This window comes from Miniopterus schreibersii (genome assembly GCF_964146895.1).
Source record: "Miniopterus schreibersii genome assembly, chromosome: 8".
Classification (NCBI taxonomy): domain Eukaryota; kingdom Metazoa; phylum Chordata; class Mammalia; order Chiroptera; family Miniopteridae; genus Miniopterus; species Miniopterus schreibersii.
This window is the reverse complement of record NC_138109.1, coordinates 10,790,324-10,860,057: the sequence shown is the minus strand read 5'-3', so window position 1 is coordinate 10,860,057 and position 69,734 is coordinate 10,790,324. Positions and strand designations below refer to the sequence as shown.

At 51.1% G+C, this 69,734-nt stretch overlaps 3 protein-coding genes and 1 long non-coding RNA gene across 18 annotated transcripts; 2 read left to right on the top strand and 2 right to left on the bottom strand.

The window, feature by feature from the left end:
* Window positions 1-3,357: 3,357 nt before the first annotated feature.
* On the top strand, window positions 3,358-10,498 carry PLA2G2F (phospholipase A2 group IIF; the record flags this gene model as incomplete). The annotated part of the gene is made up of 5 exons (XM_081144351.1): window positions 3,358-3,458; window positions 3,662-3,711; window positions 7,110-7,254; window positions 8,163-8,272; window positions 10,290-10,498. 5 exons carry the CDS (start codon window positions 3,358-3,360, stop codon window positions 10,496-10,498), a joined length of 615 nt encoding a protein of 204 aa, XP_081000477.1.
* Window positions 10,499-19,213: 8,715 nt separating this feature from the next.
* Window positions 19,214-51,327, bottom strand: PLA2G2C (phospholipase A2 group IIC). 15 transcript variants are annotated; one of them, XR_013999348.1, is made up of 8 exons: window positions 36,036-36,181; window positions 31,751-31,928; window positions 31,527-31,622; window positions 29,693-29,808; window positions 28,740-28,884; window positions 26,892-26,995; window positions 20,333-20,612; window positions 19,215-19,926 (listed from the first exon to the last, which is right to left on the bottom strand). XR_013999348.1 is itself a non-coding variant. In XM_081144476.1 (7 exons), the coding sequence occupies exons 4-7, from the start codon at window positions 29,730-29,732 to the stop codon at window positions 20,443-20,445; spliced, it is 459 nt and encodes a 152-aa protein (XP_081000602.1). In that variant the 5' UTR covers window positions 29,733-29,808; window positions 31,527-31,664; window positions 31,751-31,928; window positions 36,036-36,293; the 3' UTR covers window positions 19,214-20,442. The 15 variants fall into 15 exon arrangements, 12 of the variants coding, with proteins under 12 accessions (XP_081000602.1, XP_081000606.1, XP_081000597.1 ...); XR_013999349.1 differs by lacking the exon at window positions 36,036-36,181 and adding an exon at window positions 32,424-34,378; XM_081144476.1 differs by having other exon boundaries at window positions 19,214-20,612; window positions 31,527-31,664; window positions 36,036-36,293.
* UBXN10 (UBX domain protein 10) lies at window positions 35,504-41,944 on the top strand. The gene is made up of 2 exons (XM_081144486.1): window positions 35,504-35,550; window positions 39,082-41,944. Exon 2 carries the CDS (start codon window positions 39,097-39,099, stop codon window positions 39,934-39,936), a length of 840 nt encoding a protein of 279 aa, XP_081000612.1. The 5' UTR covers window positions 35,504-35,550; window positions 39,082-39,096; the 3' UTR covers window positions 39,937-41,944.
* A 13,602-nt stretch (window positions 51,328-64,929) lies between the features above and the next one.
* LOC308560512 lies at window positions 64,930-66,900 on the bottom strand. The gene is made up of 3 exons (XR_013999346.1): window positions 66,869-66,900; window positions 66,587-66,747; window positions 64,930-65,838 (listed from the first exon to the last, which is right to left on the bottom strand). It is a non-coding gene; the product is annotated as an uncharacterized lncRNA (long non-coding RNA).
* Window positions 66,901-69,734: the final 2,834 nt, after the last annotated feature.

The window sequence follows — 69,734 nt, the reverse complement described above, 5'->3', positions numbered from 1 at the left end:
TATATATGTGCTCACCAACCCTCTCATACACACCCTTTTTTGTTTTTACAAAATTGCTATTACGCTTCATATCCAGGGTTTTGTTTTTTGCTTTTTGTATCATTATATCTTTAAAAACATAATTATGAATGGATGATTAATAACTTGCTTAACTAACCCCCTAACTTAAGTTGCTCCTGATTTGGGGGTGCATCATATAAAACACCACAGTCAATATCTTTCCATCTGCTTCCGGGAACAACTCAGGTTGGCATCTTGGTTTACACTTCCGAAGTGGAATTACTGGGTCGGCCAGTTTATTTTTGACTTCTGGTATTGAGCACCCTGTGCTTGGTAGGGGGAGGGCAGGGAGAGGGGAGAGCTGATGCCCCCACATCAGGGGCTTGCCCTCTGCAGACCAGTCCAACCAGCATGGCCAGTGGGAGTGCACAATGAGACAATGGCCATAGGGCTGTTTGTAGGGGGCCCCTACCCGGGCCATGGCCTCCTTGGCATAGATCTAAGTGGCTCTGGGTTACCTACAGGTTGGAGGCAATGTCTTCCATGTGTGGACTTTTCTGGGCTTCAGCCTCCTTTGGAGCGCTGTGATATCATCACGAGGCAGTTGCAAAATCAAGTGGAAACTGAACCAAGCTTTGTGCAGACAAGTGAAGGCAGAGCCCAGCCTCCTCCCACCACTCTCAGTCCTCAGGGAGCTTCCCGTCTGACCAGGCAGGTCCTGTCCCCTGGGGAGCCCCTGTGCTCCAGGATGCCCAGTCTGAATGAAGCATGAAGAGCCACACACCAAAGCATTACAGGCACCTACGGAGGGATGTACAAGCAAGTGCAAATTAACACCTTCCCGTGGAGGGGTGTGTGACTGGATGCAGTGGGGGTTTTCTAGAACTTCTGGAAAGGAGAAGGGCCTGGATTCGTGGAGAGGAAGTTGGGCAGAGGAAGGATGGGGGCTGAGAGGAGGGGGGAGTGACCTGTGGGGTTGGCTGACCAGTTGGTGTGGCAGAGCCCCAAGGAGGAAGGGAAGCCCCAAGGGGTCTCTTCAGTTCCTTGTCAGCAACTTTGGGGACATTGGGAGAGAAGGGCCAATGTGAAGGTGGGGGGTTATTTGGAGCTTTGATTTCCGAGAGCACTCTTCCCTCCCCTCTGCCTTGTTCCCCTTCCCACCATCCCAGTTCCCCTCCCGACTGGAGAAGGAGCCTCGGCTTGGCAACAATCAGATCCTTCACTGAGCACCTACCCCAGGCCCTCTCGGCACAACGCTGGCTGTCTGTCCAACAATCCTGTCAGTGAAGCCCTGTTACGTCCAGTCCACAGCTGAGGACACAGAGGCCAGGGAAGGGGACTATACCGAGAGGGTCTCAGAGCCAAGCTGTGGGGGTGCTGGAGTCAGAACCCCATCAGTGGGACTGCGCCATCCTCCAGGGCTCCTGAGCTCCAGGCCCCTCTGCTTCTCCCCTGTCTGTCTTTCCTACACACATGCCACCCTAACAAGTAGCACATGACACCGATTCCCAGGCCACTGGGCTCTCAGCCAGAAGGAACTGAGGCTCCTAGGGCACATCTGTGATGTCGGGAGATGTTTTGGTTGTCAGACTTGGTGAGGAGGGGGCCCCTACTGGATCTAGTGTGGGGGTCGGGGACCTGCTCAGAGTGAGGGGCGTGGTGTGGGTGGGGAAGCCCTGTTCCAGGTCAGGGAGGGTCACCCTTCCCGATGCGAGTAGGGGCTTCCTGCCAGATGCATGTGGCTGTCCCCCTCCCGCCTTAGCCAGAAGTGGGCACCAACGTGCTTGCAGATGTGGAGGGAAGCCGACAGACATGCGCCTAGTCACATGGAGACCCTGACGAACATTCTACCCTCCACCAAATTCCACTCAGCCTCCCTGGAACTCTTTCTCAACCTTTGGGCTTCCATGTTTGTCTCTGTATTGTCCAGTTTTACGAAGAATCCTATTAAGTCAGTTCAGCCAGAATCCCCATCCTTGGTATCTGATCACCTCCAATAGCTATCTGATGGGGCTCCTTAGCCTCCCCCCTTCCTTTCTGCCATAATGTCTGATCACCCTGGCCTGCCTTCAGCCAGCATCCCCCTAACCCCTGATGTTTCCTCTTAGTATTTTCCATCTACTGACCCCCACCCTCCTTGGCTATAAATTCCCACTTCTCGTTGTATTTTTAACATGTTGTTATTGATTTTTAGAGAGAGAGGAAGGGGGAGAAAGAGACAGAGAAACATCAAAACATCAACTGGCTGCCTCCTGCACGCCCCCTACTAGGGATCGAGCTCGTAACCTGGCGTGCGCTCTGACCAGGAATTGAACCGGTGACCTCTTGGTACACGGGGTGACACTAAACCAGCTGAGTCACACCAGCCAGGACTCTCCTTGTTGTATTTGGAGTTAAGTTCAATCTCTCTTCCTCAAGGTGAGACCCCACTGCAATGGTTCCTAAGCCTATTGCAAGGACCCCCCTTAAGTAAAGTCTGCCCCACTGTCCTCTAGCAAATGCCATTGAATAACTTCAACATCCTTTTCAGATGGGAATAGAGAGGACTTTGGGCTAATTTTCTTTCAGATGCATGGGGAGGGGCCAACTCCTGGCCAGGTGCATAAACCCCCACACTCTGTAGGCCAGAGCAGCTGCCGGGTGGGGCCTTTACCAGGTAGCTGTGGGCAGGGTGGTGGCAGTGCTGGTGGGAGGGAGGAGGTGGGGCTTCCTTTTTCTAGGCCATGTGTCACCAGCTCCTGCCCAGGGGCACTGCCCCGGCACTACCCTGCCAGTGTAGGTGGCAGTGAGAAGCTGGGGCCTACTCCCCAGAGCTTTTGGAGCAGATCACAGACCTTTGGAGCCCTATGTCGCTGGCCCCCCAGAACTCTGAACATGGCAGATGGGGCGCAGGTCAACCCCAAAGGGTTCAGGAAGAAGGTGCTGGTTAGACATCCCTCTGGGTGGAGGAGCCCAAATCTCAGGGCCTCTTCTTTGAGGGCCTCCAGGTACGTGCCTGCTCCCCTGGGATGGAACCCTCCATGGACAGGAGCAGGGATAGAGGTGGGGAACTGGCTCCTTGAATCCATTTCCCCAGGAAGAAGAGCTCTGAGTCTCTGAGTGATGGCTGAGAAATGGCACTGCATTTTCAGCATTAGAAGGGCCTTATGGGTCATCTAGTCAGTCCTCCTGAGGCAATGGAGGCCCAGAGAGGCTAAGAGGTCTTTCTAAGGTCACACAGCATTTTAGAATCCAGGGACCAGGACTCTTGGCTCCGAGTGCAAGACCCAGCCACCAGATTGGGTCGCGTGACTTCCTGGCACAAATATGGAAAGGGGCTGGTTCTGATCTGTGGCAGTGATCTGACCCCACGAGGCAATGGGCTTCCTGTCTTGGATGCTGATTCCTGCTCGGGGTGGGAGGGGAGAGACTCCTGGTACTTCCTGGCTCCGCTATTCTGGGGGCTGTGCCTCCGAGAGGTACAGGGCAGGTAGGAGGTGCTCAGAAGGTGCTAATCACAGGGATGGGCAGCAGGAACCAGGGCATCAATGTTGTCAGGGTCATCAAGAGGCAGCACTGAGGGCACCTGTAATGATAATGAGGCCCAGGAGGGAGCAGCAGGCCTGGAATTGCAGGAAGGTGGAATGGCCCATCTCAGGCCCTGGGTTTCCTCCTCTCTCAGATGTAGCCTGGCTTTGAAGTTCCTCGCCATCGCCATCCTGGCCGGCAGCAGTGAGTAAAGGCTCTGGGGAGTTGCCCCCTTCTCCCCCACCCCAGGCTTTCTCCCTTCACCTTGGGCATCCCGCTTCTCCATTCACTGACCAGCAGCAAGACCTTGGGCCTGTCCTGTCTCTCTTGGCCTCCAGTTCCCCGCTCGGCCCCTGCCAGGCTTCCCCCTCTGTCTGGGGCTGTTCATTCCTCCACCACCTGTAAACACGCCGCGAGCGGTTGGCATTTACAAGCCTCATAAGCCAAGGCCCAGAGCTGAGCAAGCATCGTAAAGTGGAATTTGCTGGGCGTCTGGGCCCCCCGGCAGGTCTGGGCGTTTGTGTACATAGGAGCGCGTGTCTGTGTACATGTGTTCGTGCAGGCAGACGCTAATAGCTTGTGTGTGGATTTGCACGTGTCTATGTCTGTGCGTGTAGGTGTGTCTGAGCATGCGGCAATGTCCCTGGGTACGACACACTTCAATAAAGTGTGTGTGCGTTCACTGTTGTGTGTGTCTAGGTGTGTATGAACGTAGGGGTGCATATGCCTGTATGTGGTGTGTACGGAGCCATGGTGTCTCTGTGAGCGTATAAAAAAACGATGAAACAGGCCCGGGGACTTCTTACCCAGGGTGGTAACCCCGGGCGTGTGGGTAGGGGACAGCTGAGGCCCCTGACACAAATTAACCCCCACACATGTAGGCGTTCCGGTGGCAGGTGCCTCCTGTCGATGGCGGGTGGACTGAACTCACTGGCTTCCCAGCCAGCCTGTTACCATCTCCTGACACAGCCGGCTTGGAGGAAAAGAAATACCAGAAGCAAAGTAAGGCTAGGTATGGCCGGACACGAGACACTGTCGGCGAATTCGGGCAAAGTGGCCTATTATTTGGAAAATCACCACTTGAGTTCAGCCCAAACCACCGGCAGAGACAGAGCCTTGGGCCTGATGGAATGCGGACCTGGTGTCGCCGACGTGGTGTCTGGCACTTGGAGAGCGAGTATGGACGTGGCCTCGCTCCAGGCTATGGATTCCATTCCGGGTGCCGCCTGTGAGGGAGTGTGTTTGTGATGTGTGAGTGTGTGTGAGTGTGTGTAGGAGTGTGAGACGTATATGTTGTGCCTGAGTGGGTGGCATATTTGTGGGTGAGTGTGCAACGTTGGCAGCTAGGAGAGTGGGCATAAGTGTGAGATGTGTGTGTGCTTGCACATGAGTGTGGCTACCAGAGTGCGGTGTGTGGAGCAGAGGATGAGGCGGGTGTGTTTATATCTGTGTGTCTCTGTTTGTGTCCACCTTTTGTGTGGCAGGTCCTGGGGACAAAAGCTGCTCCTGGGGATGAAAACTGCCCCCCTCCCCTCTGAAGGTAACACCTGCCTAACTTGAGGCAGGGGTGGGAGATGGGGGCTTTCAGGCTGGGGAGCGAGGGGGCCAGGACCTCGCACAGGGCCTCAGGGGCTCTGACAGTGCACCCCCCAGGGGAATGTCATTACTGGCTGTCATCAGATTTAGGAATTGAGGTCAAAGAGGTTACGAAACATGCCCATGTTCTCGGTGTTCATGGAGAAACCTGTCTGCAAACCCAGTCCGTCTGCTTGGCACCCATTTTCTCCAGCACCAAGAAGCAGGCAGAGCCAGGGGCGGGGGGCTAATGTTCCCAGGCACCTCTCCCAGCCTCTCAACAGTCATCGCAGCCAAATCTCTGCGCAGCTCAGGCCCATGGGACCCACGGCCCTCCCTCCCCCAACCCGGGCCCCAGTGTAGACAGACATTGATACGGCTCTAAGCCGTCCTCTTAAAGTCATCTGTCATTTCTCCCTACCCCTTCTCCGTGTCCTCTCTTGTTTGCATCTTGTTCTCTGTAATGACAAAAATCATGGAGGGGCGGCAGGTGGGCCCAGGGTCCTAACAGGCCCCAGGAGCTGGCGGGTGCCATGCAGGGAGCAAGCGTCTGGTGAGTGCTGGCTCCGACTGGGCACTGGCCCAGGAGATCCTGGGAAGTCAGTACCATTGTTCCCATTTTACAGACGGGAAAACAGAGCCCCAAGGAGCTGTAGTTATGGGCTGGGGTCTGTCTGACTCCGAAGTCTGTGCTCATCCCACTAAGGCATGTTGAGGTGGTGAGTTCCCTGTCACTAGCGATGTGGGACAACTACATCTCAAGAAGCAAGTAATTATGGCCTTTGGGATTCCACCCAGCCTCCAGTTTCTGAAATTCTTGGCTCCTGCCTCTGCTGGTACATTTCCTATTTCAGGCCTTGGAGCTGGGTGGGAAATGTGGAGAGAGTAGGGACAGGGCACTGAACTGGGCACCTAACCCTGGGCCCAGCAGGAGGAGCCCAGGGTTGAGGGGAGGCAGGCAGGAGCTGCCCGGCACGGTGGTGGCATCGCAGCTCTGGGGCATGCGATCCTGGGCTCATGTCTGGGCTCTGCCACTTCCAGGCTCTGTGACCTTCCCTGTTCTGAGCCTTGGTTTGCTCATTCATAAAATGGGAATACAGCAGCTCTCCTGCTGTGTGTGGGGGGGTGGGGGGACTCACTCAGGTGAGGACCTAACACCGGGCTTGGTGTTGACTCAGTGGTGAGCCAGGAGGAGATGCGGAGGCAGCACAGGCCAGGAGCCCAGCGGGCAGGAGGCTGGAGAGGAGAGACTGTGTCGCTGGGAGAGACTTTCACCTGGCTGCCAGGTGCCAGGAAGCTGATTTTGCTGGTACAGGAAAGATTGTGGCACTATTGCTTCCTGTGAGACACTGACAGAGGAAAAGGAGTGTGTGTGTGTGTGTGTGTGTTTGTGTGTGCACACACGCGTGCGCTCACACATTCGTTGAATGACCAGGGCACACAACTGTCTCTGGATTTATCCTGAGATGCACCAGCCCCAGGACTGTGGTTGGGATGCTCAGTCCCCGCTGGGGGCAGAGGAGCCAGACCAAGCCAGGAGGGCCCAGAATCAATGGAGTTCAGAGGAGCACGTCCATGTACGGAGTCCCTTACAGTTTCCCGGGCAGTTGGGCCTTGGGTTCTCACTGCCTGGGTCCAAATTCTGTCTCCACCGCTTTTCGATGGGTCCTTGGGCAAGTTACTCAATGCTCTGGGCCTCGGTGTCCCCATCTGTAAAATGGGACAGCTACACCAAAACAGCACCTCACCGGGCTGCAGTGAGCACTCGATGAATTAATGCACGGAAGGGGCCTAGTACAGCGCCCAGCACCGAGAAGTCCTTGGCATAATGGCATCTATTATTATTTTCTCAAGGCGACAGGGCTTAATGTAAGAACGTGGGCAACCCATACTCGGTGCTCTGCACATCGCTTCCTTCCTCCTGCTCTGCCCACCCGCCCGCCCCTGGCTCCCCTGGCCCCGGGTGTGGGGGGACAGCCAGGCAGACAGGGCAGGCTGCGCACAGCACCCCCTTGGTTCTCTTGCAGTCCTGCCTGCCGCACACAGCAGCCTGTTCAACCTGAAGTCCATGGTGGAAGCCATCACGGGAAAAAATGCCATCCTGTCCTTCGTGGGCTACGGCTGCTACTGTGGGCTGGGGGGGCGAGGCATGCCCATGGATGCAGTAGACTGGTAGGTTCCCGAATGCCGGGGCTGCTGTCAGAACCGGGGGGCAGAAGCAGGCCGATCTCCATCTTCCAGAGATGGGAGAGGGCCCTTTCCCCAAACGATGAGGCTTGTTTGATGAGTTGGTGACCACGAGCCTGACTTTTGACCCGTGTCCTCTCCGACCATCAGGGACGCTATTGTCCATCTCCAAGGTCTTGGGCTTGGAGGCATCTGAACTCCCACTCTTGCCAGGAAGGAACCTTTGACCTGTCCCAAACACAGGAGAGCAGCAGTCACACAGCTCATGCCTGACAAAGGCAAGGGCTCTGAGCCCTGCCCCGTCAGATCGGAGGCCCTGCAGGACAGGGCTGTGTGTGTGCTTCCTCCATCCACGGGGAGTTATCTTCCGCTCCTATCTCCCCAAAAGCAGCCAGCACCACATCTGGCGTCACCCAAGCATGATAAATGCATGGTGACTAATTGTTTTCCCTCCACCAGAGGGGATAGGAACAGCCACACCACATTCGCTTTCTGTCCCCCACCCCCTAACCCCCCCTCAACCCTGGCAGACCTTTGTCCACCACGCACAGCCAGGAACAGCCTCTGCATGTAGGCAGTGCATAACCCTAACCCTCCCTCCCACCCTGACCACGTAGCTGGACCACCTGGCCCTTCCTGAAGCTGCAGCCAGGGCTCCAAGGGGGGAAGCTGGGGCCCTGGGTACGGGACAAAGAGGCAGAGTCATGGGCAAGAACCTGGGGCACTGGCCAGCTTTGCCCGGCTGTGTGACCTCAGGCAAGTAACTGCCCCTCTCTGGGCTTCAGTCTAAAGTTCTGAGTAGTGAGGAAATGGGACAGATGATCAGGGTCTCTGCTGGTAGGAGATGGGCCACGCCTGGCTATGTGGGCCTGTTCTCCTCTACCCGCCCCTAGGTGCTGCCATGCCCATGACTGCTGCTACCAGAAGCTCTTTGACCAGGGCTGCCACACCTACGTGGACCATTATGAGTACTCCATCGAGAATAATACTACGATTATCTGCAGTGAGTCCCTCCCCCAACATCTGCCCCAGCCTGTGCTGGAGCCCTGTGCGGGGCTGCCAGAGAAAATACGGGACACCCAGCCAAATTTGAATTTCAGATAAACAACAAAAAATGTTTACACACAAATATATCCTAAATATTTCATGGGATATACTTATACTAAAAATCAAATGTTAGCATAACGTCAATTAGTATTAGTGTGGAATTAAGATTAGCATAAGTATGTCCCATGCAATATTTGGGACATACTTATACTAAAAATATTTGTCTGAAATGCAAATGAACCAAGCCTCTTGTTTTTGTTTGTTTGTTAACTCTAACAACCCTCGCTGTGGCTCTGGCATGTCTCCCTGGTATGTCCTGATATCCAAGCCTGAATTGGCCCCTGTTTCTCTAGTCCTAGCGATTCTTCAGCTTTGGAGAGCTTAGGGAATAATTCTGATTCAGTGGGTCTGGGTGGGGCCCAGGAATCTCTGCTTTGAGCCAGATCCTTAGGTGATTGTGAGGCTTTGTGACACTGGCCTGGGAGTCGGGGGATGTGGGTTTAAACCCGGGTTGTGCCAGCATCTCCTTGCAATATAGCCCTGAACAGGGCCCTTCCCCATGGGTACCTGAAGGGGTTTGGATCAGAGCAGACAGGTTTCCTTCCATTTCTGTCACTGGGACCCCACCAGAAGGTGGCCCCATCCCAGGACCGTCAGTTTTTCTAGAATTCAAGCTATTGGAGCCAAGCCTGGTAGAGTTCCCTCCTTTACTGTGGACTCTCCATGGTCTTTCCCCAACAGAGTGGTGTAGCATCCAAGCTGATGGCCCAGGTGTCCCTGCCCTGCCTTCCCTTTGTGGCCCTCCCTGGGGTAGCAGGTGCCCCCTGATCCAGTGCTGTGGGCTGCCTGGGCCCCCTCTGTCTCCTTTCTTAACCAGGCTCTGCTCCTGTTCCTCACTAACAGCTCACCAGCAACCCCACCTTTGCAAAGAAACTCAAGTCTCCTGTTCTTTGGAAAAGAGTTGGGGGTGGGGGGTGGGGGCGGGTACTGGGCACATCTGTGACCCTTGGGAGCTCAGGGCTCTGTGGTCCTCACATTCTGCTGTTCAAATATGGGGTGGAGGGGTCAACTTGAGAGGGGGGTGTCCCTCCATTAAAACCCCAAGCACTGGTTTTCACAATGGCTTCTGGGGGTTTCTGGGGCTGGGGGCAACTGCTGTGAGAGGTGATGGTCTGGGGTATGTGTGTCCCTGAGTGGTCCAGCTGGCTCTTTAATGTATATTATAGTTTAAGAGGCTTCTCTTTCTGCTGTTTGATGTTATTAACCCTCTGCAAAGAGTTTAAGAGAAAAGATTTTGCTGATGGAAAGGCTGAATGAAGTATTTGTAAACCATTGGCTAGTGGGTGGTTCTCAAAGGGTGTTCCCCAACCTGTGGCACCGGCATCACCCGGGCACTTGTTAGAAATGCAGATTATCAGGCCCCACCCTGACCTACTGAATCCAAAGCTCTGGCGGTGGGGGTGGGCAGTCTGTTTTCACAAGCCTGCCAGCCAGTTCTAATGCACACCTGAGGTTGGGAATACTGGGATAATTGATTTCTGGAGGCTAATATTAATAGAGCAACAACAACATTAGCAGTTACCATGCATTGGGCGTTTGCTACGTGGAAGTGTTTTCCTCCCTGGATCCTTAGCACCAACTCCCTCCAGGGTGTGTGTCCTGCAATTCTGTGACTGAAGACAGTTCCCGACACCGGAGCTCTTATCCCAGCTCTGCCTTGGGTTTGCTGGGTGATTTCGGTAAACCAGTCTCCCTTCTGGGCCTCAGTTTCCCAACGATGCATTGACCTGCTGGACTTGAGCGTTCTTGCGAGTTTAGCACTCATCAGAGCCACCTGGAGGGCTGTTAACACAGGCTGCGGGGTGGCCCAGAGCTCCGGAGCTTTCAGGCGTCGGGTGGGCCCGCCAGGTGCGCTGGTGCAGCTGGCCCTGCGACCGCGGGACCCTCAAGCGCATGTACTCCCCTCCCCGCAGGAGATCTCAACCAGACGGACTGCGACAGGCAGACCTGTGAGTGCGACAAGGGCGTGGCTCTGTGCTTCCAGAAGCAGACATACAACGAGAGGCATCGCAACTACCTCAACATCTACTGCCAGGGCACCACCCCCAACTGCAGCATCTATGAGCAACCCCGGGAGGAAGCCTGCAGGCCCCCCTCCTCACCACCCACCGCACTGCCCTAGTGCTGTCTGGGATGCGACACAGAAAAGGGGTGGTGGGTCCTGCTCTGGGGACCAGACGCCTGGAGCAGGTAGAGGTGGGGGTGGATCTGGAGCCCACAGGCTACCCTGCCACCTCCTCCCTAGAGCCCTCCAGTAACGCTGGTCCCCAGAGGATTCAGAAGGCCCTGGGCCCTGACTGTGGCCACAGGGGCCCTCCAGCCCAGTTCTGGACATAGATGTGTCCTGCTGTTGATCCTGGACTTGGCAGGGAACTTGTGGCTTGTTGGGGTCACTCTTGAATGTGGAATACGAGGCCTGAGAGAGAGGCCCCAGGCCCCCAAGTCCCTGACAAACACGGTCGAAGGCAGGGCCCAGCCCTCGGCCTCTCCCCCTGAGCCTCCCCTCACGCAGCAGCCAGGCCAGTGGGTGGAAAGACCTCAGACCCTGGCAAGGAAAGGCTGAGGGCTGGGACCCACCAGGGTGAAAAGGGAAACAGAGGCCCAGGCAGGAAGCTGAGCCGAAGGTTCAGGAAGGCAGTAGGGAGGGAGCAGCCTGGGGGAGAGGAAAGCATGGGGAGACGGTGGGAGAGAGGGGAGGCCGGCGAGGGTCAGATGTCTAGACCAGGGCCGTGACGCTGGGTGGTGGTTGACGTCTGTGAAGCTGGAGAGGAGGGGTGACGGTCCCATTTTTTGCGGAAGGGGCTCCTTGCTTCTGCAATCCGGAGGTTCTCTCCTTCCGTAAAGTGAGCGAGGTCTTTTATGCTAAGGCTTGAGGAAGGGGCTGCTCTAACCACACCGGTGGGGGAGCTGCCATTGACGAAGATGCTCTCCTTGACCAAACTTTAGTCAGGCTCCGCTGAGACGTCTTATCAACCTCTGGGTTTCCATGTCCACCTCAGCATCGCACAGTTTCAGCAAGAACCCCGCCACGTCATTTTATTGAGAATCCCCACCCACGGTTAATCATATGACCATATCTCTGTCATCCCCAGGCGATGCCTGGTCACCCTGGCTTGCCTTTAGCAAGAATCCTATTATATTAGGTCAGTCTAGCAAGAATTGTCCCACCCTCTTAGCAATTCCCTATCCACCAATCCCCCCTTAAGAAAAAGCAGGCTCTGTAATCGTCGTATTAAGAACTGAGCCCAGCTCTATACTGGCCCCTGTTGCAATAGTCTTGAATAAAAATCTGTTTCTGCCACTTAACCTACTGTCCAGCATCTGGTTTCCTCACGGCCATGGTGCCGTGACTTGGATAATACCTGGGTCATCGCCGGACCCCAGAGCTCTCATGCAGGACCCAGGGGTGCACCTTGGAAGCCTCTGTCTGACGGATGGGGGTCTGCTGGGGAGCCCGACTCCCGAGCCAGTGCTGTGGACCAGCGGGGGCTGCAGCGCCCTGAGGACAGGCTTTGGTCCCTAAGGTTCTGGGTGACTCTCTGAAGCTGGGTAGAGCTCCAGGCTGCTTTGTCTGAGAGGCACCTGCTGGGCTGGGAGCCATTCTTCCTGACTTTTTTGTTGAGCAGAGATTTGCTCCCTGACTCTCCAGGCCGGGAATGTTCATTCCCTGGCCCTTTGGGAAGCTCCTCTGTTCTCTCTATTTGATGCTGCTCCTCCCACAGGAACTTCCCAGGCAACTGGAACCCCGCTTCTCAAACCCCTGCTGAATTTGGAACCTCACTGGCTTCTTTGGGAAACTTGAGACCTCCACAAACTGGCTCCTCCAAGACCTCTCCCTTCCCATGGCCTCCTCTCCCCCCTTCGGTCTTCCCGTCAGTCCCCGTGAACCTGTTGACAGGACCCCTTCAAATCTCCACCTCTTTATCCCTCTGTCCATCCTGCCAGCCCTCTGCCCTGCCCACTCCATCCCCTCAACTCCCCACAGTCCCTGGGATCACTTCTGCAGCCCCCTACCCTACTAAGGGGCTCCCACGGGACTCAGGGTCCCCTGAAAGCAACTACCTGAAGCTAAAAAGAAAAAAGGCCCATTGGAAACAGGCGGGATATTTTGTCCACTCAGATGAGCTTTGGGGACATCCAGATGCCTGCCTGAGGTCCCCTCAGTCTCTTGCCTAAAAGGTAGTCCACAGCCTTCATAAAATTACATATTGGGACACATGAAAATCTTAAAAGTCCTTTCCACAAATACTGGTGAATAAGTAACCTCAGTTTGTGTCATCTGCTAAAAACATAATTTGGATAAAAAATATAAAGTGGAGCAAAGATGAGGTCTAACTATTTTATATAAACCAGTGACTTTGTATCACTATGTTTTACATATTTATGGCTAAAATTTTAGAAGGAAACCTATTAAGATCTCTATTTGCATCACCAGCATGTGTGTGTGTGTGTGTGTGATATTTTTCTATTAAGGTGGTATCACCAAATTCACTTATAAAGCCCCTCAAAGGACTTCCATTCAAAATGGCATAGAGACAAACAAGCACTTACATATATTCATTATTCCTAAAATACCCAGAAATATAGAAACAAACCCAAATATTTTTAAGCCCATGCTCAAAGATTGGAGCAAATCTTCAATAAATAAGACCAGTTTCAAATCATTGGTTTAACAAAAACAGCTATGTCTTCAGAGTTATAAGCATTAAGGTGTAATGTGAGCATGACCCTTATTCTTCTAGGGCTCACTAGTTAAATAGGGTGCCGCCACATCTCCTAGATGCTTACAATTATAAAAACAATAAATTCAACGCAAGAACAAATGCAGGTAAAGATGCAGCCAAAATGAATCCTTTGATATTCACTACCTCCTATTGACCAGGCACAGCAGTAAGCCAGAAAATCCGTGTCTCTAAGTCTTCTAGGTTTTTGCTTTCATAATACTTGCCTAACACGCAGGGGCTGTAAAAAATAGTTAGCAGGGAAAGAGCCTGAGACGAGGCTAGCTCTGTTTAACGTTACCAGATGTCCGCCTAAAAAGAGTTTCCAAAACCTTTTTGGTAACTTGTAACCTCAGAGTTATGCTAATATAAATTAAGTGATCAATATACATTAAATATCTAGATAGTTTCTAAGTAAGATAAACTACTGAAACACTAATTACTAAGCACAATTAAGCTTAGATACTTCGGCTCTTTTTATATGGGATAGAGAAACATACTTGAGTCTCTTAACAAACATAAAAAGCTATACTAGAGGAAACTAAGATGGTATATTTATAAAATTTGCTAATTTACTAGAGGATGTTGCCATATGGCAGCCAGTTAACAACTGCCTACTTCCTTGTTTCCACTGGAAATGAAGGTTACTGAGGTTTAAGGATTCTAAGTAAGCCCGGCCGGTGTGGCTCAGCGGTTGAGCATCGACCTAGGATCCAGGAGATCGTGGTTTGATTCCCGGTCAGGGCACAGGCCTGGGTTTTGGGCTCGATCCCCAGCAGGGGGCGAGCAGGAGGCAGCCGATCAATGACTCTCTCATCATTGATGTTTCTCTCCCTCTCCTTTTCCCTTCCTCACCCTGAAATCAATAAAGATATATTTAAATTGAAAAAAAATTCTAATTAATACATACAAACAAAACTAAGAATAGTAAGAATGAAGGAAAAAAACTGTATGCAAAATACGCAGGGATGTAGGATACAGTATTGTTTTTAAAAAGGGAGAGTGGTTTTGTTTTAAAGTGGTTGTTTAGAGGCTGTTTAAAAATTGTTGCGGAATGAGAAAGAGAAAAACACGGGCCAAAAAGATTTTTGGGTGGAGATAGAAATTGTAAAGGGTTTGTAGAGAAGGACTTCATGGGCAGTCAAGCGGGCTAAGATTGAACTGATTTATTTATTAGGTTTTTAAAATGAACACAACGGCGTTATCAGCTCAAAGCTAGAATTTCATTGTCTCTGTTCAAACAGCCAAGTTTTCTTGGATTATCGGTCTGCTCTTCACAAGAGATTGTACAAGATTTTTCTTTACCTTTTGAGTAAACTGCCCAGGAAACAAAGGTTTTATGTTTTACTGGAATTGATTTTTTAAGAGAGTCCAGACGTGTTATTTTTGAAAGAGCTAAGGGTTTTTTGATTTGCTTTTGTTTTTACACTTTTGACATTTTGCTTTTCCCAAATCAAATCCTAAATGAAATCGGGATCTCAAACCAGCCTTTTTAGAGGGCCCTGGAAAATCTCAAAGGATCTGTTCTTCCACCTTGTAAAAAGAGAGATGCTAAAAATAATTTGGTTTATTTGACATGTTAAGTTGTATGACAGGCATCAAATAAGAAAAGATGACTTAATTTTTTCTAAGTTATATTTGTATGGGTAAATATTTTAAATTAATATCAGTATTTTTAAAAATGTACAAAGTTCAGCCCTGGCTGGTGGGTTAAGCATTGTCCTGTGCACCAAAAGGTTGCAGGTTCAATCCCCTGGTTGGGCCCATACAGGAAGCCACCAATTGATGTTTCTCTCTCTCTCTCTCTCTCTGAAAAAGCAATGGAAAAAAATATCCTTGGGTGAGGATTTTTTTTAAAAAAGTATAAAGTTCATAAAAATTTGCCAATGGCCTTGCTGTCCACGTGTCCTGATACAATGTTATCAGTCATGATTCCAGTTAGTATCTGAGTATGTTGAATTTTACAGAGACAACCACATTTCCTTGTCAACTGGATGATAATAAATTCTCCCCAGATCTTTAAGCACAGCCAGTTTAGGCCTTTGTCATTCACAGATAGATAGTTACTGTTTTTCTCTGATGCCTTCCTGAAAGCTCATACAATCAGCTAGTTGCCAAAATACTTAGTCTTCATCAGCAAGGACTATTTCTGAGACCCAAGGAAAGGATTATGACAGGTAGTCTGGGAACAGGCTTCCGATGACATTGGCCAACTTTGAGATCATACCACTGGGCGGAGTAAGGATTCCCAGGACTAGCAGAGAACTGATGGGTTCGTAAAGCTGCTCACCCAAGATCAAGCGGAACAAAGAGTTAATTACACAAGATTGCATTAACCAAGGAAGTCTGACAGCAGTTTTGTTTGGAACATTTCTGGTTCTTTAATGTTCTAATTTTTGGATTTAAGCAACTCCTTTCCCTTTTATCTTGTTACCCATAACTCATTACCATTTAGTAGATACTTTCAAAAACAGAAATGAAACATTAATTTTTCTCCCTGCCTGATCCTTCCAGAGTTTGGAAACCCTGAGTATTCTTATTTTCACAACAACATAATTATTTGCATAAGTCCAACAGGAATGTGTTTCCTTATAACAGAGCATAATTGGAGACATTGGTTACCGTACCAAGGCTTGACTGGAATATCATACTTGAGAATGAGGTACAGAAAATATGATATAAAGAACTGGAGAGGACTTTAGGGAGCCAATGCTTACAAAGGCCTCCAGGAAGGACCAGCCTGATACCTGCAAAGGTGAGCAAGCCAACTCCCAGCAGACCCAGGAGACAGGCTACCTTGGCGGCCTTGGGCGGAGTGGGCTTCACCCAAATCTATGGGTATTGCAAGAAAAAACCGGTGGTGAGTGCTTGGCTTCACTTCCTGGGCTTGAGAGGCTTTTAAAAGCCTAGTCTGAGATTCCTTATGGAAGGTTCCGGCAATGCAAACTCAGAAAGGCCTATGTGGCCCGTTACCATTCTTGCCGCCCTTCTGTAAATAATCTAAAGGGATCAGGCTTATTTTGTAAACACTAATCAAGAAGGGGAGTTACTGGAGAGACAAATAGTGCACCCTTGTGGGCTATTAAATTATAGTCGTGCTCATTGCCTTTGAGCAAGGTTTCGGCCTCTGGGTTAAACCGCGTTTTCCGTTCTGCGTAGTTATCTACCTGTACACTGCGCTGGATCCTGCCACTTTGCACGTCCTGTCAATTCTTCTAGTTTCCTTCAAGGTCTGGTTACAACTCTCCAAACCAAGGTTTCCGATTTTCCTCCCACCTTCCTGACTTGGAGTCACAGGGAACTAAGACCCGACTGCCCAGACCCTTCCTGGGCTGAACCTAAACGAGCCCTAGCAGCTGAAGCTGGATGCGTCACGCCATGGCTTTGACACTGAGGACGAGACCATCACCAAAGACATTTGAACAGCAATCCAGGGGGTCCACTGGAGGGCTGCTGCCGACCTCGCTTCACCCACAAAGAGGCTCCCAGCCCAACATCCAGAAAGCTCAATGGGCTGCCCTCTGGACTCAGCATTTCCTCTCCTCCAAACATTACCTTGGTTTTTCTTTTGTTTCCATAGAAACCCCGTCACTTAAATGGTGATGGGTCCCACCATCCAGTAAATACCCACTACGACCAAATCTCAACAGATGGTCACTAGTGAGCAAAGCGACCGAGCAGAAACGGACATACACTGCTCAGCAGAGGGCCTGGCAAAGACTCTCCCCTTGACCACACTTTAGTGGGGTTCCTCCGAGACATCTTCTCAACTAGGCCTCGACCTTTGGGCTTCTTTGCACCCTCCGGTTTTAGCAACAACCCTGTATGTCAGTTTAGAGAGAATCCCCACCCCCTCCGTACCTGCTCCAACCCTCACCCTCCACCGCCTCCAGGCGCTATCTGCTCACCCGGCCTGCCTTCAGCACGAATCCTGCTCCGTCAGTTTAGCAACTACCCGCTTAGCAATTTTCTATCCACCGACCCCTGACCCTGCTCTTTTGCTATAAATCCCCACTTTTCCTCTCTTCTTTTCAGAATTCTGAGGTCTCTTTGCCCCCATTGCAATCGTTCTTGAATAAAATTCTTTCACCACTTCAACTTCTGTCCAGCTCTGTTTTGCTGCGATGTCATTTGTGCCCAGACCTAGGCCGCTCTTGTCCATTCTCTGGGAATCACTGCCGCTCCCTGCCAGTCCTCAAACCCTCCGGGGTGGGGCTGCCAACGCTTCTCTAGAACTTGGGTGGCACCTAGTGGTCACGACAGGTCACCGCCGGTGCTGTGCTCCACACGTCCTGCCCCTGTGCTCCTAGGCCTGAAGCGGGAGGCCTGCCCCAGACCCGCAATGCCCAGTAGAGCACGCGGAAAGATGAGCACTTCCAGCCTCCACCATCTTCTCATTGCCACCAACACAAAGAGCAGACTGGGTGCACCCCTGGCTCTGCCCCTTAAGGGCCACATGGCTCTGGGCACATCACTTTACCACACCCCGCCCCAGGTTCAGTTTCCCTCTTCTGTAATGTGGGGAAGGAAGAAGAGCACATCGTGAGGTCTGAGGCCACCAGTGAGAATGGAAACTGTCAGCAGGGGTGGCTGGTGCCCTTGGCTGGCGTGTTGGACCGAAGGTCCCAGGGCCGGGTTGGCAAATAGCTGTAGGTAGAAGGAAGGAGGAGCTGATGGAACATTCATGGGGGCGTTCACCCTTAAACGGAAACCTGGCAGAAGCCGGGCTGTGATTTAGCAAGAAAATCAGGGTGTGAGGGGGATATGACATAAAGAATTCAACACCCGTGTTTTTGGCCTGGGTGGGGGGCAAAGATGAAGGAGGTCCCCTCAGCTGAGATGGGGAGACACAGGGGCAGAGGCTCTGGCGAGTGTGTGTGAGGATTACCTTCCACCCCTTTTCCAGGACACCCCCGTGGCCATCCCAGCTCCTCATCTTTCAGCTCCCAGATGGGATGTCAGATCCCCGCATTCCTCTGGGAAGCCTTGCCTGACCCTCCCAGAGGTTGCTCATTGCTCCAAGCCCACCCCAATTCCAGCATTTCCCAGCCCGTTTTGCGATTGCCTGTTGACTTGTGTGGCCCCTAGTCGGAGAGCAAGTTGGAGTCGGATGCATTTTATTTCTCTGCCCTTAGCCCAGGCCTCAGTGTGTATTTGCTGAGGGGGTGATGGTTGCCCTTCCTGGAGAGCGGGCTTTCCCAGTGAAAGTCAATGTCACCCCTCTGCCACCCCACTTGCTCCTTTCAGAATTAGGACAGCAATGCTGAGCGGGCCTTGAATCCATCTCAGGCCTACTTCCTCTATTTTACAGATCAGGAGCCGAGGCCCAGGGAGTGGAAGATGGCCTTGGTCTCACTACAACCCCTGTCTTCCATACTGAGCTCCCCCCTGGCCCCTCTTCCTCCTCTGTAGCAGATGGCCAGACACCTCCAGTCCTGAGCGGGACTCTGCTGTGGTCAGGAACTCCCAAGAAGGGAGATGCCCGGCTGGGGCTGGGCCCCCTGGTTCCAGACCTGCCTTTCTGCAACCACTCTGCTCACAGACCTTGAAGACCCTCTCTGATGCCCACAGATCTCAAGCTTCCCTTCTGCAGTTGTAATCACTACGGCACATGCGGGAAGGGAAGTGGGAAAAAAAGACCAATTTACCACATGACGGTGACCATGGGAGCTGAGTCGGGCAGAGCCAAGGAGCCCTGATCCCCAGACCCTCTGCAGACCACCTTTCCTTTCTGTCTTCACACCAGATTTTAAGTGTCCGAATTTGAACTTCTAACAGCTGCTATGGCTCCTAATGTTCTCCCCAGGATATTCAGACACAATTTTGTTTGTTTTCTTTAAATCTTTGAATGTCTCCTGCCCAGCACTGTGAGCGACACCAGCAGGAGCTCAATAAATGTTGGTTGGGTGACTGAGTGATCACATCCCTCTCTGTTCTCCATTATTACATGAGCATGGCCTTTTCCCTCCCCACCTACAAGGTAAGGGGCAGGGGCCATGCCCACAGTGTTTCTATGGCCTCCAGGTACAGCACAGTGCTGCGAACCCAGGAGTCTCAATGAATGAAGACAAATTATGCAGTAAGCTGTGCTGCAGAACAAACCACACCAAAACCAAGCGACTTAAAACAGCAGCCTTTATTTAGCTCACAGTTCTGCCAGTTGGCATTTTAGCCTGGGCTCAGCAGGGCGGTTGTTTTGGTCTTGGCTAGGTTCTCTCATGCGTCTGTGGTCCGCAATGAGTCGGCTTTGCTAATGTTCGCAGAGCATTCTCACACATCTGAGGTCTCAGCTGAGACAACTGGGCTGACTGACTCTGGTCCAGGTGGGCTCCCGCCCCCAGCAGGCTGGCCCAGGCTTTTTCTCATGGTGGAGACAGGTGTCCTCAGAGAGACAAAGCCTAAAGCCTAGGCTGGGGAACTGGTAGACCATCACTCCCACTACATCCTATTGACCAACGCAAGTCACAAGGCCCATTCAGAGTTCAGATTCAAGGAGTGGGGGGAATATTCTACACCTTGATGGGAAAAGCCCAGTGTCACATCGTGAGAGGCGAGGATACAGAGAGGTAAGAAAAACTGTGGCTGTTTTTGCAATCCACCATACCAGTCGGGCATTATAAAGATCAGGGTCCACCCAGGTTAGATCACTTTAATATTTTGTAGAATTTACGTCTGATGCAACCAGGAGCTTCCAAGTTTGGATGGAAATTTTGGATGCCCTCTTGCTCCATTTCTTTGACATCTTTCTGGCCACGACATCCAGCAGTAGGTGCTGATGATCTCATGCTCTGTCTTCTGGGAGGTGACGATGGCCTCAATTTTCTCCCACCTGAGGGTTTTCAGGAGGCAGAACTTAAGCACATGAGAAACAAACTCCGAGTGTGCCTCTCGGGTCCGTGGGGGGGTGCCAAGGCCTGGTTCTGCAGGATGTCTAGCTCACAGCTAGATCTGGACTGTGGGCCCATTCACAAGTCCACCCTGCATCCTGATTTGGGGTGGGGGTGGAGGCAGAGTTTAGGGAAGATCCTGGGGCCTCTTCTCTCCTGAAAATTTCCTGGGATGGGGGTTGGGACATCTCTCTATGCCGTCACCTTGTTTTATTGTTTCCCAGCACTCACTGCTATGAGAACATGTCATTGATTTATGTATAAACGTATGATCTGTCTCCCTCGATAGAATGCCAGGATTTTGTCTTTGGTCTCCAGCCCCTCTGACGCTGAGTGACAAAGGAGTACCTGGGCCAAATGCTGGAGGGTGAGCCACATGAACTGGGGCCTGTTGGGAAAGGGCTTCCCAGAAGTGATCCCAGAGCAGATGCTGACGGACAAGGGGATCCTGTGGCCCCCTAGCACTGGACTTTACGCCTGCCACACCGGGGCCGGCTCAGGAAGAACTGCTTGAAGTTTTTCTCGTAGGTGGGCAGGTTCTCTTTGAAGCAGTATGAAGATCGCTTGTCACACTCGCAGGCCCTCAGCCCACAGAGGCAGCCTACACTGGGACCAAGGGCACATTCACCTGCAGAGAGACAGAGGGTCACTGGCAGCTCTCATCTCACCCCCAGGGCTTGGTTCCAAGGTTTGGGAAAACAGAGAACTCGCCATAAGGAGTCAGGGTTTGAAAAGAGAAAAGGAAAGAAACTTGGACTCCTTTTCCTTCGTCCCTAAGGCCTTGTCACACCTGGCCACATCGCAAGTACTGACTGTAAGGAGTAGCCTAGAAGAAAACAGGAGAAGTGGGGGAGTGCAGGTTGCATGGAGGGGGTGCCCTGGGTTAGTGCACCTGGGTAGCATGTGGGCCCAGGTAATGGGAACCATTTCCTCAGAATTCATCTCATATTTCCAACAGCTTGCTTCACATTTCACGTGGTGTCTCAGACATCAACAACCCAAGACCCCCAAAAGGGAATTCATGATGGAAGTGCTCCCTCCGCCCACCAAGCCTGTCCTTCACCCACAGCAAATGGCACCACCTCCCACTTGAGCCAGAAAACTGGCAGCCAAGCTTGATCCCTCCCCTCCTTTGACTTTTCACATCCAGGCCACCAGCAGGTTCCATTGATTTCTCTGTGTTTAGGATATGCCATGCTCTGCTCTCTTCTCTCCATCTTCTCAGCCACCACCCCAATCCCTGTCATCAGCTCTTTCCCCCTGATGGAAGGAAATAAACAGAAACCTTCTTCAAATGGAACCTGGGTTAGGTTCACTCTCCCGCTTAAATCCCTGCTGCGGGTTCCCACTATGGCAGGAAGACATCCCAAGTCTCCAAAGCAGGCTTACCATGATCCAGCCCTCACCAACCTCTCCACCCTCATAGTCCCTCACTCTGCCACCTACACCCTTCTCCAGGCACACCGATCCCTTTGGCAGAGTCTTGTCCCAGGGCCTTTGCACTCGCTGTCCTCTTTGTCTAAAACAGTTCTCTCCAGGATCTTCGAGTGGCCGGATCCATCCCACTCTTTAAGTCTTGGTCAAACATGCCTTCGTCAGAGATGCTCTCCATGACCACCCGGCCCGAAGCTCTCTCCAGCCACTCTCCCTTCCAGTCCTGTTTATTTCATTCACTGCACTTTCATAACTGGTACTTCTCTTATTTATTTACTTGCTTGTGTCTGTCAGTCCTCATCAGAGTGTGAGCTCTGTGAGGCTGGGACTCTGTCTGTCTATCCATTCCCAGCATGCAGAATAAATGCCAGCACATAGTAGGTGCTCAACCAACAGTCGTTGAATAAATGAACGAAGCCTCCATGGGCCTTTGGGATCAAGTGTCTGCCCTTTTGCCGAATCACCACTAGATGGGGATGTTTTATTTAGTAGTCAGAGCTGTAGTGCTCTGGGGGGGGGGGGGGTGGCTAAGGCACAGCTTTCTCTTTCTAGGTAACTCCCCTCAGCTCCACTCTCTTGAGGGCGAGAAAAGGAGGCAGTCAGACTTCCTGGTTTGTTGAGCTTGGACAAGTTAGCTTCAGCATCCTTATTTATGAAATGGTGATAATAATAATAGTGTCCAAAAAATGACAGTGTCTACTTGGTAGGGTGTGAGGATTTTCATTGTTGTTGTTGACGGACGGAGCGGTTGGGTGTGCCCGGCACACAGAGGGTGCTGTACAAATGCCTGTTATCACGATGCTGTGCCCTCAGCTTCACATGTAGGACAAAGAAGATTCCTCTTAAGCGGGACCCAGCGCTGGCCACAGCCTGTTTGCCTTGCTGCCTCTCCGAGGCCCGCAGTTCCTGCAGGAGCTGTCCTCCCGCATCTCCCTGGAGACCTGCGCTCCCAGGACACGTGGACACCCGCCCTCGCCTCAGCTCCGCCCCTCCATCCACCCTCCTGATGGACCCTGCGCAGGACGTTCCCACCTCTGGTTCCCAGTTCCTGCCATTCCCGCTGTTCCTGCTGCCTGGGTCACCTTTGCCCTCACACCCCTGCCCCATCTGTGAAAAGCCTTGGAGAGCCAACAAGCCCGAGCACTCCCGGGGGCTCCCTCGAGAGCCCCCACCCCCATCCACACCCAGGTCTGGCACCTCAGCTGCGCTTTGCTTCCGCCCCTGGGCAGCCACCACGTTGTGCAGGACCCACTCGGTCTATGGCTGGTCCTCTTGGGAGGAGGGCTGCTTGGGCACCGGGCCGCCCCATTCAACTTCACTCCCTGCAGGGCCTGGCACCAGGCGCTGTCCCTCACCCAGGTGCTGTCTCTGGAAAACTTTCTCACCCTGCCTAGGCCCCCTCCTGTCCCTTTCCCCTCTCCCTTTCCAGCTCTCCTCACTTCCACCTCAATTCTCCAAACTCCCTCTTCCTTTCTCTCGTGCCCTTCTCCATGGCTGCGCAGGCCGAGAGCCTCGGGTTCAGCCCCTTTCCTCCCCACCCCACATCTAACCCATCAGCAGGTCCTATTCAGTTACCTCCCAAACACACCCAGCACCTGACCCGTCTCTCCATCTCCACCTCATCACACCCGTCCCAGCTGTGCTGACTCTCCCCAGCTACTGAAACAGCCCACTCATGGCCCCCCCTTTTTCTTCCCATGCTCCCCAACTTTGTGGTGGCCACAGTGATCTTCCTAAAGCAAAATCGGTGCAGGTCACTCCAGGCTTCTAACGATGCAACAGCTTCCCCCACAACTGAAGGGGAGGGTGAGCTCCTTACCCTGTCCCCACAGCCCTGGCGGACTTGTCCCTGTCCAGCGTCCAACCTCCCCTCCCCTCCTGTCTCCTCTGCTCCCACCACACTGGCCAAACGCCACCTCCTTAGAGAGGTCTTCCTGAGCCATCTAAAGTAGCCATCCTTCCCTCCCCGTCCCTTCACCATTCTTTACCTCGCCACCTTGTTTTAGATACTTCATAGCACTTGTCCCTACCCAAATGTACCTTTGCTTCTGAATATTTTATGGTCTGTCTCCTCCTTAGACGCAGGCTCCTTCCAGGCAGGCAGCTTGCCTGTGGTTTCAGATCTTGAGCCCTGAGCGCCAGTGAACAGGCCGCCACCGCCTGCTGCTGCCTCACTGGCCCGGCTGCCACTCCCTGTGGGGCAGCGAGAGGGGCCCATCCCAGGGACCAGAAAGCCAGGCTCCCGGTCCAGACCTGCTGCCCGCATGCGCTAGGATCTCAGGTGCTTCTCTCCCAGCCTGTTCCTTGGCTTTTAAATGGAGATAAGCACCTGCATTGGTTATTTAATGAGTTTTTCATTCATTCACTCATCAAACAAACAGGGATCGAGTTCGTAGCACGGGCCTGGCCTTTGGCTAGGACCTGGGGGTACAGGTCTGAGCGAGCAGACCCCACACGGCACAGCTCCGGGGGCATCCTCGGGCTCTGTGGGCTCTGAGGGCTCTGAGAATGAGTACCCCCCCCCCCCAAGACACGCTCGTTCCCTGCTCTCCTGGGACTCACATTCTATTACGGGGAAAGTTGATGCAAAAGTAAGCAAGATCGGTTCAGGTGGAGGCAAATGCTGGGAGAGAGAAATGGTGATGTGGTGAGGAATGAGCTCAGCAGTGAGGGAGGAAGATCTTGGCAAACAACAAATTCCAGTGGTCACCAAGCTCACCTTTCTCGCTCTGGCAGAGGGAGCAGTCCCGTTGGCTGCAACTGGTGTCTGCCTCCCCCTGCCAGGTTCTCCCCGCACAGCATATGCATGCATGTGTGGGTGGAGGAGGCTGTCACCACTGGCTGATCCCAAAGTCCCTTGCAAATGCCAAGTCCTTATGTAAACCCACCCACAGGACAGATAACAACCTCCCTGGTTGCAGGAGGGCAGCCTTCCTCGCCAGGCCCCAGGGCTCAGGTTACAGGCCTATCTCTGCACTGATCTCCTCCTGACATTTAGGGATGTCTCCCTCGCTCACCCACCGCATCCCAGAGCAGCCACTGGTTGCTAGGCAACCTGGGCCTGGGCCTGGGTGCAGGATTTCAGAACTGGAGGCTGGGGAGGCGATTAACCCTTGTAGGGCAGCTCTTTCAACTGCAGTGTAACTGGGGATGGGCGGGGGCGGGGGGGGGGGAGAGCTTTTATTCTATAAGGGTTCATGACTTTAGCTCAAGGAGATGCTTCAAAGAAATCTCTCAACAGTAATAAAGAAAATCCCAGTGCTTTCCCACAAGGTAAAGGGGGAAAGAAAACCTAGATGAAAAAAGATTTCTCAACCTCTAAAACCTGCCATGGGCCAGAGCCTTTAGTTGGATTACTTTAGTTGCTCCTTACAGCCACCTCATGAAGTGCGTATTATTAGCTCCATTTTACAGATGAGGAGCCTGAGGCCCAGGTGGTTTCACAATTATCCAGCTAGAAGGGGTGAAGCTGGGATTTGGACCCAGCTCTGGCCAACTCCAAAACATGGCTCTCTCTGGGCCTCTTAGCGGGTTACACAGAACTAGAACAGAAAGATCTGGGGCACTGCCGAGGAGCAAACTCCATCTGCCTTTCTTTGTCCCCTGGGCCCGGGCTGAGCCTCCTGATGAGTGTGCTGCAGACCATGAGATGCATTTGTGTGAGGCCTCCAATCAAGAGCACCCACTGCCCTCCCGACAGTCCCCTGCCGGGGGGGGGGGGGCAGGAGAACCAGCTCTGGGGTCAGAGGACCTGGGTCCAAAGCCCAACTTTTCTTTCCCTGGCTCTGTGACCCTGGCCATCTCACTTGGCCTCTCTGAGCCTCAGGGGCCTCCTCGATAATGGGGAGAGTAATACCCACCCCAAAGGTTTGTCATAGGGGTTCCAGGTGCTGTCACAGATGCTCGTAACCTGCAGCTGTTGTTATTACCTATTTTACAGTGAAGAGACTGAGGCTCAGACAACTCAGGCCAGATAGCATGTTCCAGAGCACTGGAAGGCTCAAGACACATGTGTTTTAATTTCACCTGTTACGTGGATCAAGCCTTTCCCCTCTCTGGGCCTCAGTCTCCCTGCTGCTACAATGAAGGGTTGGTCAGGATGGTCTTTAAGGGCACCTTCTGCTCTAGAGAACACCAAGAGAGCAGGGCCCGAGGCTGCTTTGTTCAGTGCCCCTGCCCCTGGCACAGTGCTGGCGCTGGATGGACACTTAATGGGCGCTCGGTCATTACTGCGCAAGTGAATGAATGTGCCTGAGTCTCCCTTGAGGTCTCAGCAGCTATCAGCAGCAGCCCCAGAATTAAAAACCAGATCAGCCAGGTCTGGGCCTGTTCTAGGATTCAGGGTCTTGGCAAGGTGGGGTGAGGACGGCAGGTGTCGGCCTGGTGCTCACTGGCCGGGTCAGCTGAGGAAGGGGATGCTGATGTCCTGGTGGAGACCAGGAAGTGTCCCTGCATGCTAATTCCCTGAGCAGGCTCTGGGCCCCGGGAGCCCTGATCAGGTTTCAGGAGCAATGGGCCACTGTCACTCAGCAGGGACTGTCCAGCTCCCAGCCTCTGCCTGCACCTCCTGCCACCACCCAGCATGTGTCAAGCAGAGGACATTTCTGCCTGCCACCACCTGGGGCTCCGGCCTCTGTTCCAGGTCACTCTCCTCTGCCTCCTCCACTCCTGGGGTCCTGGGCTGTGGCTTCAAGACACACTCACAGCTGTGAATAACCGTGCGTGGGGAGGACGGGGGTTCCTGCTACTGCCGAGGCCAAGGAGGAGGGGAGTCGCACACTCTCAGCGGACGTCAACCACAGCTGCGCTGGGACGAGCCGCATTCACAGGAGGCCACGGCCCAGGGCTCTCAAGGGTGCTGCCCTTCAGACTGAACTTGCCCTACACACGTCCACATCCCAGTAGCCACAGGACATCCCCCAGGAAATCGGGGCCACTCCCCACGTGCTGGATACTCTGTACTTGCCCGCCCTTGTCCTTTGCCCATCTCCTTGAATGGCCTCGATGACATGTGAGTTCCTTGCCCCGTCCCCTTCTATTTACTTTGGTGTCCCCCACGGCTCCTATCACAATGCTTGGCATGCCATCACCCTTACCAAATATTTGTTCAACTGAAAGACAGCTGAGCTGCTTCGTTAGCACATGACAGCCATAAGGAGAAAGTTCTCAGCAGCAACAGTTGCCAAGCGAAGCTGCAAAATCCAACATAATCTCAAATCAACAACTATTTATTGAGCACATACTACATACGCCGGCTCCGTGCTCCCAGAGGGTCCTGGGCGCAGCTGTGGGCAGGAGCAACCAGGAGGGACAAAGCAAGGACTCCCAGGAAGCTCTGGTTCCCAGAATTACTGCTCACCATCAACAAGCACTTGGAAAAATCTCACTCCCTAAATGTTCTTTGGGTCCACAAGGAGGCAGACATTAAGGGAAGGCTCAGGTTCAAAGACATTTCCCCACAGAGGCTACTCACAGACCACGGTGCCATTGAAGATGCGGAACTGGTAGCTGCTTAGCAAGGGCTGGCAGCCCAGCTGCTTCAGCTTCTCGTAGCAGCAGTCGTGGGCCAGGCAGCACCTGGGGGCCAGACCAGAGGGAGAGAGGGGCTTTACCATGGGTGGGCCCGGGGGAGTCAGCTGCAGGCCCTTGGTGCAGAGGACTCACCTGCCTCCTCCCTGGGAAGAGAAGGAGCTGAATGTAGGGAGGTCAATTAATGATAATATTAAAAATAATATAAATAACTGCTCACATTTAGTGAGCCCTGTCCTGTACCTATCTCATTAGCTCCTCACAGTTACCCCATGAAGTGCGATCACCGTCCGCATTTATGGGGGAGGAAATGAGGTTCGGCTGTAAATTTCTCAAAGGTGCGCAGCTGGAAAATGACGCACTCGGGACTCAGCGTGAGGTCTGCGCACTCACTTGTTCACGAAATGACTTTTTCCTGAGCACCTGCTATATGCCAAGCGCTGTGACAGTCTCTGAGGAGACAGCTGTCAGCAAAAGCACGTAATGCTTTAGTTCTTGCTCTCATGGTGCGCAGAGTGACGGGGGGGGGGGGGGGGCAGAGGTGGGGCCAGGAAGGGAGAACATCCGAGGGAGGAACAAGCTGGGCACGGCCTCGGCTCATTTCTTCAACCCCGTAAGGGGCAGGAGCGCACAAACCTGGGACTGGATCTGAGACACGGAAAGGAAAAGGCTCTGGCTGGTGCCCTGGGCCGACGCTTATCTTCCCCTCGTCCCATCCGGGTCCACAAGCAGGCACTCTGCCATCCGTCATCTTTGGCTAAAAGCGTTAACTTTCTCATCTGCCTTTGAACTTGGACAAGGGGAGGCACAGAGCATCGAAGGGCCCAGACTTTAAAACAGGCAAATTCTTGTTCAAATCCTGCCTTTGCTACCTGGTTACTGCATGTCTTTGGGCTTCGCCACTTGGGTTTCACGGGTCCTCACTGTTGTTGCCTGTAAAACGCGGATGGTAACCCTGAGGCGGCCACTAGCTGGGAGGTTTAATTATGTCCCTCGGGAAGCTCACCAGTCTCAGTGCTGGGCGCATGATGGGCATTTCATCAGTGTCAGCGCCCCTCCAGCTGGAACGTTCCAGGTCTCATGAGCCCCACCCACAGGAATCAAGCTCTAGGAGTGACACTTCAGGCCCCACCATGGAGACATATTTATCCTGGCTAGGTGTAAGTGGCAAGGAACCTTTATTTTCCTATTCCTTCCAATGAAGTGGCTCGCACGCCCTCCTGCTTCCCACTGTCCAGGTCCTCGCAGTGTACACCAACCTGCAGAGCTTTTTCTAGGAGTCACATTCCCTCACCCCCATGGAGTTTGTGCCACATGACCTCCCCCAGATGGGTGACTTTTCCAAACTGGGCCACTCGGATTCTTTCTCCTGGTGTAGGGAATTAGGACTGGGAGGCAGTGGGTCAGTCTGGCTGCTCCTATCATCCTAAAAACTGGGGAGCTGGGAGGAGACCACGTTTGCCGTGAGCATTGAAAATGTTCCTAGAGCTCTGGGCAGGACCGACTCCATAATTTGCAAGGCCTGGTGCCAAATGGAAACGTAAGAATTTCCAGATGGTGCAGGTCCTTAGGAATGCTGGTCCTGTGCAGCTGCATGGGCCACATGCTCCCAAAGTCAGCCCTGATTTTCGATTCCTTGAGACCTCCCTCCAATCCCCATCCAGTTTTTCTTCTCACGCTCACCTAAATTGGTTTCTGTTACTTGCAATGCAAGAGTCCTGATACGAGCCCTCTCTTCAAATATGGATTTCAATGCAAATTAAATGACAGGCCTTGAAGCTCCTCTACTCACCTGTCAGTGTCATCCACAGGGGTCCCCTTGCCCCCGAGCCCACAGTAGCAGCCATATCCATAGTATGAGAAGAAGGCACTCCGCCCTGTGATGTGCTTGACCATCCTTTGAAACTGCCAGAAGCTGCTGTGGGCGGGGGCTATCACTGCCAACGAGAAAATCGGGGAGGAGAGACAATGCAGCGAGAGCTGCGAGGCTTTGGGTTCCCTAACTGCGGGGCCCGGCATTCAGGGTGCCAGGAGCCTGCGTGCGTATGGGTCCCCCCACACCATGATCTTGAAAACTGTAAATTCCACCACTAAGATAAGATGAAAACCCCAGTTTTACATTTTGACTTAGGGACCTAAAAGTTACTGCTCCATAGCAGAAACAGGTAAAAAGATGGATTTAGACAAATCTCCACTCAACTAATCAAGGGGTCGAAGAGTTTCCCAGCAGAACTAATGCTGTTTCCTATACGTTCTTTCACGTTGCAGAGCTACACAGTCTGATCCCTGGTAGAGATGACAAATAATTACCAATTACTGCAGAAGTCACCATAAGAAAGCCCTTCTGACGGGAAATAATGATTCCTAAATTAGCCAGATGTATGTCTGCAGTTCTGTTCTGGAATCCAAATGACTTTAAACAAAGGCAACTAGCGTCCGAAGGACAGACTCCTGAAAGGGCTGTGTGGTAAAACAAAGCCAAATGCCTCCTTTCTTAGAAAATGGTTGCAACTTTTGATTTCCCAGAAGTTTTGGGAGATCCCAGCACTGGGATCAACCCATTTTGCAGAAGAAACTGAAGCAGAAGGATTTTGGTGGGAGCCTGTTCCCCTCCTGATTCTCTTTTAAGTGAACTTACCTGATTTCCCTTTACCCGATGCCACCTCAGGAGGGACCACCCCAAGGACACAGATACACAGACCGGAGGACAGGGCCTTGGGACTCTCCCAGCTGCTCGGTACTTACAGCAGGAGGTGAAGACCACGAGAACCCCGATGACCTTCATTCCCGAGGAGACCAGGGGGTCCAAGGTGCCACGATCACAGCTTCCTCTGGTCGCCAGGGGTTGGCCAGTTGAACGCCTGTTAGGGGAGGAAATGGCCAAAAGGAGGTGAGTCCACGTGGGTGCAAAACCCCAAGTGCAGTCAGACCTTGGGAGGCTCTCTGTGGAGAGCCCAGAGCAAAAAGAGCTTTTTCCAACCTAATTATCTCTAAATATGATATTCTTTCTCGTATTTAGACCTAAATAGAAAGATAAGAAGGCTTTTAAAAAGTGCAAGTTTGGGGTTGTTGTTTTTTATTTATTTCTTTGGCAACACTAACCCTTCATCTTGTTTGTTTTGTGTGTGTGTTTTTCTTTTGAGGAGTCAGTATTTCTTCTTTTCCCAAGTCTAAAGGCATATATGTGGTCTGTGATGGAGATCCAGCTCAGGAAGGTTGAGCCCCATTTGCACAGTAGCTATCTGCCCCCCCCCCCCCGATTTCCTTCCTTGATGCCCAGGTATCTTATCCATAACCTTAGCTCCTGGGTTTCCTTTCCTTAAGGTGAGACTAAAAATGCCCACCAATCATTTCCAGCATTTATGAAGGACATGCAGGGTGCTGTTTCCTTTGAAAGCTTCATGGGTATTCCATTCTCTAATCCTCAGAAAAACTTCAGAGGTCCCATCATCATTTTATAGATGGAGAAACTGAGGCCCAGAGAGTTTGAACAATGTCCTTGCTCCCACAACTCCCTTGCTCCCAACGGCACAGACATGGGGACCAACGGAAGCAATGCAGGAAAAGTGCTTTGCACTATAAAGTGCTGTGCCGGGCAGACACGCCCTCCCCATTACTATGGCCATGGTGATGGCGCCATAGTCGGTCCACGTCCCACAGGACAGCAGAGAGAATGTGGGCTCAGTGCCCCACCTCGTCATGTGGAGCCCCCTGATCAGCCGACAGCTCTCTTTAAGGAGAAGTGGTCTCTATGTGCCCATCATAAACCAGGCAGAATCTGCTATGTCAGGACTTGGACTATGAACAATGGCTTGATTGAGCCAAGAGGACCAGGCAGGTGCAGAGCTCGACTTAGTCTCCGTGGCAAGGTTTGCCAGGAAAACTTCTAAATGAGAGTCCTGCTGCGGAGCCCTGGGAGAGGGAACCAGGAGTCTTTGCTAATTTTGTTCTCTCCAGCAAAATCCTGGTGGATGCTGCAGGGTTGGGGGGCCCTGACCAAGCTCATCCCAAAGACTGCAGGGTGTTTCCAAAGCAGATTCCAGCTCTACACGCTGGCTTCCTTTTTCTCTTTTGAGTCTTAAAAAATAATTGTATGATGGTTTAGTCCATGAGGAAGGGACTCGAGTCTTTCAAATGAGCAGGTGATGGCACTTCGGAGAGAGAAGAAAAGGGACCTGGGTGCATTACCGGTAATGAAACGGCGCAGACTCTTAGTAAGCACCAACTCTGTGCTTTTCTAGGGAGATCAGATTCTGGCCCAAGGAAGGCTGCTGAGCTGGCTGGAGAGATCAAGTGGGTAAATACAGACCAAGTGTAGACCAAGGGCCCAATGCGGGAGAAATTCTACGTTTGGGTCTCCATTGTTTCCGGAATGCTCAGCCCAAGCTTTGGTAGGTCCCCTCTTCGGGGATGGGACATCCCCCAGCTAGATAAGTACTCTTATCCTCATTTCGCAGATAAGGAAACTAGGCAGCTGGGAGAGATGGGCAGTAAATAAATATTTGGGGAATGAATGGATGGATGATCAGAGTACAATCGTGCTTCAAGCTACAGAAATAAAAACAAAACCACAACCTACTGAGGACCAGCATGGGACCAAGCGCAGTCCACGGATTATCTCCTTGAATCCTCTTGGAATACTCCTAAGGGGTCATGGACAATCCAGTCAAGTTTACTGATGAGGGAATGGAGATGGGCAGAGGTTAGGCACTTTGCCCTGCAAACCAATAGAGCCAGAACTTAACCCAGGCGTGCCTGACCCCAAAGGTGCACCCCTAGCCCCGCGGCAGTTCTCCTGCTTACCTGTGGGTTGTTGAGCGAAGGCCTGTACCTATCCAAACACAGCTGAGAAGACAAAACCAATGACCCGAGCATCCGAGCAGCCGCCTCAGCGCTCTGATTTCAGACACAGCTCTAGCAATGCAACACCAGCCTCTCTTTGCTCGGACCCAGAAGCTGAACGGGAATGAAGGCCGAGTGGCTGCCCATAGCAGGAAGGCAAAGGAGAGTGAGAAATAATTAAAAGGACAACTGACCGAGCCTGTGTACCTGGGGCCATTGAGCGTCTGGGGCCACTGGCTCCAGCCACATCAACTGTATTGTTCCTGGAGCAGTTATGAACTTGGCGTTGCCAAGAAAAGGTTCCACTGTGCCAGAGATTGCAAAGGTGAAACGCATATACGCTCCTGCCTTCAGCCCCACCCTGGGGAGGTCATTTAGATTTCAAACCACATATCCTTGGGGTGAGGGGTACCAATTGGCAGCTTGCTGGATCTCTCAGTGGAAAGCCCAGCCATGGAGTCGGCATCTCCATCATCATTAATTTAATTCTCATTTGCTGAGCACCTGCCATGAAGCAGGCACTGTGTGGGCAAAGTAGGGGACTCGGACACAGGCTCACAACCTACTGAAGGAGACGTGCACTGTAAGACGAAAGGGCTCGGACAATAAGCATTAACCCTGACCAAGCACTTACCACGTGCCGGGCGCTGTGCTAAGGCCCTCACGCGCACTTTCTCCTTTCGCTCTCACCGCGATCCATTCTACAGACGTGGAGAGTGAGGTCCAGAGACACTAAATCAGTTACCCAAGGTTCTCAGCTAGCAAGAGGTGCAGCCAAGATTTAAACTTGACCCGAGAGGCCACGCCTGCAAAACCTATGATGATGCCATCGGTGGATATAGATAAAATGCCTTGCGGGAATGCCTGGTGGAGGCGGGGCTCTAGGGTATAGGGTGGGCTTTGGAGGCAGCCAGACTGGACGCAGCCAGTTTTGAAACTGCTCTGCCACTCAGCAGTGGGAGGCCCCAAGGCTCAGTTATTTCCTAATGCCTCCTCTGTGAAGGAGGGGCATGAAAGTTAGAAGAGCTGACGTAGGGAGGTGCACGGTACCATCTTGGTTGGGTGTGCCCTACTGGACCAAGAGGGGCGAGAAAAAGCACCTGAAGTTTGAGGAGAGAAGGGGGGTTCCGGAAAAGCCTTCATGAAAGAGGTGACTTTTAAGATGGGCTTTGAAGGATCAGTGAACGTGGATTAATTTTAAGGAAGGGAGCAGGGCGGGGTAGGCATGAGCAAAGCCCGTAGAGATGAAAAACCTGGGGGCCCATTTGGGTATCCAGTTGGTTGGAGCTCAGGGAGAGAGCTGGGGAGGAGAGGGAACCATGGCTGGGAAGGAGAGGGAGTCTACACATGAGCTGGCATAGCGGTGACCTCTGGCCACGTTACAAGAACCCACTTTGCATGTGTGCACTAGAGGGTCTGTCCTCTGCAGACGCCTTCTTTAAAGAAAGGTGGGAGTCACAGGCAGCAGAGGCGGCTCTCCATTTAAAGATCAGGTGGGCACAGCAACTGACTGGCCAGCTGCCTTTCCTCCCTCCAGCCTCCCTCTCATTTCACATTGTGCATTACATGACACCAGCGAGCAAAAGGCACACGCTGCTAAATATTAAACAGACCCCGGGCACAAGCACCATTTCACTGCCTGCCTGCGTGGGCGCGCGCACACACACGGGCTGAGAAGCCAATTTGATTTTCCAAAAGATTGTATAATTCTTAGGTGATATTAAAATAGCTGATGAAGAATGCACTTTAATCTTTTTTGAGTGGGCGTTGAAGGGCTGAAGAGCATTGCTTAGATATTTCTGACATAATCATTTATAGGAAATAAGCCACCAGCGCAGAGCTGCAAACCCATCAGCTCCCAAAACCACTACCTCCTGCGCCTTCTTGGGGCCTCAAATGCCTCCTTGTGTGTCCAGGGTGGGTGAGGAAGTGACCCTAGCAGGAGGCCTGCCCAGCAGTTCCCACAGATGAGGCGCTTCCTTTATGAAATGGGCAGAACCACCACCGCTGGCATGATCACCTCCTTTGCAGCCTCAAAGACGTTTCTGTCAGTGCCAATGGCTTAGCACATAATCATGTCCAGCCTGTGCCTGCTCTTCCACACTTGGCTCCAACTGTATTGAAAATAATCTGATTTGTAACTCTCTGGGTGTGTGATGTGTCTTCTCAACCAAATGTGAACATCTTGAGGAGAATTGGAGTCATGCTTGCGTTGTAATTCTGTTCCATGTGTCTGGGATAGACAAGACAGCAAATATTTTGCCACAATGCTGGGTAATGAATCCTAATTCTTTCCTCTGATATGGTTCTTGAATAGCTACTAACATTATCTTCTAATACTACAGTCACTAAATTATTCGCCTGCATACTCCAAGTCTAGAACAGTGCCTGGCAGACGACAGTCCAGTTAGGACTCTTTCTGAAACTATCTTAACTTCATCGTGGAAGAGAGACTTCACCCACTAAATTGAGTTCTGAAGGGTAAGTGAGCATTAGGCAGAGGAAGGGGAGGGGGTGCTGGGGAGATTGGGGAAGAATCTTCTAGGCAGAGGGAAGAGCAGGAGCAAAGACCTGGACTATGGTGAGGGTGTGTATACATGTGGCCCCGTGACAGAGAACAGGCTTCAGGGAAGTCATGGAGGAGCAGTCAGTCTTGGACAGAATCAGAGGCTGGGCCCCCTGCATTAAAACAGGAGGGAGAGAGGAAAGCAGGGAGAAAAAAGTAGACAAGGTCGTAGGTCCGACGGTGGAAAGCTGAGAACGATTCCATAGGATGGCATCTATTTTCTCTCTGAAGAGAGAAGTTCAGCTTCTGAGTGAGAAGGGGAAGGGGAGGGGTGTGAGTTTTCAGGAGAGACACCAATGTCTGAAAGAGCCATTGAGCAGAAAGGAGACAGAACTGAGACGTGGAAGGATTTCTGTGCAGGGCTGAGGCTTCAGCTGAGCCTGGACAACACACGAAAGGTTCCCGTCAACGAAAGGTGGCAGGTCAACATTTCTCCAGTATCCGGGGGGGTCAGCGGACCAACTGCGGGGTTCATCAAGTGGGAGGAATGGAGAGACAGCAGACAGGGCCTGGAGGATTCTTGCAGGAAAATGACTGAGGCGATGGACCAGGTCGATGGGTGGGCGGACAGCAGGGAGAACAATAGACTGGAGTCTCCAGGATGTTGAAAGACAAATGCAGAAGTGACTGGTGTTGCTGGAAGTGTAGGAGGGTATGGTGGGGAAGGAGAAAGCAGGTGTCAGCGTAGCTGAAAACAGGGTCCCAGGTGGGACGTGGCCGGGGAGTGGGAGGCTGGTGGGGAAATGAGGTCAGGCGCCTGGTATTGAAAGAGTTGCACTGAGGACAGAGAAGGCAGAAAAGCGGACCCCAACTCCAACAGATGCCCTAAAAGCAGCCACTCAGATTCTCGGGGCACCAGGAATCAGTCCAGCAGCTCCATCTAAACGCTGGGGACCCCAGCAGGGTCACCAAGGCCACAAACCAGGCTTGAGGCAGGCGGCCTGCCCCCCACCCCTCCACCCCCCAGCCCCAGGCCACAGCTCCAGGCGCTCCCCGGGGAGACAGGAAACCTGGTTCCAGGTTCTCAGTCGCCTCCCCCGCCCCCGCCCCTGCACCCGGCCCCCCCCCCCCCCCCCCGTTCCGGGGCCAGGCCGGAAGCACGTGGCCCCCCACCTGCGCGGTTGCCCTGGAGACCCGGGCTGTTTACCAGGCAGACGGAGCCCGCGAGCGCGCGCGGATGGAGCGCAGAGGCGAGGTGAGCGCGCCCCGGCCTCTGCCCCGCGCCCCCCCGCAAGTCGCCCCGGCGGGCGGGCCTCCCCAGCCCGGACCCGGGCGACCCCTGGGCGACAGGACAGGTGCCCCGGGAGTAGTGGCTGCTCCCCAGTGGCAAAGCCAGCCTGGCCGGGGCTCACCGTTGCCGGAATAGGACAACTCCAGGGCTCTGCTGCAGCCGAGGGGCCTGGGAAACCGTTGGGCCATGCCCCGCTGGCGGGGCAGTACAGACAGGACCCAGACACGGAGGGACCGGAGGACGTCCCGTCACATGGAGAGACCGGAACCAGACCCGAGCCTCCCCCAGGCCGGTGCTCTTCCTCCCGAGTCAACTCAGTTTCTGCAAGTTCTTGCCCCTCCCCCAACGGCCCCCTGCGGCTGCGTTAGTTGGTTTCCTTCGGGAGCGGCCCCCTCCACCCACCCACCCACTCATTCCCCTGGGAATCATTCCCAAGGCCTTTTCCAAACCTTTGAGCACTTGGTGGCGTGTGTCCAGTGTCTCCACTCGCCCCTTAGACGTGGCAGTCTGCACAGGACAGTGGATTCTAACCATTCGTCCTGGTTCCAGCTGGGAATGGTACCAAAGTTTTCTCAGCCTCAGGCCCACGGCCACCTCCTGTTGGTTCTCCTGAGCGTTTTTATCCTAAAAGCCTCACAAGGAGGGGTGGGAATTGGCAGGGGGATTGTATTAACTGATAAATATTTTTTTAAAACCAATTCGAATGTATGCGTCCCAGTCCATACCCGCAGATGGTCTGTGGGTGGTTATATTTTATCGCATCCACAGTAGATTTAGATTTGGGCTGTGAGTGAAATTGGGTGGTCTGACCCTTGTGGTGGGAGGTGGGCCCTCGGGAATTTGGCATTCGCTGCTCCTATCAAATTTGCCTTCTTTCCAGCTGATTTGGTGATTAATTTTAAGGAAGGAGCACCTGCCCTTCTGGCAGCTCCTTGGGAACAGTCCTCAATGTTTGTTTCCTGACTCCTAGCAGGCCTCTGGGCGCAGCTCTTATGTTTAAATAAACAGGCCACTTCCCTATTCAGCTGGCAGCTTGATGGATGCCTACGCCTAGATCTTGTCAGATCACTCTGTGGCTGTGTCTGCCAGGCCTAGAGTTGGTGAAATGAGCAGAGCAGGGATAGTGATGGATGCTGCAGAAGGCTTTCTGGACTGAGGGGGGTGGACAGGGGTTCAGGACCCAAGGTGTGAGTATAAAGTCACAAAGTTGGCCCTGGTCCCCAAACACCTGTTTGCCCCACCTCCCCTCTCCACGTTCGAGATGCTGGGGAGGGTTGATGTTCCCGCCACGTAACAGATGGTCCCTGCATTGGAGAGGAGGCAGTGGGTTATGAAAGCAGGTTCAATGGGATGGTTTTACCTGAAGGAGGTGTTAGTCTCTAAATAACCATGAGTGGGCTTACAGGAATGAATCATAACTGAGGTTTTGCTCTGAGATAGCTCACAGTCATGTTATCTTTTGACCAGCGTGTCTTGAATATGACACCCCCTGAACACGGGTAATTATATGGTACCAAGAGGTATAGAAAGTGCATGCACAGACTCAAGTTTGACTTAAAAATAATCCAGCAGAGAGCCTGGGAGAACACATGACTCTGCTCTTCAAAGTTGTTAGGGAAGGGGTTTCTAAGTTACCAAACTCACTGACAAGCAAAACCTTCCCGAGGCATGTGTGGGAGTTGGAAGCCAGGCCTGTGATAATTCTGTAGAAGCTGTGGCAAATTAATAGCCATTCCGCCAGCGAGGAGGGTGGGCAGAGAGGGGGAGTCTCTGTGCCGGTTGAGCTTATCTTTGGCAGAACAGTTGGACAAGGATGACCTCCTCGAGCTGTCCCGAGTTAAAGTGCAGAATTGCTTAATTACAAGGGAAAGACGTTAGAACTGCACTAAAAGGGCGGGGGGAAGAAACCCAACATTCTTCACAGTTGATCAGAAAATAGATTAACAAGGAGACAGGCAGGCGTTTTGGATGCCAAGGAGAAGGCTCCTGAACTCCCAGCCGCCAGATTGGGTGTGAAAGACGAGCGAGAAATGGAAAATGGGAGCATAGGGAGGCTGGGTCTCTGAGTAGAACAGAGAAAAGGCAGAGGCCGTTAAGTACAGAAAGAGAGGGTAGCTTTGTGCAAGATGCTGCACTGAGTAGGATTTCAGGGACATACAGGGATATTGTGTGTTGCTCAGTTGTGGTTTTAATGGAGAGGAAGGAGAGGCTCCCTAAAATTAGGCAATAATTAGGTAATGTGCACAGAACAGTGCTGGTGGAGAGCAGAGCTGAGGGGCTCGGGTTACATCGTTGGGGATTGTGGGATGAAGGTATCGGGGAGTAAGTGAATCTGAGGTAAGTGTAAGATTAAAGTGCGGGATTAGAAGGGATTTGTTAGAAAGCATCGATCTCATATTTTCGAAGCAATTTTAGTAGGCAGTAGCCCACTGGAATCAACCTCCCGCCATTTCTGTGCAGTGGGCGGGCGGCCGTGAGTCCCATGACTCAACCAGCTGGTTAGAGTTAACTGCCACCCCCACCCCCCACCCCCCACCCCCTGGGAAGAGCTCCGAAGCAACAGGCAAAGCATTTGGGCCTAAAATAATAAAAGCAGTAAATAAACAGAAAACCAAAAGCAAAAAAAGCCCTGAACCATTTAATTAAGTCTTTACTATACACCAAGCCTGGTGGGCTCGGCCCTACCTATGCTATTTCATATTGCTATCCTCATGTTTCAGATAAAGAGACTCATGTTCAGAGGTATTTAAATAATGTCTTCAGGGTTATATGGCTAATTCTATAAATGAGGAAAGTGATATACCAGAAAGATGGAGCAACTGTCCTGTGGTCACTTAGCTAGCTCCAGACAGAGCATGAAGTTGAACCCAGGTCTTGGGACTCCAGAACCTGGGTCCTTTGCACCCAAACATGCCGCTGCTTAGGGACCATGAGGCACTGGCAAGTTACCAGGTCTTTAGAGGGCTGGCCATCCTGTGGGTTCCAGTAGTGGTCAGGATTCAGAGGGAGGCAGGAACCCAAGACCTTGCAGTGGCTCCCAGAGCCGAAAGTGTTGACAGAAAGTTAGCTGACCCTGGTCTAGGTTGCAACATAGCTGGTTCCTTCTCACCATTCTGGTCTCTCAGCTTGAAGCCTGCCCCGCCCCCCGAATTAAGAATCAGAGTTAGTCCCCACCCTGGTCACTCTCCGATGTAATGCTTTATTTTCTTCATTGCAGTTACTCTTTGAAAAATATCTATTTACTTGTAGGTTTAACACTTGTTTTTCCTCACTATAATAATTTAAGTTCCAAGGATTTTGGTTCACTGATACATTCCAATACCTGGAATGAATGAATGAATGAATGAATGAATGAATGAATGAATGAATGAATTACAGATAGTGCCCTTTTCCATTGTTGCCAGTTGGCTTATTCTGGTACCTGGGGAGTGGCTGGATCCAGAAGTCCCAGGAAGTTTAATCCATGGCCTCCTCTCTTTTCTTCTGCTCCCTTAGGGGTCTTAAGAAGCAATGGCCACAGAAGCCCCTGTGAATATAGGCCCCCCTGAATGCAGCACCGCCGTCAGCACAGCAGCCGACCGCTTCATCTGGCAGCCAAACTCACTGACCATGCACGTCATAAGGCCCAAGTCGGCCAAGGGACGTACACGGCCGAGTCTACACAAACCCCAGGGCACAGGGGTGCGCTCTCGCTGCACGCCGTCCTCTCCACCTCCAGCCATTCCCTGCGAGTCGCCAGGCAGCCAGAAAGCAGGAGCCTGTGCGCCCAGGTCTCCAAATAAGGGAGCTCCCGATGATGTCCCTGAACTGCTGCAGCAGGTGCCCATGGGGGCTTCCTCCTCCCTCAATAAATACCGGGTCCTCCCTTCCATCAGCAGGAAGGCCCAGGAGGAGGGAGCTGTGGAAACGGTAGCTGAAAGGGCCGGCTCTCTGCAGCTGAGCTGCATCCAAGAGGAGACCCGCACCACAAAGCCAAGCCAGGACGATCCCAGAGCCCCCCTTCACTCCCGGGAGAGGATGCTCATTATCCAGGCCAAGAGACAGAGCGCCTCAGGGGCTGGGGACCCCGAGGAACCCTCCGATCAGGAGCCAAGGCTGCTACTTGCCGTCAGATCACCATCGGGCCGAAGGTTCGTTCGCCATTTCCGGCCAACTGATGACTTACAGACCATTGTGGCCGTGGCCGAGCGCAAGAACAAGGCCACCTACCAACACTGCAGCATTGAAACGATGGAGGTGCCCAGGAGGTGTTTCTCTGACCTCACCAAGTCTCTGCAGGAGTGCAGGATCCCTCACAAGTCGGTTCTGGTGCTGGGCATCTCACAGGAAGATGGGGAGCGGTGGGGCTGAGTCCACAGCCACCCCCTGGGGTCCTGGGACTCAGCAAGGAGCATGCTCAGGTGCCATGGCCTCCCGGGCAGGCGGTTCCAAGTGCCACGTGAACCTGGTACAGCTATGATTCTTGGGACTCTCTTCTTCACAGCAGCTCCTTTGAAGCAGTGAAACCTGCACCTGCACCAAGTGCGCTAAGATTCTCTTCCAGTTGTTAAATTCTCTCCACTCCTGGAGCGAACTGCTCAGTTACCAGGGCTTTTCCTACAAGAGCTGTGCCCAGGCCTTCTCCTTCCCAGAGCTTTGGGACCTTCCTGGGGCACCTGCTCTCCTTTACAGTGAACTGTCTTTCTCTCTTGAAGCCAATGGTTTGCCTTTCTGTATTTGATGCAGGATTAAACACTTCCCAGAGAGGATTCTGGTCTGGGTAAATAACCAGGATTCAGGAAATGTTGAAGTGGCATTTGTATTTCTTGAAAGCATCTTTAAGAAACAGGTGGTGACCTTACCTTGGAAGCAGCCCCTTTGCTGAGCATAGGTGGCTAGTGTTTCTTGGGGTTTTCTGTTTGTATGAGGTGGCCAAAGCAGAAAGAACAGGTCTTTCGCTGGTACAAATCCCCCACTACATCCAATGTCTAAAACAGTCTGAGAGCTGGAAAGCAAATCACTTCTAGGCTGTAGATTAGCCGGTAGCCACTTTGAAATAGAGACTGACCAGGTTTACAGCATTTGGTAGCTGCTCTCTGAGTGCAAATTTCTTCCAAAACTGAGGAAAGCCAGCGTGATCTGATTTCCTTTGCTTCTGTCAGTAATAGAATCTTTTGTTTTGTAAGTGTAAACCTACAAGTCTGCGGGTTTGTACTAAAGGCCCCCCGGCTCACCTGGGTGTGGATGTGCCTATTCTCTGATTTAGGATCCTCCGCAGGGGCAGGGCACCTGGATTTGGTGTCACACGCTGTGCCTGTGCTGAGAGACCGTGTGTCCGAGTGTCCGGTCCGGCTGGGTGGCAGGAAGCACTTCTGACCACCTCAGCCTGTGGCTGTGTTGAAAACCACAGAGCCTTGTTTTTCCAACTCTGAGTGGTGACATGGACAATTTGCCAAAGTTCCCTTGTATTGCTAGTTTAGCAAGACTCCCACGTCTCATCTGGATCCCCTTTATGGCCAAATCACTACTCAGAGTAGGGAAACGTGTGTCCCCACCTCCATCCCCCACCTCCCAGAGCCGGGCCATCATGAAGCCCTGAGAACTGATATGCACAGAGAAGGCAGGAGTTCTAGAAGCTTATCATTGTTGCTGCCTCCGCACCAAGCGCATCTTGGGCATAGATAAGGAATGTGGTTGGAAACGTGGCTTCCAGCAAATCAATACTCAACCATGGAGATAAGCATCGCCACCATTTCCACTGAAGAAGGCTCACCCTGTCCTAACTGCACCCCACACCACCCAATCAACCTAGAATAGGTGGTGAAATTTCCTTAAGACCAGAAGGGTTTGGTCAGCAGCTCCTCTGACTGCAGAGGTCGGCTGAGGCTGGCAGTGCCTGAGGGAGCCCATGCAACAGGCCAGGTCTCCCAATTCCTGACCATCACAGAAGGGACAGTGGCTCGAGCCTGACACTCGCAGTACAGTACAGGAGTTTCACCTCCCACCCGGGACTCAAGTACATAACTCTGCCTTTGATCGAGCGAGCAGGCTGGGGGAAGAGCCTCCCACGAAATCACACCTATTCTGCGGCAAGAATAAAACGCCACCCACCTGGGATTCGGTAATTTCTTCAGGCAGGAAATCTTGAGCACACTGCAGGGAAATGGGGCAAGCTCGAAGGAGTTAGAAACCTCCGCACTTAGGGGTTTGCTGCTGCTGTTCAGCTTAGAATTTGGGGGTGGGGGTTGGAAAATATAGAAGGCAGGAAGCATGGACATATTTTAGGATATATGAATAAAGCTAGATCTGAACCAGCTTAATAAACTTTTTTGATGGACAAAATATGATTCTCACAATAAAACCGATTTGTGTGAAACTGAGTCACTGGAGAAGCGCATCTTATATTTGAGCCCAAGGCTTCGGCTGCCACACTCTAGTGGACAGAGGGGCTCGTTAACCTGATCTTCAGTGTTCTCCTTGGCAAGGCATTTGGCTCTGCTGTTAGCTCCAAGTTCTCGATCCCAGGCCCTGCAGATGCCACCCCTCCCACGGCTCTTGCTGTCAGCTCCTATCACAGCATGAAGCTTGCTTGTATGGAAGAGTCTCCGAATTTCTCCTGGAAATTATTTCACATACTCTCCTCTTGAGGTTGGCAAGAGCAGACTGTGTCAGAATTTCAGAGTTCTTGGCAGCTCTGCGTATGGTATTGCCAATTAGGCACTCTGGCCTGATGGCCTAAGCTAGGCCCGGTGCGCTCCTCTTGGTGGCCCCGGGTTGGTCAGCTTTACCCTCAGTCATTCATTTAACCAACAGTCATGGAGGGCCCACCCGTGCCATACTCGGCTATTGGCACCTGAGCAAGAGAGTGTGGACAAGGAAACGTGGAACCACCTCTGGACCCTCAGCTCAGACCAGGCTGAAGTTGGCTGCTGAGGCTTTACCCGTGAAGGACCCCAGAGGGAGGCTCAGGCTGGATGGCACTGTCTCTTCCCCCCCTCTCATGGAAATGCCAAGGCAGCTCTCCACCACGGTTTCTAGCGGTGGCACCAGGAAGACTGGTCACTGGGGATATGAACCTTGCATAGGACAAAGCTTCACGACAAGGTCTTCCAGCACGTCCCCCGGTAGAGTCCCATAGGCAGATTAGGCCCAGCAGCAGAAGGAACAGCAGGAGAAACGAGTGACTCATGATCTAGAATCCAAAACATTTTCACCGACAGATGGCAGGTGGTTCTAACACAACAGTCTTTGCCCTGAAAGTACCTGGGGACGCAGCCAGCAGCTGCCAAGCCAGGGCAGCCCTGCCGAAGAGGCGGCCTGTGAGCGAGACCGCGGACCAGCAGTCACCCCAGAGCTCCCACATAAAACACCGTATAGACAAAGACGCTCGGACAGGCCCCAGAGTGAGCAGTCCGGGGACAGATCACTATCACGCGGGACAAAAGCAGGCGTTACCCAAACCGAACTCCGCTTTTGTTCATGCTCGCTTCTGCCGTTTTAAATGGGTTTCAGTGTCAAATGAAGCCCTGTCCCAGGAGGCAAAAGAGTTTCTCTTTACGGAATGTTTCATTAAGGTCTTCATAATGGGTTGAGATAAAAGGGTGCACAGTTTCCTGTGGGTCGGGGTACATCTTAGGTGAGCCTTTTATAGGATAAGAGGATCTACTTTCCTACCTTTTAACAGAATTGCAAAGAAAACTGGATTATTTAGCATTAGTTTGGGAATCACGCAGAGAGTTAAGCAGGAGCATTGGTTTTTCTGAGCCCGCTGAGGCAACACCGCAACACAATTACAAGCTCGTGAGCCTGTTTACCTGAAACCTGAACCAGCCAAAGCCCGCCACCTAAGTGGAGAGGGCAGAGGCCACTGCGGAGGAGCTAGCAGTCCACGTGGAGCAGACTTTTGGTGACTCACCGACGTACAAGACAGTCGCTCACGTTACAAAAATAAAACTGGCTCTTTCAGTTTGTATCTCCACTGGGGATGACATTTTCCACCAGCCCTTTCTGACACCTCTCTGTGTTCCTCTACGTTCAAACAGCTTAGGAAGCAGCAGCACCCCTGAGCAGCCCATGTGCAAGAACAAACACCTGCAGGTATTTTTGGACCCACTTAAATCCTCTCCAAAGAAGCTGCACGACTGATGTGACAACTGCCATGGGTACCATTATCAGGCCTCATTCTGAGGGTCCTGCTGCTGTGTCGAGTGGGCTGCAGGAGTCAGAGTAGAAGATGGAAGAGCAATTCCTGCCCGTGGACAGTAACCAGGGGAGATGCTAGTGGCGTGGGCCAGGGTGGTGGCATAGATGTTATGGGAGCTGGTCAGATTCTGGACATAGAATCTATTTTCTTAAGTGGGGGGAAAAAAAGCTGCAAGATAGTTTGACAAGGTGGGATTTACTCAAGGGGACTTCAAGCTGACCACATCCCCAATGTGACTGTTTCTACAAAAACAAACAAACACCACAGCAGCAAGACACACACATGGTGGGTGGGGAGAGACACGTCCCAGCAGTCTCCCTCCATATAAAGGAGATGCATGAATGAGCTTGGACAAGGCATACAGAGAATCCCTAAGCTATTAATTGCTTTAATTAAGAAGAGATGCGACTAAAAAGGCTGCTCTTTCACTTAATGTGTAGGTTAAACAAAATCAATTACCATCTAACCCTCCTGTTATGAATACTGACCAAGGTCACTTGAAAAGAAGCCCTTGTTCAGTGAAACAACACATTGTTTATATCTCCCCTTCTCTGCCTCCTTTCTTTCCAGTCATTCACACCCAGCAGCTGATTTGAGATGCATTTTTTTCAAGGGAGGGTAAAGAATAGCACTGTCCTTGGGCCTAATTAACAAAGCTCCCAGTTTCATAATTTTCATGCCCCCCTGTGCTTTACAATCACATCTGTGCAGTCGGGGCCTTGGTCCTTCTTGTGACGGGCTGAGAACCACCTCTGACCCCTGTCCTCTGACAAAGAAATAGGGTTCATGGGTCCACTCTTGGGGAGTACCACCCATGGGCAGCCTGCGTCTGCTCTGGCCCCAGGCCTGTGAACAGCAGTGGCCAGGCGCTTGCAGACAAACCATGGGAGCATGGCAGCAACTGGGAAATACGGTCTGGAAATCGCCTGCTGCCCCCAACCCAGCCCTGCATCAGCCCTGGGTTACGGCAGTGTCAAAACAGACCAGACTGACATGGCTCCAGACTCTAGAGGGTTTGCTTCCCAAACCCAGGCCTGGGCCTCGGCTCTCTCTTTTCCTTCTCAACAGAGTTCCAAGCAGACCCTGCTCTTATTCAAATAATCTATAACAAATCCATTCAACAAATACAAATAAGCACCTATCTGTGAGGTCCATCAATAAGCAGAGCTGGCCCCAAATCCCTGTTTTTGTGGAGGTTACATTCTAACTTGGGGAGACAGAAGAGAAACAATACACATAATAAATAACCTGGGGTGATAGAAAGGGTCCATGCAATGCGAAACAAAAGCAGAGCAGGGTAAGGGGGATCTGGAGAGCGTAGAAGAGGTCTGAAACGTGGGTGATCCAGGCAGACCGAACTGACAGGGTAACATCTGAGCGGAGAACTTGAAACTGAGAGTGAGCTGTGCAGATGTGGGGCTGGGGGTGGGGAAGGGAGCAGGTTCCTGGCAGAGGGCATGCAAAGGTCCTAAGGAGGGAGCACATCTGGCCTGTTAGAGGGACGGCAGGTGGCCCGCGGCTGGAGCTAGGGAGGGGTGGCACTGTGGGAGGTGGGGGCGAGGAGACAGATTCCACGCGGCCTTTTAGGCACCAGTGGGGAGCCGCTGCGGGGTACCGAGCAGGGAGCCCTGCCTGCCGTGTGTCCAGATCAGCGCTCTGGCTGCTGTGCCGAGGACAGGCAAGGGTCGGGGATGGAAGACCGTGCAGAAGCTCTTACTTCTATAATCCAAGTGAGAGGTGAAGACCTGAGTGGAAGCCACAGATGTCATGAGAAGCGGTCAGCTTCTGGGTATGTAATTTATTTACTTAAAAAAAGTAATACCTAATTTCATTATAAAATAGTATTAAAGTAGATGCTAACCCATAACATGCAAGATTTCTCTAGGCAGAAGAGGCTCACTCTTACAGATACCACTACTCTGCCCCATAAATAAAACACATCCTTTTTTTAAGAACGGAAAATAGAGAGGATTGAAGAGGAAAATAAAAATCATCCATAATCCTTTCAGTCGGGGATCACCGCTGTGAATATTTTGGCAGATATTATTTCACTCGAACCATTAAGTTTCCTTTGCACATGACTTTCTTGCCGGTAGGTGCACAGGCCTATTTTTAACTTTTGTCATCCTAGCAAACGCCAGCAGTTTTATATTCTTGTTCCAAATTTCTACAGTCTTCATAATTATTTTAAGACAGTAATTTTTCATCACATTATACTGTAATTTATTAAACTATTTACCTTTTACGGCACACTGATATGTTTCTGGGGGGTTTGCTATAGAAGCAAATGCTGGAATCTTTATTTATGTAGCTTTCTGCATCTTTTGAATTATTTCTTTAGGACAGGTTTGCAGGGATGGGGTAGGTGAGTCAAATGATATAAAACACTTTATGTTTGCTTGCTTTTCAAAGAATTATGTAGCAAGCACCTGACAGTTTCATTGCAGCATCCTCAGTGCTGAGGTTACTGCTTTCTATAATTTTCCTTTTGTTGGTGGAAAATAGAAACCAAAAGACTTGGTTTTTGGAGTTTTATTGCATGTCTTTGATTGCTATTAAATAACATTTTTACATGTCTTTTAACATATTTAAATATGTTAAAAACTCAAAGTGTGGTTAATTTGCTGTCATAATCTGGGACATTCTATTCCAATTACAGCCAAGGAAAGTGGGGACTGACGGGGGGCTGAGAGATATATGTCTGTCTTCATATTTGTTGATATGTGCATCAGACGCAATATAAGCATTACTTTTCAAGATACATATATTCATGAACTGAATTGTATGCATGCTGGATTTTTATGAACCAAGCCTCACTTAAATATATATCATTTTATTGAGCCAACAAACTGAACAAGTACGTGCACCAGAAATGGGGCCTAAAGATGAATCGGACAGGTCTTTACTTTCAAGCAATTTCCAATCTAGTGGGAAGAGGCATGTAAATTAAAAACACCGGATGTGGTAAGTACTATGCTTGTCTTTTATCTCATTTGACAATAGACTGAAACCAACCACGCGCACTAGTGGCAGAAAATATTCCTATTGATCTACAACAAATAGCCGTGGAAGGCTGTCTGAATGCTCAGCTTCACGGAGTCTGGTCAAAGCCATGGGATTCAGTCTGAATGCCTGGGCTACCAAGTCACTGTCATCTAGGCCTTTTCACTGGGGTTTAAGAAGGTATGAGAGGCAGATTGAGACCAGGCCAGGCTGGGAGCACAGGAAGTCAGGCCACTGTGCAGAGAGCCGTTGCCACCAGTGCCATTTAGGCTAGAGAGGGGCCATTGAGGAGACACTCCTAGGCCTTGCTGAAATGCTCTTGGGCTTGTCCTGGCTCTTCAGGCTGTGCTACACTGTTCAAATCATTCCCCGCTAGGCTGGGCCAGCCAAGGCATCTGGGACCAACCAGGCTAAAGTCCTCAGTCCCATCCTCCAGGAAGCCCAAGGTGTAGGCCATCTGCTTAAGAGACAATAAATTACCACCCACACTCGCAGTCAACCCCAAAGGCTGTCCCTTCATGTTCAGACAGAGGAGTGGGACGACCAGTGTGCAAAAGGCGGGTGCGTAGCTGGCAGACAAGGGCGAGACTGCAAGCATTGGGGACAACGTGGCCCATCACCAACAAACCTTTGACCCAGCACAGCCAGAAATGCCTCCCAAACAGCCTTGAACTCTTAAGACTGTGTCCAACAGTCAAAAACTGAACAATGGGTTTTTAAAGGAGACCCCAGAGTCCAAAAGGCTCTGGAGCTTTTTAAAAAGATCTGCCCCAGTCTCTGGGGTTTTAGACCTCCCCCCACCCCTGAAATCCTTAAGCGTCAGCCAGGCTAAGAACTGCTGGGCTGAGCCAGGTCACATCAGGGTCCCTGCCAACACCCACGGTCTACGAGTCTCTTCATCTCAGTCTCAAAAGGGCAGACCAGTGGCTGCCCTGGGTTCTCAAATCCTTGCTTGGACTCCCTCCTCATCAACCCCTGCTCTGCTTGTCAGGACCCACCTGTCAATTGCAGCAAGTTATTTAACCTCTCCGTGCCTCAGTTTCCTGGAGTTTTTAGAAGGTACTTAGTGTCCTGGCTCCCAGAGCTGTGAGAATTACATGAATTAACACACACAGAGCACTGAGAGTTGAGTGTGGCACATGGTCACCACTCTCATCAAAAGCTCTGCTAGGAAAATGGGTGGAGTCGCTCGCGCACATGCTCAAATGGAAACTTAGAAGATCCTTCCTGAGCAGGCACCTCTGCCTGACGGGCCGCCAAGGGCTCTCTGTCCACCCCCAGCCTGACCCCTCTGTCCTCAGCTGTCTGCTTGCCCTCTTCTCCCGAACTGCTCCTTCTCCGGTCCTTCCCTGGGGCCCTTGGGTCACCGCACAGTGTCACCTGGTGTGCTTCCTAGAAGAGCTCTTCAGCCACTCACAGGCCAACCTACACCCCAGTCATTAAATCCAGGGGACGTGTGGGCCAGCAGGCAAAGTGGTGGCAAAGGCCCCAACTCTTTGAATCATGGGAGAACACAGGCATGAGTTAGTCTGTGGGACCCCCTGTATGAAGTGTCTGTGGGTACAGCTTTCTCCAAGCAGCAGAAAGGGGGCCGGACTTGCCCAAGGCCTCCAACCCTCAACCTGACGCCCTGACTGTGCCACAGCGAGAACTCCCTTCTGCAGCCGCCTGTGAAACTGGGGGCCAGTTTCTGGCTGAAGCAGACGAGAAGAATGGATGGCTCACCTCCTTTGATCCAGGAGGCCGTGGGATGCAGGAAGGAAGAGTGACTTGCCCAGCAGACCAGAGTCTCCAGCGTCTCCGATGCGCACGTCCTGCTCAATGCCCACACCCGGCTCAGCGACTGGGCATTGGAACCAGCTGCGATTTGGTAACAAGGGGGTCCATAGGCTCTGGGGGAGGGGCGCCAGTATCCAATCTGTGTACGAAAAGCCTGCAACTCACTGAAATACCTTCCTTCCCACCCCCAGCAACACTCCTCCCTGACCTCTGCCTCTATTTCTCCATTCACTTAAAGGGACACATCTCCTCCCCTAATGGTGATATTACAAATAAGATGGGCAACAAATACCCTAAACACTTGCTCTGTGCCAGGTGCCAAAGCACAAGCTTTCTGGGGACTCTCTCTTTTAACCTCACAGCAACCCTGGGGTGGGCTCTGGAAGAGTCATCAAAAGCCATAATGATGCCCTGGCCGTGGTGGCTGGTGGGTTGGGCATAGTCCCGTGCGGGTTTGATTCCCAGTCAGGGCACAGGCCCGGGCTGTGGGCTTGAGCCCCTGTAGGGGTGTGTAGGAGGGAGCCGGTAGATGTTTTACTCTCACATCGATGTTTCTCTCTCTCCCTCTCCCCTCCTCTCTCTCTAAAAATCAATTAAAAATATATATATTTTTAAAAAGCCATAATGACAGGAGGGTTCCTGAAGAGAAGGGAGAGACAGTACAGAATCGTCTGAACCCTGAAATCCTAAACTAACTGCTCTTTGATAACAAAGAATATACCACGGAGAGAAATCTCTTCCTCTTCTCCTCTCATCCATGCACATCCTAATGGAAATCAGGGTGTGTGTGTGTGTGTTTGGAGGCCTCTGGTAAATGCTCTTTGTTTCTCAAAATGTCTATTGAATATTTATCACACTTTTTAAAAAAAGTTCCTGGTTAACTGATGGGGTGGCCTTTCTTTGGGGATTTTCATTTCCAGCCAACCTGGGAAATGGCTCTAACATTTAATGAGGGGGTGGATAGCTTCAACAGTGTGCTCATTAGTTACACTTCTCAATTCCTGGTTTTAAAAAAAGACATTCAAGTCCTACAGGTACATAACGAATTCCTTCATCCCTAACATTCGCCCTCTGTAACGGGGCCCTGGAGAGTGCCTCGGAAGCTGTTTCATGCCAAGTGCTTACTGCATGGACCAGTATTGGGGGAGGGGACAGTGTGAGCTACAGCAAGTCCATCCGGTTGAAGAGCAGTCCAGGCAGGATTCTACTGGACTTAGTTTAGGAAGACAACTTGGCTGGCGACAGTTAAGAAACTCTAGACAACTGCTTTTGCAAACTTTCTCATGTGCCATTTTAAGAAATGCTACATGACTAGCTGTCAGCTGGCATTTGTCATGGGAGGAGGCTGATGTCGCTAAGCTGAGGATGACAGGTCTTTGTTCTTCTAAGAAGAGACCAGCAGAAGCCCAGCCATCGCTAGGGCCCTGTGCCAAAAAAGCTCCCATGAAATCTCCCTGAGCAGTGCCCAAAAAGGAGAGGACCTTGGGGTTTGATCAACACTTGCACATAATTCAGAGGCCAAAGTGTGTCAAGGAGGGAAACGGCCTCAAAACCAAGCTGCACCAGAGTGGACACCAGAGAGCAGAGCCCGGAGCGCTTGGTAAACACTGTTGCTTCCCTGGGAGGCCGTGGGTGTCTAGGCGAGGCAGCTTCCCCTCTGGGCTTGCTGGGGTAGAGTCAGGAACTGCCTAGAAAGATGCCTGTCCAGGTGCTGGGGCTCTGGCCTCTGAGGGAAAGTGGCAACCAGGGGCTAAGCTCCCCTACCAGGCAGTCAGGGCCAGCCTCCCTGAGTCACTAGTAAATGCAAAGGAGTTCCTAAAATAAGGTTGACAAGACATACAGGAACATGCTTTCCTGAGCACCACTACCTGCCTGACCCAGGGCCTGACAGGACACCCCAACACGCCATGGTGTGGGGGGAGACCACTGGCCGGGGCACTGGGAGACCGTCCTCCGATCTTGATGGATAAACACAGGCCCAGAGCCTTCTCGAGCCTCAGGTTCCTTCTCTGCAGAGCAGAGGTGGTCACACCTGGCCCGATTACTTTCCAAAGCTGTTCTGAGGAACCACAAAGAGAAGAAATATACAGACGTGCTTTGTACACTGTCAATGCCCGTGACCGTGACAGGTGAGGAGGTTTAACATCGCAGTGGCTCTTACACACCTGAGCCTCTGGGTGTGGGCACTGAGGGCTTGTGGGGCTCCAGTTCATCCCCACCTGATCTGAACCCCGGAGTCCCTGTTTCTCCTCCACCAAACTGCCCCCAGGAGCGTCCTTAAGCTTGGCTGCTGCTCTTAATTTCAGGGCACCCCAGAGACTCATCTAAAAACCGGTGAATCTTTACAAGCGCCATGGAGTATGCTCACAAACAAACAAACAAACAAAACAGAATGTAGCACACCTGAGCCAGGCAACACCAAGTGTCCTCAAAATGCGAGAGAGCAACGCGGGAAGCCTGTCCGGACCGTTCACAAAGCAGAGTCCAGCCCCCACTCTCGGGATCATCAGCCAGAAGGTCAAGGTGAGAAGGCCCGAGCTGAGCCGCCTTCTCTCAGAGGGGAGGGAGAAGCCAAGACCAGCTGCCTCAGAAACCTGGGGGAGGGACAAGGCAGCCAGGTGGTCATCCACCCAAATATAGAAAGAAAACCTTTACCTAGCTTCTGCTTCCAGAAGGGAGCCCCGTTTGCACCTGTAGGACCATTTCCTGGCCGAGAGCTGACCCACATTGCCGCCTCCGCCCCACGCCGGTAATTGTTTTCCACGGGGCGCCTGTTCTTTGGCATCGCCCTTCCTCTGGTGTTCAGCCTGTTAATTGGTTCCCGGTGGTTCTGTTGCACCAACTGTACCGAATCCCTCCCTGTGAGGTCTGCTGGCTTTCTCGAGCGTGCCCAGGGGAACAGATGCCCTCAAAGACATCACAGTGACCCCAGAGAGTGCTCCGCTCACGACCACCATCTCTGGGGAAGGGGTGGTTTGAAAAGTGTTTGTGACCACATGGAAATGAAGGGGGGGGAGACGGGAATAGGCGGGGAAGGCTCTCCCCCCTTTCTTTGTTAAGAACAAAAAACAAAAAAAAGGAAGAAAGCAGAAGGGACTGTGAGGGCAGCGAGGGGAATCTGGCGTGAGCCCCGCTTAAGGAGGGGCCGGCGAGCTCTCTGCTCTGGGCTGGGAAGCTGAAGATCCTGTGGTATAAGGAGAGTAGAAATCAAAGGCCCCTTAGACGGCTCAGGTAGGGACTCCAGCGAGGAGACTGGCTCAGAGAGGGGGGGTGACTTAGCTGCTCAGTGGGAGCATCTAGAGAAGCTCCTCAGACTTCCTGCGTCCCGAGCCAATGGTCTCTCTACTCGTGAGACAAATGCCACTGTGCCCTCCCCTCCAAGTGGGTTTTTTATCTGTTGGATTCAGCTACATCCCGAGCGCCTTAGACAGTGGCTGGCACATAGAAATCAACCAGTACCTTTGGAATAAATGAATGCCCTATTTAGTGACCCTTTCCCCCGAAGGCAGAATGGATTGGGGTTCCATATAGGCTGCTTTGGGGTGCTATACAGGCCTGTAAGTGAATTATATAAGGGTTTTCTTTACAGTCCTGTTTCAACAGTGGGGCAGGGGTGCTGTTATGACCATCTGGGTAGCTGCCCGTCACAGCGTGGATAACGTCCGTGTCCTGGCTGGAGGGAGGGGGGGCACATGAAAGTGTTCGATGGTCTTTGAGTTAAAGGAATTCAGTGAGAGAAGGAGAAGAGCCGGCCAGAGTGGAGCAACGAGGGTGCTAACAGCCTCAAGATCAAGGCCGGGAGAAGACAGAATGGGCTCCAGCAGGTGCGTCTGGGGAGGGACGGTTCAGTCCAGGAACACTGAGTAATGAGCAGAGGCCTGGCCAGAATCAAGAGGAGGCTTGTCAGGAGTTCGCCTCGGGCAGATGATTACAGAGGTCTGAGGACATGCCAGCTTTTATGAAATGTCGCTGGATGTCACTGTGGTTCACTTGGTGCCAGGTCTCCGGTTGGAAATGCAACCCAATTATAACAGCTCCTGTGGGAGTCTACGGCCGATGTCATGAAGATGCTCCTTCTAACCCTTGTTCCAGGGACAGGTTGGGCTGAAAGACACGGCCATCTCTGCTCTTACATCTCAACAGAGTCCTGGACACAGCGACAAAGCCCAGTCTTGCGCTTTGAAGGCAGATGAATGTTGGAAAGCAAGCCAGGGACAGCGGGGAGAGGCCGGAACAGTAGGAAGCGGGGCCTGGCCCGGGGTGGGCTTTCTGTTTGAGGCTGCTCGGCCTCTCCCACCAGGGAGCTTAGATGTCTGTTTGCCCCTGGGGTAAAGCAGCCCATGTGACCCCGCTCTGTGACTCAGCCAGTGCCCTGGGCACTGAAGGTTCCATCAAACCTGAGCCAGTTCAGGACATTCCAGTCCACAAAGTCCCTGAGTCATATGCCCTGGGTTATAAAAACAGATGGTGCTAAAAGTTCCCCTTACTCGAGTCAGCTTTAAAGAAATTAAGTGAAAGGAGAGAGTTTAAAGGTGAACTGCATGTCCTTCATAGTCACAGTCACGGCTTAGGACTCGGCCAGCCACCTTTAGCCACCTTCTGCACCCACGAGGCAGGACGGGCTTGCCCTTCCCATGGGAGTGACGGTCTGGGGGTCAAGGGGAGGCCACAGCTCCAGAGGAGGATGCCTCCCAGAAGTCCTTTCACTATGGTGGGATGGCCACGAGAATCTAGACCAAGGTCTGTCCCAAAGCAGAGGCATGCGTTGCAAGTCAACATTTAGGTGCTGACTCCTACCCTTCCCTCCACCCCTCATACCGACACTGAATAATGCAGCGTGTTTCCCCCTCTACAGCCGCGAGTAACAGTCTACTCGGTGGAAATGCCTCGTAGCTGTACACCAGCTGCAAAACCCCCTTAATCAAGGTCAAGGCCGACTCTAGAGAGCAGGAAACAAGGTGCTGCTCAAGGCTGGGGCTGGCAGCCCACAAGCTCTCTTCTCTCCCCTCAGCGCATGGGTGACCTGTGGCATTTCCTGCTTATCACCCAGAGTAACGTACATGGTCAGCACATTTGCAGGGAGGAGGGGAGTAAGGTGGACAACTGAGTGAGCTCTGGTCTGGCACCCATCCCCGAGGGTTTCTTTACTGTGGTGTAGTGCAAAGAACACTGGGCCGAACGCAAGGCTCAGATGGCGAGGTTCTGTGGTGTGAAGGCTGTGCGACACTCAGAAAATCCATTTCCCTCTCTGGTTCTCAAGCTCCTTTGGTATCCAAAAGGACAGATGATTCTTTGGTCTTTTTCAATGGTTCTCCACTACTTAAAAAAAGGGGGGGCTTTTTTTTCTGTTCTCCACTAGATGGCACTGTGTCTCCAACTGCAGGGCCAGGGCCTGCGGCAATCCTGTGGGTATTTGTTCAGCGGTTCCACTTGGCCTAACACAGTCAAGGCCAGGGTGGCTGCTGCTCTTCCAGCAGGAGGCCGAAATTGCGCAACCCGGCTCTGCAGGTTGAATCCAGGCAGAACAGGAAATGGTCAGGAGCTTACACTTCAAAAAGCCATTTGGGTTTAAAAGGGTAAAGCTCTGGTGAAGGTTGAACAGGCCAGGCAGGTTCCTTGGAGGCAGGGCCCAGACTTGAGCCCCACAGCATCGCCCCACATATGTGTACTCTCTTTGCACCAGGAAATATTGTTGCCAGGGATCCTGGCACAGGCTCTGTGCTAGACCTCCAATTTCAGTTCAGCTTTCTGCAATGTCAGCCTCAGAGATCAAAGGCTCTGAAGCATTAGTCAGAACTCCAGGCAAATGCTCCCCCACACCCCCTCGCAGAATCCCCGCCTCCAGGTGCGAGTCCAGGTCTCCTGGGACCAGCGCCTTTCCTCGTGTCTGTTCAAGTCCAGGATGAGAAGACTGACGTCTCCTTCAGCTATAATCTCGCTATTATTTTTTTTAGAGGTCAAGTAGTTCACATCAGCAAATGTTCCAGAATAACCATGTTTTAAAATGCAGTCAGTAAACTCTTGTTTGAATATTTAAAACAACACAGTATTGGGTAAAAATACTAACAGTCTTTAGTGTGTGTGGGGAACGGCATAAATGTCTCTAAAGCTATGTCTAATTTTGTGAGCAAATATTAGAGCATAAGGAACAAATGAAAGATAGTTTGCTTGTGGCCTTTGTGTGATTAGGGGAGGACTTTTCTTTCTTAAATGTAAAGCGCTGTTAGTTTTGCTCTGATGTTTGAAAAATATCAATAGCAAATTCCTAATGGCCAGGATCTACTGACCCCTAAAAAGCTTCCTATATTTCCCTAAGCATGTGTTTCAGTTTTATTTATTTATTTTAAATATATCTTTTTTGATTTCAGAGAGAGGAAGGGAGAGGGAGAGAGAGAGACAGAAACACCAATGATGAGAGAGTCACTGATTGGCTGCAGCCCGCAACCCGGGCATGTGCCCTGACAGGGAATCGAACCCCGATCGCCTGGATCCTAGGTCGACGCTCAACGGCTGAGCCACGCCAGGCTGGGCCGTGTTTCAGTTTTAAAACCTCTTTCAAGTTCTCTGACCAAAGGTCAGAGTTCCCATCAGGTGTGATCGTTCCTGAGTTATTTTTAAAGATTCCCTTTCTGAACCTCACCGTGGATGTTTTTTCCACTGATTTTTTTTAAAACATAATGTTTTGGATATAACAGAATAATTATTTGATCTCTTCTCTTTAAATGGAAGGCGATATAATATTGAAAAAATCCATTAAAAAATGAATTCATAATCTCACCACTATAAAATAACTACCTTCCCCCTGTGTATTCCCGCTTGGATGCTGGCCACGTATATAGGTATTTTTGTTTAGTTATAATCATAGGATACAGGCTATTTTGCAGAATACTTCTTTTCAAAGGCTTGCCAAAATGTATCCAATATCCACTGACTGTAGTTTCCAATGACGAAAGTGTCAATACCTAATCCAGCCTTTAGTTTAGAATGATATTCAGTTAAAGCTAAAGGGATACTGGGGAATTACGTTGCCTAACCCGACCTATTTAATTCCTATTAACAGTAATACCTCTGGGCTCTGATTAGCAGAAAGGACTATGAGGCAGCCACATACCTGACTCAGCATCCTTGGCCCCATCCTCGGGTTTATTTGCTCTGCTTCTGCACTCCCCGGGGCCTCTGCCTTTAGCACTTTTGAAGGTCTATCTCCCTTAGTTTATTGCCTCCCTGCCTGTGTGGGGGGGAGCTGGGCAGCGTCTCTGTCTATCCTGGCACCTCACCTATGAGCCTTGAATGAATGGGAGATGCCTAGGGACGCATCTGCTTTTGTCAGGGACAATGGGCTGCGGTGTATGGCAGAACTGGGGCTTCTGAAAGAAGGTAAGAAATGAAATGGAGCTATGTTCCCGCTCCCAGTGATGGGAAGGAGTTAGAAATATTTCTCAAGTACAAGATTCTACCTTCCATCCTTCCGTCTCCCACCTGGCGAGGAGGGGTGGCACCAACCACCACGGGCACACGGGTTTATGTGCACCATGCATCACCCCAGTCCTCCTACAAACTCAATAATACCTTTCCCTGCTCTATGCAAATCGAGAGGATCCAGAGCAGTCTATTTTCTCAGGGTGGCGCTGCCCTGCTGTGGCTTCCTGAGAAAGGGCCGGAGCCACATCAAGGAACTCGCTGCAGGAAAGACACGGGGGAGTCTTCCACACCAAAGCTACACAAAGAGGTTCAGCGATCACTGAAAACCTCGGTACTTTTGCTTTAACTACCTGCAGAACAGGTCAAGATCAGTGCTAATGTTTAATTGCAACAAATACAAAACAAACGACTGCGGTGTCCTTGGATTTTGCTCAGAGCAGCCTTGCAGACACCAGTAATGAGACATGGCAGGCCGGGAATTAAGTGTAGATTTTGCTTTTATGCCATTACAGGGAAAACATGGGCGTGACTTGCTAAAACACGTCCATACGATGGTGATAACTTGATAACTCTCTGCAAGGTCATCTTACGGCATCCCATGCAACCTCAGATGCCAGGACAAAAAAGATCCCTTTTGATAAAGCTCTGTCACATAATCATCGATTTATGCCCTGCGTTGACTCAGAAAGGATTTGAGGTCGCCAACAACAGTAATAGAAATCACTGTCATTTGTGAGTAATGATTACACATCAGACACTGCACACCAGGTGTTTTATTTATGTTGCCTATAATTTCACAGAAATCCCTCCAGGAGAGATATTATTAGGGAGGCGGGAGGCGCAGAGGTTAAGAACTCAGGCCCTGGAGTCAGACCATTTGGTTTTAAATCCTGGCTCCATCGCTAACTCGATGTGAGACTTTGGCAACTTGCCCAACCTCTTTATGGCTCAGTTTACCATCTGTGTAATGGAGATATTAGCAACTATTTCATAAGACTTAGGGATAAATGGGATCAGCATCTAATGTGCCTAACACACAGGAAAGACTCAATAAATGCTAGGAATGTGGCGGAGACATTTAGTGCTCGCTCAGTAGCCCATGTGTTCTCCTAAACTTCCAGTTCCCCCTGCAGTTAAGTAAAGCCATGTGGCCAGTTTGGGTCAATGAAATGTGAGTGGAAGTGACATGTGTCATTTCTGGACACAGCATTTAAGATCCAGCGCATGACTTTTTAGCTCCCTCTTCCCTGACTCCGTGACCCTAGAAGCCATATGTTTGAGATGATGGCAACTCTGGAGGGAAGGTACCTGCACCCCAGAGTCACCAGGTAGAGGAGGGCTCACATGATACACATCAGTTTTTGCTAGACTAAGCTTCTGATATTTCCAGATTTACTTGTCACTGCAGCAGAGCATGCCCTATCCTAACTAACACAGCCACTATTATGTTATTCTTATTACTTTCTACTTACGAATGGGGGTTAACTAACCAAAGAGAGTAACTCCATTCAAACCCAGGTATCTACTGAACTCCTGAAGCAGCATCATTAACTAACATTTGCCTCTTTCTGGAATCCCTGCCAACTCTTGGGTGCTATGAAAAACGTTCCTCCTCGGTTAAACACTGATGAGAATGTCAGAGATGGTGACTCTTGGGGGCTCTGTGTATTTGTGTATCTGGACTGTAACCACCTTTAAAAACCACGTCAGGAAACTGGGAGGGAGAGAAGCTTCGAATTCTTTTATCACCCTAAGGGGAGAATATCCTAAATTCAAAAGCCATTATAGATGAAGCTGGCTACTGGAGACACCAGTGGCAGGAAATCCAGGAGACTGAGGGCCGCAGAGGAGGAGCTCAGGTAGTCTGACTGCTTCAAGGGGACCAGGAGAGCCCCAGATACCCTGATCCATGGGGAATTCAGCCAGCGGGGCTTGGGGCCCACTCTCTCTAGCTGCCAATAGCCTCTCTAGCTGCCCCGTCTCAATCTAACGTGTAGTAATTCAGCATCCCTCTTTTCTCTTTGAAAGGCCCTCAGCAGGAATGATGTTATACATTAAAGGAAAGAGCTCCTCCGGACTATCTCCCATGCTAAACAACCGGGATGGGAATCATCTTTCCAAATACTGAGCGAGCTCCCTGTCTCACCCCGGTTTCCCCTTTGCGAGGTAGTGGACTGCACACTATTCCCAAGGCCCCTGCCAATCCTAAAAGTCTATGCACCTGTGGATGAGGAACGGCGGCTCTAAGTTCACCATTTAAAAACATCAGCAGAAACGAAATGCAGTGTTCACTCTGCTTTTTTTTTTTTTGGTCCACAAAGTCATTACACCTCCTGCTGTCTACCACGCGGGGATGGTGTGAGAATAAGCTCGGCTGCTATAAACCACCTTAAAGCCTGCCACGAAATGCTGGGTAAGCGCTAACCACTCATCTCCAACAGCTGCCACTTAAAAATTCTACCGCGATCATCTCCACGAACCTATGAGGTTTTGTCTTTCCTTTTGTTAAGTAACCTCTTACTTACATGGACGTTCTTAATGTGTGCTATGAAAAATTAGAAAATAGGGGAAAACATAAAGAATAAAGTAAGAAGCACTTACTGTCTGACTCCCAAGGAACAACTTCAGTGCAGTTGCCGGCTTGATAACTTCCTTCCAGTCTCCGCCTGTGTATCTTTCTGAATGGAAGTCAAGGTCAGGCTCAACATACAGGTTTGTGTCCTACTTTAAGCACGAGGTCATAGGCGTTTCCGCATGTCTCCCATAAAAAGTTTTAATAAATGCAACTTTTAATAACTGTATGAAGCTTCCTCTTACGGTGCTTTCTAATCTCCTTAGCCACATTTCAGGTCTTTCTCAGGTTTTCCTATTGTGAGCAATGCTGAGATGAACTTAACTGTTTTTTGGGGGGGGGTTTGTGTACCTAATTATTTCCTTAGGGTATACTCTTATGTGCAACGAGTCTGTGCTAAAACTGTTTCCAGCAAATACTCAATGTTGGAGGAAAAAAAAACACAGAGCCCAGTCATTGTTTTTGATGTGACAAACGGCCTACTCAAGTAGCAGAGCTCTTCCAGGGAAGGCCCCTGAATAGAAAAATGATCACTTCTGGGGGGAAAAAATGCAAAGACGGTAATTGTTCAGGTTGCTCTTAAACTAGGGTTAAGATACTGCTATATGGCACCCTTCACCAGAGAGCTGTTACATCAAAGGCAGACATTAGTTTAAAAGTATAAGATTTCTATTCAAGGGAAAGAACCTGGCCGCCCACTCTTCCTTGTAATTCACCGGGCTCTGTGAAAAGCACATATTGCCTGCAGACAGGAGCTAACAGACACAGGCGCTTTCAAAGGATAACCTTTGCGTGCCCTCCCTCTGAAAGCAGAGCCCTGGGAAGCTCGGCTGCGGCCTAAACAGTTGCCAAGGATACTGAGCAGCTACCGAATCCAGACTCCATCAGTCCAAGTGCCCCCACTGGTTAAACACTTTTTATTTTGACAGATTAATTCATATTTTTCAAACATAAAACAGGCAAAATACATAACGCAATCTGGGTTTCACATTTTGCATGCCTTCAGCTACAAATAACTGCTTATCTTGCAAGGATTTTGCTTTAAAAGAGACATCCCATCAATAAACATCACAGGAGTGGTGTCAACAGCAACAATACCTGGAGCAGTAAACCCTTTATTGCAGCAGGCACCGTATCCACGAGAACAGTTTTAGATGTGCCAACAAGGCGAAAGCAAGTGAAACAAATAATTGCACCTTTAAAAATTGGTTTATTAACAACAAACCTTTATTAGGTGACTCCCTGCGCCAAGCACTCTGCCGGGGGCTTTATATACATGTTCGCCCATCCTCACAACTACCCTGCGAGGGAGGTACTATTAGTCCCATTCTACAGAGGGAGAAACTGAGGCTCAGATTGAGGGGCAGGCTTCACCCTGGTAAGGGGTCGAGCTGGGGTTTGAAAGCAGTGAACAGCCAGGTTCTCAGGCCTTCAGCCGGTTCCTTCTCGATTGGGGGGGTCACAGTACGGCCACCGCTAATGGTGGAATAGAAATATTTGCAGCTTTTATACTCCCCTCTCCAACTGGTCTCCCCCAAAAAGAACCGTTTACCTGTCTCCGAGGAAGAGAAGTCAACTTGACTTTTGTCCCCAAGGGGCTTCCTAGCCCTAATCCACCCAGAGAAAGCCCCAGAGCCTTTACATTGGAACCACGAGGGCGAAATTCTGCAGGAGGAGATTTAAAACATACAGACAAAGCATTTCCACTGGAGAATGTGAGAAGTGGCTCGTTTTTGAAGGTAAAAATTAAAAGCGACGGGGAATCTGTGAAGGAGCCAGAGCGGTGACAGGTGGCGAGGACAAGTAGGAGAGAGTCTCACTTCTGCTTATGAGAAATGGCTCCAAAGAAAGTCACTTTCTGCCGTGGGCCTGGCGGGTGATACTGAGATAGCACCATTTAAACCAGCTAGAGCCGCCCACAGCTTGCAGACTGGGGGGTGTTTTTCTCCGCATTTACATATTTATTCGGCGCTGTCAACTCTTGAGCAGTGAAGAAAGGATCCTAAGAAAACGGGACTGGAAATCTAATTTCTGGTTCCAGAACCAGGTCCACCAGTAATGAGCTGCGGCTCCTGCTCACCTTGATATGCAAGGAGGGAGGGCTGTAGACTACCCGAGGGCCCTTCCGAGTGTAACTCAGTGTAACTGAATCCAGTTGGCCAAACATCTCTTCAACACCCACACTGTGCCAGGCATCCTGGCTTTAAGACTTACTAAAGACCTGGTCCCTGTCCTGGAGAAACGCAACATCGGGTAGGGGACAGGGTGTGTAAATAACCAATCCTAGGAGTCGAGAGATGAGTGTATAAGGAGCACAGGGGAGGCGTGATCTGTTCTGAATTGGGGGCTTCACGAAGGTTCATGAAGTCAGTGGTGGGTGAGCTGGGTTTGGAAGGATTGTGAGACATTTGTTAGCAGGGAGGAAGGTGGCATCTGGTACCCCAACAAGCTTTCTAACCTGGAGCACTGCAGAGGTCAGGTTCTGTACGTGCCCTGGGTGCAGAGGTGCCAGGTCTTTGGTTGGTCCACAGGGCGGTGTGGTGCACACCCTTGGGAGAGGGTCCAAGGTGATTCTACCAGGAGTAGCTCCGTGCTCAGCAGGCCAAGTGGGTATCAGCTCGGGCAGGGCCGTGCCAACATCCTTCCTCAGAGCCTTGGGGCTCAGAGGTGGGAGGTGGTGGTGCCAAGAGGAGGGCTGAGTGAGCAGGGCCTCACCTTTCCGGGTGTCATCTATATAAGATTTTACTCTCAGGCGGGTTCTGCTACTTAAATGTCTTTGAAAAGCAGTGCTCTCGGGCCTGGAATGGCGACCAGCTCCCAGTGATCTCCAAAAAAGCCCTGAACATGAGAACAATCTCTGCAGAGGTCCTCTCCGGTCTCTCCTCTTGTGTCTGGCAGCTCCTTCTTAGTTGCTGTGGCTGATTCCCGAGTTGTCCTCTGCTAAGAGACTATTCATTCAGTGCTGGGGTTCCTCAGGGCTCTGCTCTGGGTTTGAGCCTCTTCTTGGAGGGGGCAGCTTCCTCCCCTGCAAGGGAATTTCGTGGGGCTCCATGGATTTATAGTCTTCTTTCTACTGGGGGCTCCATGCGTCAGTTCATCCAGCTGCAGACCCACTAACCCCACTGTCCTCCTTGCTTCCTCCAACGAAATATGGTCAAGAATTGAATTATAACTGCCCCACCCCTCCCCCAGCACGCCTAATCTCAGTAAATGGTCCCCCTAGATACCCACGGCCCCAGCCACACCTTTGGGAACCGCCCTTGGCTGCTCTCCCTTCCTCACCCCCAACATCACTTAATGGGCAATTCCTGCTCATCTATCTTCTAAGGGACTCTCAAGGCTCTCCACCTGTCCCCGCCCCCGCCGTCAGCACCCTAGTTCAGGCCATCATTGACTTTGGCCTGGACCACTGTGAGAAACCTCCTGGATGACCCCACCCCCGCACCCATCTGTACCCCTTCTGGTCAGTTCCCCACACAGCTGCTGGGATATTTCAAGAACACAATCTGATCACAAAAATCCCCTGCTTAAAACTTTTTCATGCTTTCCTTGCAGGCCTTTACGACCCCGCATCCCTCAAGTGGCCTAAAAGGCTGCTGATTGAGCACTGCTCCAGCCTCAACTCCTGAAATCCCCCCTTCTCTGGGCTCTGGCATGTGGGACTTTCCTCAGCCCCTAGAACAAAACCTGCTCTCTCCCTCCCACTTCCACACGCTATGCCTGCAACGGGGACTCCGTTCCGGCCCCCCTGCCCAGCCACCTCTTACTTGACCTCCAGTTCTCAGCGTAAACGTCATTGCTGGGGAGGTCTGCAACGTCCGTAGAGGACATGCCTGCAGCTCTCAGGATTTATCTTCTGCAGCACTTTGCACAGTTTATTTACAGTCATTTGTTTATTGTCTGTCTTCCAAAGGGTCAGGTTTTGCTTATTGCTCTACAACTCATGCTCAGAATAGTGCCTGCACACATAGGTGCTCAGGATGTATTTAAAAAATAGTTAAACCACTCGTATATCTCTCCTTCGGTGTAGACGCACACCGACTGCAGATCCCACCAGCTCTGCTCTCCTCTCCCCCTCATCTCACGGTCTGCTCCGGTCATCAGGCCCTTCTGTTCTCTCCACAGGCCCTGCTTTGCAACAACCCTCACACATGGTGGGAGACGCCAGCCGCCAAGAAAGCTGCTTTATTTTCTACTGAGCGGTGCCTGCAATGTCACTATCCACCCACTATTGTTATTTCTACAAAAATAGTCATCAACACTTTATTAGAGTTCTGTGTCTAGAGTCCAGCATACAGGTTAGCACAGAAAAAAGAAGAAATATTAACTAAAACATGTGTCTGGTATCAATTCTGATTGCAACTTTTTCAGGGAGATGCACGTACACTATGGGGGATGTGCTAGTTAAACAATAATTCAGCTTAGTGGACATTCATAGCTAATATCTTAGAATGTCGGTGGTCAGGAGCAGGACAGGTGGGCAGAACAATCTGCTCAGATCTGTCGGATTAATAAAGGATCGTGCACAGAGAAAAGAGAAACCTCGATTTTCCTAGTCCCAAGGCCTCCCTCCTGCTGCAGTGCCAGCCATGTGACCAGGAGCCAAGCGCCAGTGACAGAGGCTGATTTGCTCAGCAAAGCCTGTTTCAAAGCAATTAAAAAGAGACTGTCGTCTTGCAGAGGCTGCAAACAAAGGGCCAGGGATGCATCTCCCTTTTTTAACTGATCTGAGCTGTCAACTACTTCATTAGCAGCTAGATTAGCTTGGAATTAGCACCTAATTAAGTGCTTTGAAATCAGAACCTGAGAGAGGTGTGGACTGGGAAGTGGAGGCGGGGACAAGTTGGACAGGCCCACCTGGGAGAAATGGAAATGGGTCTGGTAACCTCAGGCAGCAGGCGCAAACCTGTCTTGCAGGTGGATTTCCATACGGAGGGCATCGTGGGCAGGTTTTGTTTCTGAGGCAAGTGGCTCAGACCCTTCCTTAGAACTCTGGGCAGCAAAGCACAGAGAAGCACTTGCTTACAAACAGCATGGGGAAGTAACTGGAAAATATTTCACAGGCAGGACCAAAGGGAGGAAGCAAATTTGATGCTATTGGCTCACAGACTATCCTTGTAGGTTCTCTAGGACTAGCTCTGACCTTGGGAAACCCCTGGATCCTGGGCAACCCAGAGGGATCTCTCAAACCTAAGATTCATGAAAACCCAGCATCATTCCTTGCAGCACCACAGTGACCCTAACACGCACTCCACATTAAAAATACTTCACTCTGAGATGTTTGTTCTGAGGTGGAGGCGGCTGTTTATCAGCTATATGCTACTTTTATTTGTTATTGATTTGAGAGAGAGGAGAGTGAGAGAGAAACACTGATGTGAGAGAGAAACATCAATTGGTTGCCTCCGGTACGTGCCCTGACCAGGGATCGAACCCGCAACCTTTTGGTATATGGGACAATGCTCCAACCCATTGGGCCACCCTGCCAGGGCAGCTATATGTTACTTTTAACTGTCAGTACTGAGAGCCCCGACCATGCTCAGCTGAACAGGCTGTGGGACGGGAGCCAGGACTGAGACCATAAAAATCCAACATAAAGGCTTGGGAATTTTATTCTTCAAAGCAAGTACCAAATTTCAACTGCTAAAGATTTATTTATTTTTAATCAAGCACAGAGGAGAGGAAAGGAAACATCTTTATCTCTTTCCAAAACTCTCTCCTTCAGAATATCTCTTCCTTTTCCTGTCTTTGCCACAATCCCTTGGTCTCCGCAAGAATGTTTCACCCACGGTGATGAAAAGCATTTCACTCGCTAATCAGCACAAAGCCTGTTCTTAGCACCCAGGTGTTATGACCCTGCCCTGCCTCCAGAATTTTCTGCTTCTGGGGTTTTCTAAGCTCAGAAAGTAGATCGAGAGCAGGGTCGATCCATGTGGCTACAATGGATTGAACCATAGGTAGTATGGGAATTAACAAAAACTGAAGCTCTCTAAAAGACTTTTCTGGATTAAGGGGAGTGTGTGGGAGAAGAGGAGGAGTGGCGGGAGGGGCTGTTGGACTACAGAGATGGGAAGCATGAGTTCATCATAAAACTTGCATTAGTGTGTGTTATAAACAAATCAAGGTCGGTTCTTAGGACTATCCAGTTTAGTCATGACCTTGTAGCACTGTCCCTGTGCATCAGAAGGGTGACGATAGACACTGAAGTTGACTGAAGCTCATCTTGAAGTTTGGACCCTAACCCTACTCCCGAATGAGAAAACATTGGTCGAGCCCTGACTAACAAATGTCATTCCCTTCTCCCCCTTCTCTCCTCACCTTTTTCTGCAATTCTCTTTTCCTCTCTCAGGCCTCTCTCTTCCTCTCCTCCTCCTAGAAACACATATTTGAAGTCAGAAAATATTTTTCCGTTTATTTACCTGTAGATCAACTGAATCTAAAACACAGGCCATCAGCAGAATTTCTCGCATGTAACGTTCATGGGTTTAATGCATTCCTAGGAGTCTCGTCACCCATGTGCAAACTTTTGAGTTATAAGGTGCTTATCAAAACAGTCTACGCCTGAAGCCCCGCGAACAACGGCCGATTGTCCTCATCATTCCAGGACCGACCCTGTTTCTGGCCATGGAACTTCCAATGGCAATCACACCCCATCCCCACCCCCACCCCCGGATTTTCAGGCCATGACCATAGCGCCTATTACAAGACAGGCGGTGCCCTTACTCAAGGGCATAAACTGCAAACAAATTCGCTACCACAATTCAAAAGCTCTGCCGTTGGGAGCGGCGAAAGGGGAAATGCTCTGCTTAATCACGCGGATGACACGTCTGCCCATTGTCTTTCAACACTGCATCCCTGGCGACCCCCGCAGCCCACCGCAGGGCTCTCGGGCCACTTTCCCGCGGGGTGGGTGGTGGCGGAGGGAACACGGGAAAAGGCAGGACGCAGAAGCGGGACAGGGGCCCGACCTGAAGGCGACCCCAATTCGAAGACGGCGGGGAAAGAAGAGCTAGCAAAGCCAACAGAGGACACACGGCGACAAAAGTAGCTAAACCTGCGATTTCCAGGAAACCGGGGAAGCTGGGAAGACATACACAGGGTGATTAGAGGGAGAGCTGAGATTCGCGCCACTCGCTGTTGTCTACACACGACAGACGGGCTCCGGCTGCCGGTCCCAATCCATTACCATCATGACTATGATTAAACGTGTGCGTTTTTAAAAAAATCATCATAAAAAGAGTTCCTTCGAACTTCCACACGCTGGTGACAGTTGTTCAGAGTTCTTGAAAACCAGGCTCTGAAAAGCAGAAAGAACAGGGTCACTGCGGGGGGCGCCGGTTGAAGCGGACGGGACACTGAAGCAGGCGTGGGAAGGCGGGAGGTCGGGGCAGGGGCCGAGTGCCCCTCGGCTGGGCTGGGGGGGAAAGACAGGGTATCCGCATGGACAGGACAGAGAGCCGGGTGGCGGGAGGCTCTGTGTCCCAGACGCAGGACCAAGAAGTCCACGGAAGCGTCTGTGAAACGGCCCCATTCGTTTTGAGCTGCTAAGTGTTGCTGGTACTAGAGTATTATGCAAATGACCCCAGAGGGGCCAGATGCTGCTTCGAGGTTACACCTGTCATATTCTAGTACCTTGCATTTTGGAAAGGGTTGAGGATAGCTGACTTAGTCCTTAAAATACCTGAGTGGGAGTCAACAGCTGTGAGCACCATCATTTCAGATCTGACTCATTGCGGGCAACATTAATTTCCTATTTACAGAAACCACTTTCTAACGCATGGCAGACCCTACTTATTCAATTTACCGCCTACACACTGTCAGATGTTACCGATGGCCAGAGGCTCTGCAAATACTAGTCTTCCCCGCACGTTTGGCAAAGCTATGCTCTTGCCATGATGGTCTTAAAATGGTAGCGCTCGATGTTTGTCTCAATCACATTAAATCAACAGACGAGCCATGAATTGTGAAAAGACTTAAAAGTGCGGGGGGGGGGGGGGGGGGGGACCTGTATCAAAGTAGGTCAATGCATCAGATGATGATCTTACCTCAAGATCGCCCCACACCAGTCAATCCGCCTCTCAGCCGAGGTCACAACAGGCAGATTCATCGCCCCTGTTCACAAACACGTATTTCATGCTCTCTTGGTTCTATGGAGTTTGCGGAAAGTTGAGAACTCAATGACCCAGCCACCTCTCGGGAGACTCAACTAGAAGACAGAAAGGGGTTTAGAAGCTGCCTTTCCTTCACATATAAGACTATACGGTGGGAGAAGTGACCGCAGGCAACAGGTCAATGAACAGTGGGCAGACTCCTTTTGCGAGGCCTACCTTCCCCAGGCTTCTTCAGCTTAAACCGGACGACTAAGTCTCATCAGCCAAAGCTTAGTAAAATATTCAACAGAGCTACGTTGGACTTTGTATTAATGTACCTCTTGGTGCTATTACACAGTGAGGTGCTTTCTTATTTTTTTATTTTTCGGCAAGTCCACATTTAGAGGATACAAGTTAAATTGAAGACAATATTGACACATCTGCCAAGGGCTGTCTGTCTCTTTCGATGACATTTACAGCAGCCTACGGTTTCCTCTCCGTTTCCCTTCCTGTATTCTTGGGATGTTAATGGTGCAATAAATAAAAACCACGAGAAAACTAAAAAAGAATCTGATCTTTTTAAACCCATTTTTATAGCAACAAATTCAGAAAGAATTATATCACCACAAACCTGGACAGATTTACAAGCCTGCCAGGTTAGCCGCCTTTCCCTCCAAAGCACACTGTTAAAACAGCCACTATAATGAAACCAGAAGGGTCTTCGTACCCGGCTGGTGGGAGTCAGCGGTTGAGCATCGACCTAGGATCCAGGAGATCACAGTTCAATTCCCGATCAGGGCAAATGCCCAAGTTAAGGGCTCGATCCCCAGTCAGGGGCGTGCAGGAGGCAGCCGATCAATGACTCTCTCATCACTGATGTTTTTATCTCTCTCCCTCTCCCTTCCTCTCTCTGAAATCAATAAAAACATATTTATAAAAAGAGAAAGGTCTTCTTCCTAAAGGCAGAATGTGACCAGTTTATGACAATGGAATAGGTGTGGCCTCCAAGGCGCCTAGTATCTACCCCAATTCCTTCTTCCCCTTCTGACTTACCTCTATGGAGATAATCCAGTAGATCTATGGGGACCTTGGCAGGCAGAGCATTGTAAGGGGCGCTTAGGTGGTTGCAAAGAACTGAGGGGCAGAGTTCGATGCTCTCAGGACACCGCAGGAGACAGAAGAATGAACAGCCTCAGCAGCGGCCACTCTTTGCTTCAGTCTGTTCTCTGCACTGCCAGGCTGCCCCTCCTTCCTGTTAGGGACCTTTATTGGTTTGGGGCCCGGCATCCCAGGACCAGCAACAATCTTGCTTTCATTTGGAAATGCACCTGCTCTCATTCAATGTGGTGTGCTCAGGGCTGACCCTCCCTGAGCTGAAGGATGAGGGCTGTGAATTTGAACTAGGCAAAGCCACTTGGCACACTGCATTCCCCTGGTAACATACTGGTCCTGAGAAATGCACATGAACCAAACTAGGCTGTCCCAGCCATCTACACTCAAGTCTAAGATTTTTACTGGTGTCACCGGGAAAGTATTCTCTTTTTCCTAGACTTTAGCCTTGAAAGATGTGATCCTGGAGCTGTTGCAACCATCCTATCACCATGAGGGAAAGCCTGCCAGAGAAAGGTGCCTACTCAAAGGATGCAGAGCAGAGAGATTCGGGAAGAAACCAGTTACATCATTTGAGCTGCTGGATCAAGCTATGCCTAAGGGAAGATCTATCCCTAGACTTTCCAGTTGTGTTAGCCAGTATATTCCCTTTTGCTTAAGCCTGTTTGGGATGGGTTTCTCTTGCTGGCAGCTGAGAATGCCGGAAGATATTTTTCTCATGGCACGGATTTGCAAATGTTACCACTCATGCTCAAAAAACATCAACGGCTTCCTATTGTCTGTAGAATTAAGTTTAAATTCCTTGGCCTGGTACAAGGCCTCCCACGAGATGGCCTCAACTTACTTCCCCAACTTTATTTTGAATCGCCACCTCATAGGAAACTCTTCTTCTGTCAAACTGGTATACTCTTTGTCCCCTATAGCCACCTTTGAAAAGAGTTTTGTTTTTCTCTAAGAAATAACAGGTCTCACCCACCCGCGGCCCCAGTCATCTCTCAAGGAGCCTGAAGACTGGTGGGCAAATCAATGACCAAATATTTATGCAGAGAACTGTATAATTACCATTAAGATAAATAGCACCCAAAGGGTCAAGGTTTCATAAGAAGGCGTGAGAAGGGGACCAATCTAAATAGTAGGGGGGTGGGGCAGGGAAGACGTCCCTGAAAAGATCAGCGTGGCTGGGAGGAGGCAACTGAGCAGAGAGCAGTAGGAACTGGAGTTGCAGAAGTCAGCAGGGGCAACTTATGTGGACTGTCAGAGGGCGTGACATTTAGAATGACTCTAAATCTCAATTGGCCACCAAAGGCATAGGGGGATTTTCAGCAGGGAAGTAGCCTGATCAGCTCTGCACTTAAAAAGATCACTCTTGTTGCCACGTGGAAAATGGATTAGAGGAGAGATGAGAGGCAGCTGTTACAGTAATACGGGGAACAGATGACAGTGGCTTGAACTTCGGCTATTAGTGGAGATGGAGAGAATTAAGCGGATTCGGTTATATTTTGAAGGCGGAAGCGGTCTGATTTAGTGATTTGGATGTGGGCAGGGAGATATGAGAGACAGGAGACTACAAGGATGACCCCTAGATATCCCCAGCTTCCCAGACAGACTGAAACATCTAGAGAAGAGGAATCCTGCCTCGTCTATTTCTCTGAAGAGATGGTGCTTTGGGCTTAATGTGCTTAATGTGTACTAAAAAGATATTGTGGATTACACCAAATAGCGGTCAGAATATTGGGCTGAAAATCAGAAGGTGTATATTCTAAAATTGTATAATCCACACTCACAATTTAACTGTATGTAACTGGCCCTCACTCATACAGCTAGTGTTAAGTAGGACCTATAGAGACACCGTATGGGGCGGGGGTCAGAAAACGTAAGGGGGGAGGGAGGAAAGGAAGGTGCTGCCCATCTTATTTAATCCTTACCACGTGCCTGGGTAACAGTCCTGCAGAACGCGTGATATCTGAAAAAATCTGAGGTTCACAAAATTTCA

Coding starts and splice junctions, on each gene's coding strand:
- UBXN10 (XM_081144486.1), top strand. CDS start 39,097: ATGGCCACAGAAGCCCCTGTGAATATAGGCCCCCCTGAATGCAGCACC.
- PLA2G2C (XM_081144471.1), bottom strand. Junction 28,885..29,692: donor CGTGGTCTTCACCTCCTGCT/GTAAGTACCGAG, acceptor TCTCGTTGGCAG/TGATAGCCCCCGCCCACAGC. Junction 20,613..26,891: donor CTTCAATGGCACCGTGGTCT/GTGAGTAGCCTC, acceptor GTCTCTCTGCAG/GTGAATGTGCCCTTGGTCCC.